The sequence below is a fragment of the Haliotis rubra genome, unplaced genomic scaffold, assembly GCF_003918875.1.
Source record: "Haliotis rubra isolate DU_JTF1 unplaced genomic scaffold, ASM391887v1 Scf906, whole genome shotgun sequence".
In the NCBI taxonomy this organism is placed as follows: Eukaryota; Metazoa; Mollusca; class Gastropoda; order Lepetellida; family Haliotidae; genus Haliotis; species Haliotis rubra.
The window spans coordinates 106,049-178,137 of NW_025767642.1; the positions used below are offsets into that span (position 1 = coordinate 106,049).

General features: G+C 40.9%; 1 protein-coding gene across 1 annotated transcript; it reads left to right on the plus strand.

Moving 5' to 3' along the window:
- The first annotated feature begins 6,146 nt into the window (after positions 1-6,146).
- LOC124264060 lies at positions 6,147-47,662 on the plus strand. Its single transcript, XM_046698778.1, has 5 exons — positions 6,147-6,280; positions 10,327-10,546; positions 22,280-22,612; positions 22,821-22,845; positions 46,112-47,662. The coding sequence occupies exons 2-5, from the start codon at positions 10,342-10,344 to the stop codon at positions 46,791-46,793; spliced, it is 1,245 nt and encodes a 414-aa protein (XP_046554734.1). The 5' UTR covers positions 6,147-6,280; positions 10,327-10,341; the 3' UTR covers positions 46,794-47,662.
- Positions 47,663-72,089: the final 24,427 nt, after the last annotated feature.

Genomic DNA, 72,089 nt, shown 5'->3' on the forward strand with positions numbered 1-72,089 from the left:
TCGGTCTGTTATTGACCATATTGTGTCACCATTTAATGCCATTGTATCGTTTGAATATGTACCAAATGCGTTTAGTGTTGGTAATGTTTTACCAATTCACAAAGGAAATGGTAAAAGCAAGCATGATCCATGTAATTATAGAGGTATCACTCTTACGCCTGTTCTCTCAAAACTTTTTGAAAGATTACTGCTCAAAAGAATTGAAACATGGACAAAAGCTGAAAACGACTTCCCCCACCCTCTCCAGTTTGGATTTAGGAAGGGTGCGGGGGCGGAAACGGCAGCGCTTACTCTAACTCAAAGTATTGCCTACTATTCGAAAGAAATTCACCAGTTTATTGAGCCTTCCTTGATAATGAGAAAGCATTTAACAGAGCTTGGTTGAATGGACTTTTCTATAGACCATTCTTAATGAGGCCTCATGAATATTCATATCTGTACCAAAACGAGGCTAAATGGGGCAAGGACACAATCGCATAATGGCGACAAATCTCAATGTATACTTCCTGGTTTCAAATTTCCCTTGAACGGTAGATCTACATTACGAAACTGTCCAGTAGTTCAGGGAAATCGCAGAGTAATGGGAAAGGGCTACACAAATGTTTCTGTAGCATATCCACGGATTGAAGGGTGAATAATTACTGTACATCACGACACATCACGATAAGTCATATGACCTAGATATCTAGGTAACGTTTACCATGTTGTGCAGGATTTATGAAGGGAAGCTACTCTAAAGTCACAATAGTGGAAATATTACCAAGGGAAGTCAATTGCGTTTACTTTATCAACATATGAACAAAGCAAAAGACTCAACGTATTTCCTGACCTGGATTCAAATCATCCACTTCCACATGGGAGTAGTGTTGTTAATTCTTGAGCTCGATAATCGAGATTATAAGTAATGTGTAGATCAAGCTAGCTCTCCTGGAGTGGATCTGGACCAAACAAATTTGTTTCTATTATTCATGTGATGAAATTATTTGTTTGGTATTTTTTCTGTTTAAAATGTTTTGTCCTATCGACTCTGTTTTATAGATATAGGGTATTTATTCACGCATTTATTTTCAGTTGTACAGGACTAGTGGTGATGGCGATGTGCGCGTAGCTGCATGTTACAATCGCAAAGGAAAAACGAATCGCCACAACATCATGTAGAAACTATTTATTTCACTCAACATGAGTGGGACCAGAGACCATATCTATTATATGGTCTCTGGTGGGACACAATGTGCAAGACAAAACTCGATGATTTTTTTCAAGTTTTTTCTTGACTGATTTGGAGGTGAATAATTAATTTACCTAAATGGACAAGTGGTACCTGCATGGGGAATATTTGAACCAATTTTCAATACTGTGTTACTATACCATAAAATTGATTTATTGTAGATCAGGTGTATTTATTCTGTTCCACTGTAACTGAAGACATTTTTAAGGAGAACATATTATAAGATTAACATAACAGGATTCACACTACAGCGAACAATTAACCCAAATAAATATCGAACACCTGGAGTGCAGTTAATAAAAATTTATTTTGAAATGGTGTCTTAAAAGTCCAATAACAATAGACATATTCACAATAGCTTCCAACTGTAATACTGATGAATAACAATAAAATTTTCAGAGGATGCAAATTTAAAATATATTGGGTGCAATATTTATGTTGATAGAAGTATCCTTTTAGATTAGTCTGACATAAATGGCAACAATTACAGCTGGATCAATGCATAATTTATCATAGTTTTCTCCCCTTACACATTATCATAATCTCTTACCTATGAATGATGTTTTTTTCTGATTCCCAACTAACGCTTTTCAAACAGGATGAAATACATTCTTTTTCATCAATTATTAATTTAACAGCAACAAATGAGTTACATCTACAACTATGCCATTATGAAAGACCTTTCTATTATTCAGTTAAATCCATCAGTGTGTATGTATTACAGCTGTCTCTTTTTTCATCCATCATTTACACAACACAAAAGCACCAACCAATTTCATTTACATTCATGTCTGTCAATTTTTGTGCTGTTTGGGCAAGGTACTTCACAAAACCTGGGAAGATATCGAACAAATGAAAAAGTTCCAGCTAATCAGTGCCAATGTTTGAAATGATGGAATACTGTAAAATGTTCAATCAATTTTTATCATCATACATGAATTTACAAACTCCAAACTTTCCAAGTTCAAGTTTTCTGTTCAATTTTTCTATTTTGTCAACCTTTTCCTTGAGTTGCCTCCCCTGTTCATGTAATGTTTGATGGAGTTGTTCTATGTAGGACTAGGGGTCAGTGGCTGCTGTATCACTCTCTGCTTCACTGTAATATAAGCATTGTAAAGCATCAGTATTATCTCTTCGACCACACAAACAATAAATATATCTCTGGAATTACAAATATACATCAAGGAATAGAGGCTAACATCATTTCATATTTTAGACAGTATGGGCAATCAATATTTTTATATGTAAATAACATAGCATATAGGTCAAAGTTCAGTTGTATTAAATTCTTCAAAACCATGTCAGTTGGCAATATTAACTTAATACGATCTGACATTCTTACTGTATCTGAGCTGGTGACTGTGGTAGATTCCTTATGGGATGTTCCTGAGCTGGTGACATGCTCTCTGACTCTTAATAAGCAGCATCTGAAATGGATATTTAAACTCTAAATATATTTCAGTTGGTGTAATTAGATTGTCCAGTAATATGTCCTGTATCCCTGAAGTACTGGTCAGTATGCAGTAATTTTGAAAGTAGATACATATTTAAGATTTTTTTAACAGCATGTGTATGTCCTGCATATATACATGTATATGTACTTGAAATGTTACTTTGATTTGCAGCCAATCAAATTTCACGGATACAGAATATTTGCAAATAAAATTCCCATGCCATCATGACAAGAGTGTCTGCACATGTCCATATGCTTAATTTTTTTTAATATATTGGACCGTTCATAATTTATGACTAAGGGGTGATGATGATTTTAGGTGCGGTGTTTGGGGGTTGGGGTGTCTCCCAGTTTGTTTTGGGAGGCAGGGGGAGGGGTCAATTGTGTACATATGAACTAGGGGTGATCACTGATTTTGAACATGACAATGTGTGGGGGGTGGGGTGGGGTTTGAATGTGTCTGTGTGTGTGTGACATTCACATTGTACATGTGCCCCTGATATTAAAACCTTGCATAGTGAACAGTTTGTACATTACACGGCAGATCTAGACTATGCCATGTGCCGTAATTATTTTGTACTTACTATGAATCATTTTCCAGGATCTCTCCGTATTTTCGTCAACCACTGCCTTCTTCTGATCTTATTCTTCGAAATATGGTGAAAAGATACCGTAAAATCCTTACGGGCATCACTCCAACGCAAAGGCACACAGCAGTAATCTTTCCTTTTCGAGGTCGCCATTTTCAAGGTTGGGTCAACCTATTTAAGCCTCGCTTTCGATTTGACCTCGAGCTCATGCATATTGGCTAAGAATGGTCTGTAAGCTTTACAATTTCGGAATTCGAGGTAAACTGTGGCGACTTATATACACTATGCACACACCAATGAAATCATGTGTTAGCACTGGTAGCTGTATTTCTAAAGTATTCGATGTAAAACAGGGTGTAGGTCAGGGTCGTGTTTTATCAGTTTGGCTCTTCACTCTATATATAAACGACTTACGTCACAGTATGTTGACTCCAAATCTATTCATCCGGTAAAACCATAGAACGTACGCAGTTTGTATGTGAAAGGCTTAGGATACTCTTTAATGCTCTTTAAAGAACCGTGGGCTGTGTTTTGGTGGCCTTAACCCACTTTGTAGTGTCCGTATTTGGGAAAGAGTTATTCTGCCATGCGGTGTGCACTCTTGTAATGTATGGGCCCGTTTACCTGAACAGGAAAATGATATGCTGGAAACTGTACAAAGCCAGTTTTGTAAGAGTATCCAAGGCCTTTCAAAACGTCGATAATCCACAATAGCCAGAGACAGTCTCGCCCTGGTCACACTACGAAGATATATGCACTAGAAGTCCTTGCTATTTCTCGGTAAACTATGTAACAGCGATACTGAATTTGTCTTTAAGAAAGTGCTTGTGCATAGACTCTGTCAGTACAGACAGACCTCATCACTGGAGAAAGAGCGATACAGCAAGTCATCGCCAATCTTCCACATGCTCAATCTTGTCATAATGTATGACCTAGATATGCAGTTATACAACTATGTAAACCAATCTTCCTTCTTAACGAAGGCTGAGTGGTATGTACTGGGTAAAGAAAGAATACTTAAAGCTGAGGATACATATGTTGCTTCTGTAACGAGGTTGAGACTTAACCTTGAAAAATATCAGACTATAAGATATCCTAAAAATGTTCACAGACTATGATCTGCATGTTATAAAATGCCAGAGTGTTTCAATAATATTGCTGCTCTTTTACGTATCAGCACACTGAGCATTCAGTCTCTTGACTGTGAATGTGGCATAGTTGCCTATGATATTGTAAAACATGTATTTCTACACTGTATACTCTCATACAAAGTAGTAGAAACGCTTTGATTGAGTCACTAGTTGACATGCTAGATGTTGACACTTTTGTCAGTTTATGGAATGATGAAGACCTATTTGTCTCATTAATGCTCGGTGGTCTACCAAATGTATATGCTCAAGAGCTTGAACAAGAAATGTGGTTTAAATGTATAAAACTTATCGCAAGCTCTCTAAAACCTTGGCTACATCAACTAAAATACCTATTCTTATTTTGATTATCACACTCTGTAACCTGTAAATACATATATATATATATATATATATATATATATATATATAACCTATGTAACAACCTGCTGTATCTTCGACTTCGGAGGAAATAAAGATTATCTATCTATCTATCTACTACATTTCGCACGTCACCAGAACAATATTTTCCAGCATGATAACGCCCGGGCCCATACTGCCAGAGCTACACGGGACTTCCTACAGCAGAACGGTGTCAACATTGTGCAGTGGCCAGCCCTTAGTCCTGATTTAAACCCAGTTGAACATCTTTGGGATGAAATTCAGAGGAGACTGAATAATGTCATACCAAGGCTGAACACAGCCGATTTATTGCGCCAGGCCTTTCTCAGAGTGTGGTTCCAGGCAAATGGCATTCATCAGTCGATTGGTGCACTCCATGCATAGATGCTGTGCTGCAGTTATTGCCGCTCGTGGTGGTCACACTAGATACTGAAGTCAAGAGTCTGAATGGACTGCAAACGTTCACGTAATGTCTTGGAATTGTGCTTATTCATTGATGTGTCAAGATATTGTACACAAAATGTTTTCGATCGGCTTATTATGTCTATTTCTGTAGTGATTTGATTACAGTGCCTATCTAATTTTGAATTCGTACTGACGGTTTTTTGCTGCTGAGTATATTATGGGGTTATGTCTACGTGACTATATTAGACGGTTTTCCTCGTGGTATTGTGTATTCAATGTCTCCTCTCTCAGACTAGACTAAAGCTTAGTCTGTGAATATATATAATGTTAATGGTAACAAATAAATCGATTTGAACTGAAAAGGAGCCCTAGTGAGATGTGAAATTCAGAACCTGAGGAAATCTAAACTTGCTTCATTTATTGCAGGGAGGGCTAGGCAGTAGGGGAAATAATGTTGTTCATGGCCTGTGAGACAGACTACTTTCAGACATTCACAGTTTAAACATCACAGTTAGAAATTAATAAGCTGGTATCTCAATATGAGGTCATCCTGGCACTCCATTTTAAGCCGTACAGGACGGCCTTGACCCCTACCTTGTAAACACGGAAGGGGGACGCCTGCAAAAATTCGAGGGAGACAACTAAAAACTTCTCACACAATTTCTCTTATTGAAGTACTCCCGGAAGAAGCTGGTAACTAAAGGTCAAATGTCACCGTGCCATCGATAAAAAACAGGCTAGACATGACGCACGTACCGTTGTTACTTTTGTTGACAGGCTCTGTGTGTAATATCCTCTAAAAGTTGTCTATACCGTCCCCTCCTCCACTCAGCGGCTCAGACACAACCGTCGAAGGCAGGAGACCCAGATATAGCCTTGCTCCAAGGCTGCAGATGTTAAGTCCAGGGAGTGTTGTAATTCAATCCATTTAAAATTTAGCCGAGGTAGGTTATCGGTGGCAGGTCAAGCGTCACACAAAGCCATCACATGCGTGCCGTGTTGGACACTGACGGTAGACGTGTACACAGCAGCAAGGGGTGGACAGAATAGGATCTTAGCGGACATTCATTATACTGTAAGTAACGTGTGGCGTATTACACGTACATTTCATGGTCGCAGTACTGCGACGCAGTATGTACCTTGCTGTCAATCACTGTCGCCTGTGTAAGGTGACTGACTCTCTTGGCTTTGTGTGGCCTGTATTATAACGTGTTAGCATGTCGTGTTGTGTTGTTATTGTGTTAACATTTATAGCATGTCGTGTTGTTATTGTGTTAACATTTATAGCATGTCGTGTTGTGTTGTTATTGTGTTAACATTTATAGCATGTCGTGTTGTGTTGTTATTGTGTTAACATTTATAGCATTTCGTGTTGTGTTGTTATTGTGTTAACATTTATAGCATGTCGTGTTGTGTTGTTATTGTGTTAACATTTATAGCATGTTGTGTTGTGTTGTTGTTGTGTTAACATTTATAGCATGTTGTATTGTGTTGTTATTGTGTTAACATTTATAGCATGTTGTGTTGTGTTGTTATTGTGTTAACATTCATAGCATTTCGTGTTCTGTTGTTATTGTGTTAACATTTATAGCATGTCGTGTTGTGTTGTTATTGTGTTAACATTTATAGCATGTTGTGTTGTGTTGTTATTGTGTTAACATTTATAGCATGTTGTGTTGTTATTGTGTTAACATTTATAGCATGTTGTGTTGTGTTGTTATTGTGTTAACATTTATAGCATGTTGTGTTGGTATTGTGTTAACATTTATAGCATGTTGTGTTGTGTTGTTACTGTGTTAACATTTATAGCATGTTGTGTTGTTATTGTGTTAACATTTATAGCATGTTGTGTTGTGTTGTTATTGTGTTAACATTTATAGCATGTTGTGTCGTGTTGTTATTGTGTTAGCATTTATAGCATGTTGTGTTGTGTTGTTATTGTGTTAACATTTATAGCATGTTGTGTTGTTATTGTGTTAACATTTATAGCATGTGTATTGTTTATGTTTCAAGCTACAAAATCGCCACCATCATTCGCAAAAAATTCAGCACTTGGGGAATCCCCTCACTGGGTTTAAACGGGTTCATCCTGTTTGACACGATGTGCAGTTTCAACGATTGGGCCGGCGCCCAGTCTGCCTGGGACCTTCTTCATAGCATCATCTGTCTATGTCAGGTCGGCTCGGTATTACATACCATGGCCAACAAGTCTACATATCAGCCAATGAAAATATTAGTCCCTTACAGCTGCATCATAAGGTCAGATTACGCCCTAGAATAGGTCATTTTTGGAAGCTAATTGTGGAGTGTCTGATTTCAACACTTTCACATGGACATTGTATGCCTTTCTACGAATACTTTGAATTTGTTACTGTGTCTGATATTAGCATCAACATCGCAATAATTTGTAGGTATTCTGGAGGGCCTATTTTATGGAAAGGGGTTTGTTGAGATGTTTGTAGCTAGGAGTTCACCGTGTATAAATGTTTACTCCTTCAATACGATGCTTGTATACACCCTTTCATAGAGACTACCGACAGCGGTCAATTGTCACCTAAACCTGGAGTTACATATACTATTATACGTCTATTCATGTTTTCTTGTTCTGTTGTTATTTATTATTTCTATAATCTTTACGTCTCAAATTTTATGGAAAGGAAAAAGCACACGTTAATTGACTAATAGTTGTCTGATGAATGCTAACGCTTAGGATTTTAAGTGACCTGCAAATAGCCAATTGCATTCCACTGATTTACCCATCTGATCTTGAAATTAAGAAGATAAGTGAGACCTGAAACGAGAGATAGACAATGACTTAGAACAGTGACAGTGATCAGTCATGTACAAACAGTAACTGTCATATGACAACTGTGTAGTGTTAATTTCTTTGATGTATTTATCTGTGATATGTCGTCAACAGAGTCACATTCTGCAACCTCTGATTTGTGTATCATGATTTTAAAGCGTTAACTTTTCTGGAACATAGTGGTGATTTCATTGCAGTACATGCTGATGTGATGTTAGTGACTTTTAATCATACTCGGCTACCTGCTATTTTGTCACAGCTGTGAGTTCCAAGGTTCCAGTGATACTTTACTTTTTCAATCTGGTCATGAAATGACAGTTTTGTTCATTCCAAATAGCAAAGATTATGATTATTATTTCCTTGTCATTAAATAATGTAAGGCTTAGCTCTTATTGTCCATTTTGAATTATGATCTTATCTCATATACCGAACCGAAACGGACCGAAGCGAAGACCTAGTACCGCAATACGTACCGTACCGTGGTAAGAGCGTACAGTGGTAAAAGCGTACCGTCTCACCCTTATTGATTAGGGTTCCAATATCCAAGGCCTCAATCAAGCTTTCAAAACGCTTTATGGAAGACATGTGGAGGAAATTTCCAAATTTGGCGCATCAGTGGCAAAAATGATGTCCGATGCAATTCCCTAGTTTGACTTATACCATACGTTCCCAAATTATTTCGGGTAAACAATTGACTAAACTTCGCATATGTTTATGACGGGTGCCACCGGTGGGACAGGATGCGCCCACCTTTTCGCGAACACCCGGTATCATCACTATGTCATAGTGATTCATGGACACAGCCTCTGTCATCGTATCACATGGTGACAATCACCGGATTGTCTGGTTCAGACTCGATTTGTTTACAAACAACATCATACAGCTGTAATGCTGCTGAAACAAATATATATTCATGATTTCATCACAATTGTACAATCGAGATTTCCTATGGACGTGGAAAGGGTTTTGTTGCTTCTATTTCCATATCCTTTAAGTTGCCACTTCTACACACATACACTCTTGATACGACAGACTGAAAACAGCTGATAGTCGCTAGGATCTGACGTCTAGAGTTGATTTGTTTATATGCTGTTTGTTAGGAGAGTTGCAATGTGTGGGTGTATATATATATATATATTTCATAGTCATGTTTATTCAGTGTATATATATATATATTTCATAGTCATGTTCATTCAGTTTATATGTATATATATATATCATAGTCATGTTTATTCAGTGTATATACATATTTCATAGTCATGTTTGTTCAGTGTATATATATATTTAATGTTTATTCAGTTCATAAAATAATAATAATATTAGTCAAACGTTGACGAATTCGTTTTTAAATACGATATAATTTCGTCTTAAAATTTGTATTTCGGCAGATTGAAAATGTTTTGATCAATACCGTCTCTGATACTCTGTTTGGTTGTTATTGAATGTCATGATTACTATCGCCCGAACAAATCTGACTTGTCAGACGACAACACAGTTACATACATGTAGTAATGCCAGGTGCGGTAGCTATTTGTTGTTCCGGGGATGTCAGTGTCAGAATTATGTTTGTCAGTGGATTGCCAACGTTTACCTGAAACAGTGGGTTCTGTGGCCTGCTTCAGTGATATACATAAATACATATATTAAGTCAGTTACAAGGTCATACACTCACAAAATAATTTGTGAACAGTTTGTGGGGAATACAAAAAGCGTATATCAGACTTGAACATACACAAGTGAAAGGATTTGCTTAAAAACGGATGCCAAGGTTGACGGACTACAGTAAAACGGGCGAGGAGGAAACAACAGAAGGAAAAGAGAAAGTGATCAATGCGAAATCAACAAAGTTACACCTTGTCCATACCCCTTATGTAACCCCGGAATATAACTGAGTAGGTCAGGACGAGAAGACGTCCTCGGCGTTACCGGAAGTGATGCCATAACGATCCAGAAGCGTCACATAATAACAGAGAGGGAATGTCATGCTTTCTCTCGAGCACAAGACATCGGGATTAAATCGGAAGTGCATCTATATTCCCAGTGATGCCAATTTGAGTCAAAGCATTTGAATCTCGTTTGAAGATGTAGACTGGAATGTATGGTGGGGTGTATACAGGTTTCTGGGATACTGAGGAGGCAGCAATGGGGGATTGTTTTTTCTCTGCAGTCACTATTCATAATACTTTTTGTTCATTGTTTCTTAAAAGAAACACATTTGTTATTTTACTGTCCATCACTATCAACAGGTTATTGAAATTTGTCGGTCGAACTTCCTCCCTGTTCTATTACATGCTTCCTCTTCCTATGTGTTGTAGGTACTCTGCTTCACCATGGACATCTGTGACTCGTCCGATGACGATGACCAACTTAACATACAAGCAGGAAACAACAATAAAACGGTGGTGTACACAAGAAATGGAATAATTAACTGTCGTCAAATGGGACCCCAAAACACCATAGTGTTGGATACGAACAGAATACATGAATTGCCTCAAGGCACAGAAGTAAAAATGAGTCTCGTGATCCGTAAAGTATGTAAGTACCTCGTCTTTTTTTCTTTTTTGACTCTTAAACCTGAATACATGTCCATTCCTCTTTTGAACTGGCGATTTGTCCACCATATCCCTGTCTCAAACATTTACCATAATCCTTCATATATCAAGGAAGGTCTTTCTCGATATGCACAGACAACTTATTTCAGACAAGCGAAATTCATACCAATACATTTTTACAATCTCAGAAACGGACCGAATTCCATTCTGTCAAAGCAAATATTTTTCAACGTTGTCTACCACTGTGTCACATGACTGTCTTAAGGCAAATCTTCATTCCTTGATCCATGGGGCACTTGTTAACACACGTGGTGAACACAGACATACCTACATATCTATCTTCAGAGGTTCAGGACAATTTGTTGAAAATTAAAGCAAATGTCATTTGAAGTTTACCGAGAAAACAATATATGTAATGCTGGACTTTCTCATTGATAACATCTTTGTGAGATTTGGGGGTATAACATTTCTCCAAGAAGAAGCCATCATCATGGGTACCAATTGCGCAACTGTTATTTTATACATATGAATCAGAATTTCTTCTTGGGTTGGCAAATTTAAAGCAAGTTAATTTGCCAAGAAGTTTAACTTAAGCTTCAGGTATATCGATGATTTGATATCATTCAATAACCATGAAATAGTCACTTGCATTCTACTTATTTACCCACCTAAACATGAAATTAAGGAGATAGGTGAAGCCGCCTCAACTGTTTCATATTTAGATCTATGCATAAAGATTCAGAGTGACAAGCCAACTCGCCACAAGGCTCCATGACAAAAGGGATGATTTCAAACCATAATCTCTGTAAATCTGATATATTGCAACATCGTAGCACCAAAACGAATCAATATGTTTGTAGTATATAAAGGAATCAACATGCTTGTAGTGTATAAAGGAATCAACATGCTTGTAGTGTATAAAGGAATCAACATGTTTGTAGTGTATAAACGAATCACCATGTTTGTAGTGTATAAACGAATCACCATGTTTGTACTGTATAAACGAATCACCATGTTTGTAGTGTATAAACGAATCACCATGTTTGTAGTGTATAAACGAATCACCATGTTTGTAGTGTATAAACGAATCACCATGTTTGTAGTGTATAAACGAATCACCATGTTTGAAGTGTATAAACGAATCACCATGTTTGAAGTGTATAAACGAATCACCATGTTTGTAGTGTATAAACGAATCACCATGTTTGTAGTGTATAAACGAATCACCATGTTTGTAGTGTATAAACGAATCACCATTTTTGTAGTGTATAAACGAATCACCATGTTTGTAGTGTATAAACGAATCACCATGTTTGTAGTGTATAAACGAATCACCATGCTTGTAGTGTATAAACGAATCACCATGTTTGTAGTGTATAAACGAATCAACATGTTTGTAGTGTATAAACGAATCACCATGTTTGTAGTGTATAAACGAATCAACATGTTTGTAGTGTATAAACGAATCAACATGTGTGTAGTGTATAAACGAATCACCATGTTTGTAGTGTATAAACGAATCACCATGTTTGTAGTGTATAAACGAATCACCATGCTTGTAGTGTATAAACGAATCACGATGTTTGTAGTGTATAAACGAATCAACATGCTTGTAGTGTATAAACGAATCACCATGTTTGTAGTGTATAAACGAATCACCATGTTTGTAGTGTATAAACGAATCACCATGTTTGTAGTGTATAAACGAATCACCATGTTTGTAGTGTATAAACGAATCAACATGTTTGTAGCGTATAAACGAATGAACATGTGTGTAGTGTATAAACGAATCACCATGTTTGTAGTGTATAAACGATTCACCATGTCTGTAGTGTATAAAGGAATCAACATGCTTGTAGTGTATAAAGGAGTCAACATGCTTGTAGTGTATAAACGAATCAACATGTTTGTAGTGTATAAACGAATCAACATGTGTGTAGGGTAAGAACGAATCACCATGTTTGCAGTGTGTAAACGAATCAACATGTTTGTAGCGTATAAACGAATCAACATGTGTGCAGTGTATAAACGAATCAACATGTTTGTAGTGTATAAACGAATCACCATGTTTGTAGTGTATAAACGAATCACCATGCTTGTAGTGTATAAACGAATCACCATGTTTGTAGTGTATAAACGAATCACCATGTTTGTAGTGGATAAACGAATCACCATGTTTGTAGTGTATGAACGAATCAACATGTGTGTAGTGTATAAACGAATCACCATGTTTGTAGTGTATAAACGAATCACCATGTTTGTAGTGTATAAAGGAATCACCATGCTTGTAGTGTATAAAGGAATCAACATGCTTGTAGTGTATAAACGAATCAACATGTTTGTAGTGTATAAACGAATCACCATGTTTGTAGTGTATAAACAAATCACCATGTTTGTAGTGTATAAACGAATCACCATGTTTGTAGTGTATAAACGAATCACCATGCTTGTAGTGTATAAACGAATCACCATGTTTGTAGTGTATAAACGAATCACCATGTTTGTAGTGTATAAACGAATCACCATGTTTGTAGTGTATAAACGAATCACCATGTTTGTAGTGTATAAACGAATCAACATGTTTGTAGTGTATAAACGAATCACCATTTTTGTAGCGTATAAACGAATCAACATGTGTGTAGTGTATAAACGAATCAACATGTTTGTAGTGTATAAACGATTCACCATGTTTGTAGTGTATAAAGGAATCAACATGCTTGTAGTGTTTAAAGGAATCAACATGCTTGTAGTGTATAAACGAATCACCATGTTTGTAGTGTATAAACGAATCACCATGTTTGTAGTGTATAAACGAATCAACATGTTTGTAGTGTATAAACGAATCACCATGTTTGTAGTGTATAAACGAATCAACATGTTTGTAGTGTATAAACGAATCAACCTGTTTGTAGTGTATAAACGAATCACGATGTTTGTAGTGTATAAACGAATCAACATGTTTGTAGTGTATAAACGAAACAACATGTCTGTAGGGTAAGAACGAATCACCTTGTGTGTAGTGTATAAACGAAACAACATGTTTGCAGTGTATAAACGAATCATCATGTTTGTAGTGTATAAACGAATCACCATGTTTGTAGTGTATAAACGAATCACCATGTTTGTAGTGTATAAACGAATCACCATGTTTGTAGTGTATAAACGAATCAACATGTTTGTAGTGTATAAACGAATCACCATGTTTGTAGTGTATAAACGAATCAACATGTGTGTAGGGTAAGAACAAATCTCCATGTTTGCAGTGTATAAACGAAACAACATGTTTGTAGTGTATAAACGAATCAACATGTTTGTAGTGTATAAACGAATCAACATGTTTGTAGTGTATAAACGAATCACCATGTTTGCAGTGTATAAACGAATCACCATGTTTGTAGTGTATAAACGAATCACCATGTTTGTAGTGTATAAACGACTCACCATGTTTGTAGTGTATAAACGAATCACCATGTTTGTAGTGTATAAACGAATCACCATGTTTGTAGTGTATAAACGAATCACCATGTTTGTAGTGTATAAACGAATCAACATGTAGTGTATAAAGCGAATTGTAGTGTATAAACGAATCACCATGTTTGTAGTGTATAAACGAATCAACATGTTTGTAGTGTATAAACGAATCACCATGTTTGTAGTGTATAAACGAATCACCATGTTTGTAGTGTATAAACGAATCACCATGTTTGTAGTGTATAAACGAATCACCATGTTTGTAGTGTATAAACGAATCACCATGTTTGTAGTGTATAAACGAATCACCATGTTTGTAGTGTATAAACGAATCAACATGTTTGTAGTGTATAAACGAATCACCATGTTTGTAGTGTATAAACGAATCACCATGTTTGTAGTGTATAAACGAATCACCATGTTTGTAGTGTATAAACGAATCACCATGTTTGTAGTGTATAAACGAATCACCATGTTTGTAGTGTATAAACGAATCAACATGTTTGTAGTGTATAAACGAATCAACATGTTTGTAGTGTATAAACGAATCACCATGTTTGTAGTGTATAAACGAATCACCATGTTTGTAGTGTATAAACGAATCACCATGTTTGTAGTGTATAAACGAATCACCATGTTTGTAGTGTATAAACGAATCACGCATGTTTACTTGACGTTTGTAGTGTATAAACGAATCAACATGTTTGTAGTGTATAAACGAATCACCATGTTTGTAGTGTATAAACGAATCACCATGTTTGTAGTGTATAAACGAATCACCATGTTTGTAGTGTATAAACGAATCACCATGTTTGTAGTGTATAAACGAATCACCATGTTTGTAGTGTATAAACGAATCACCAACATGTAAGCGAAATCAACTGTAGTGTATAAACGAATCACCATGTTTGTAGTGTATAAACGAATCACCATGTTTGTAGTGTATAAACGAATCACCATGTTTGTAGTGTATAAACGAATCACCATGTTTGTAGTGTATAAACGAATCAACATGTTTGTAGTGTATAAACGAATCACCATGTTTGTAGTGTATAAACGAATCAACATGTTTGTAGTGTATAAACGAATCACCATGTTTGTAGTGTATAAACGAATCAACATGTTTGTAGTGTATAAACGAATCACCATGTTTGTAGTGTATAAACGAATCACCATGTTTGTAGTGTATAAACGAATCACCATGTTTGTAGTGTATAAACGAATCACCATGTTTGTAGTGTATAAACGAATCACCATGTTTGTAGTGTATAAACGAATCAACATGTTTGTAGTGTATAAACGAATCACCATGTTTGTAGTGTATAAACGAATCACCATGTTTGTAGTGTATAAACGAATCACCATGTTTGTAGTGTATAAACGAATCACCATGTTTGTAGTGTATAAACGAATCACCATGTTTGTAGTGTATAAACGAATCACCATGTTTGTAGTGTATAAACGAATCACCATGTTTGTAGTGTATAAACGAATCACCATGTTTGTAGTGTATAAACGAATCACCATGTTTGTAGTGTATAAACGAATCAACATGTTTGTAGTGTGTATAAACGAATCACCATGTTTGTAGTGTATAAACGAATCAACATGTTTGTAGTGTATAAACGAATCACCATGTTTGTAGTGTATAAACGAATCACCATGTTTGTAGTGTATAAACGAATCACCATGTTTGTAGTGTATAAACGAATCACCATGTTTGTAGTGTATAAACGAATCACCATGTTTGTAGTGTATAAACGAATCACCATGTTTGTAGTGTATAAACGAATCACCATGTTTGTAGTGTATAAACGAATCACCATGTTTGTAGTGTATAAACGAATCACCATGTTTGTAGTGTATAAACGAATCACCATGTTTGTAGTGTATAAACGAATCACCATGTTTGTAGTGTATAAACGAATCACCATGTTTGTAGTGTATAAACGAATCACCATGTTTGTAGTGTATAAACGAATCACCATGTTTGTAGTGTATAAACGAATCAACATGTTTGTAGTGTTTGTAGTGTATAAACGAATCACCATGTTTCAGTGTATCACCATGTTTGTAGTGTATAAACGAATCACCATGTTTGTAGTGTATAAACGAATCACCATGTTTGTTGTACGAATCAACATGTTTGTAAACGAATCACCATGTTTGTAGTGTATAAACGAATCACCATGTTTGTAGTGTATAAACGAATCACCATGTTTGTAGTGTATAAACGAATCACCACATGTTTGTAGTGTATAAACGAATCAACATGTTTGTAGTGTATAAACGAATCACCATGTTTGTAGTGTATAAACGAATCAACATGTTTGTAGTGTATAAACGAATCAACATGTTTGTAGTGTATAAACGAATCACCATGTTTGTAGTGTATAAACGAATCACCATGTTTGTAGTGTATAAACGAATCACCATGTTTGTAGTGTATAAACGAATCAACATGTTTGTGGTGTATAAACGAATAGTGTATAAACATCAACATGTTTGTAGTGTATAAACGAATCACCATGTTTGTAGTGTATAAACGAATCAACATGTTTGTAGTGTATGTAGTAAACGTAGTGTATCACCATGTTTGTAGTGTATAAACGAATCACCATGTTTGTAGTGTATAAACGAATCACCATGTTTGTAGTGTATAAACGAATCACCATGTTTGTAGTGTATAAACGAATCACCATGTTTGTAGTGTATATGTTTGTTGTATAAACGAATCACCATGTTTGTAGTGTATAAACGAATCACCATTTTTGTTCAACATGTAGTGTATAAACGAATCAACATGTTTGTAGTGTATAAACGAATCGAATCACCATGTTTGTAGTGTATAAACGAATCACCATGTTTGTAGTGTATAAACGAATCACCATGTTTGTAGTGTATAAACGAATCAACATGTTTGTAGTGTATAAACGAATCAACATGTTTGTAGTGTATAAACGAATCACCATGTTTGTAGTGTATAAACGAATCACCATGTTTGTAGTGTGTTTGTAGTGTATAAACGAATCACCATGTTTGTAGTGTATGGCGAATCACCATGTTTGTAGTGTATAAACGAATCACCATGTTTGTAGTGTATAAACGAATCACCATGTTTGTAGTGTATAAACGAATCACCATGTTTGTAGTGTATAAACGAATCACCATGTTTGTAGTGTATAAACAAGAATCAACATGTTTGTATATAAACGAATCACCATGTTTGTAGTGTATATAAACGAATCAACATGTTTGTAGTGTATAAACGAATCACCATGTTTGTAGTGTATAAACGAATCACCATGTTTGTAGTGTATAAACGAATCAACCATGTTTGTAGTGTATAAACGAATCACCATGTTTGTAGTGTATAAACGAATCACCATGTTTGTAGTTATGAATCACCATGTTTTGTAGTGTATAAACGAATCACCATGTTTGTAGTGTATAAACGAATCACCATGTTTGTAGTGTATAAACGAATCACCATGTTTGTAGTGTATAAACGAATCAACATGTTTGTAGTGTATAAACGAATCCAACATGTTGTGTATAAACGAATAGTGTATAAACGAATCAACATGTTTGTAGTGTATAAACGAATCACCATGTTTGTAGTGTATAAACGAATCACCATGTTTGTAGTGTATAAACGAATCAACATGTTTGTAGTGTATAAACGAATCAACATGTTTGTAGTGTATAAACGAATCAACATGTTTGTAGTGTATAAACGAATCACCATGTTTGTAGTGTATAAACGAATCCACCATGTTTGTAGTGTATAAACGAATCACCATGTTTGTAGTGTATAAACGAATCACCATGTTTGTAGTGTATAAACGAATCACCATGTTTGTAGTGTATAAACGAATCAACATGTTTGTAGTGTATAAACGAATCACCATGTTTGTAGTGTATAAACGAATCACCATGTTTGTAGTGTATAAACGAATCAACATGTTTGTAGTGTATAAACGAATCACCATGTTTGTAGTGTATAAACGAATCAACATGTTTGTAGTGTATAAACGAATCACCATGTTTGTAGTGTATAAACGAATCACCATGTTTGTAGTGTATAAACGAATCACCATGTTTGTAGTGTATAAACGAATCACCATGTTTGTAGTGTATAAACGAATCACCATGTTTGTAGTGTATAAACGAATCAACATGTTTGTAGTGTATAAACGAATCACCATGTTTGTAGTGTATAAACGAATCACCATGTTTGTAGTGTATAAACGAATCAACATGTTTGTAGTGTATAAACGAATCACCATGTTTGTAGTGTATAAACGAATCAACATGTTTGTAGTGTATAAACGAATCAACATGTTTGTAGTGTATAAACGAATCACCATGTTTGTAGTGTATAAACGAATCACCATGTTTGTAGTGTATAAACGAATCACCATGTTTGTAGTGTATAAACGAATCACCATGTTTGTAGTGTATAAACGAATCAACATGTTTGTAGTGTATAAACGAATCACCATGTTTGTAGTGTATAAACGAATCAACATGTTTGTGGTGTATAAACGAATCACCATGTGAGTGTTTGTAGTGTATAAACGAATCAACATGTTTGTAGTGTATAAACGAATCACCATGTTTTGTAGTGTATAAACGAATCACCATGTTTGTAGTGTATAAACGAATCACCATGTTTGTAGTGTATAAACGAATCAACATGTTTGTAGTGTATAAACGAATCACCATGTTTGTAGTGTATAAAGGAATCAACATGTTTGTAGTGTATAAACGAATCACCATGTTTGTAGTGTATAAACGAATCAACATGTTTGTAGTGTATAAACGAATCATGTTTATGTGTGTTTGTAGTGTATAAACGAATCAACATGTTTGTAGTGTATAAACTAATCACCATGTTTGTAGTGTATAAACGAATCAACATGTTTGTAGTGTATAAACGAATCAACATGTGTGTAGGGTATAAACGAATCACCATGTTTGTAGTGTATAAACGAATCACCATGTTTGTAGTGTATAAACGAATCAACATGTTTGTAGTGTATAAACGAATCAAAATGTTTGTAGTGTATAAACGAATCACCATGTTTGTAGTGTATAAACGAATCACCATGTTTGTAGTGTATAAACGAATCACCATGTTTGTAGTGTATAAACGAATCACCATGTTTGTAGTGTATAAACGAATCACCTTGTTTCTAGTGTATAAACGAATCAACATGTTTCTAGTGTATAAACGAATCACCATGTTTGTAGTGTATAAAGGAATCAACATGTTTGTAGTGTATAAACGAATCACCATGTTTGTAGTGTATAAACGAATCACCATGTTTGTAGTGTATAAAGGAATCAACATGCTTCTAGTGTATAAAGGAATCAACATGTTTGTAGTGTATAAACGAATCAACATGTTTGTAGTGTATAAACGAATCACCATGTTTGTAGTGTATAAACGAATCACCATGTTTGTACTGTATAAACGAATCACCATGTTTGTAGTGTATAAACGAATCACCATGTTTGTAGTGTATAAACGAATCACCATGTTTGTAGTGCATAAACGAATCACCATGTTTGTAGTGTATAAACGAATCACCATGTTTGTAGTGTATAAACGAATCACCATGTTTGTAGTGTATAAACGAATCACCATGTTTGTAGTGTATAAACGAATCAACATGTTTGTAGTGTATATACGAATCAACATGTTTGTAGTGTATAAACGAATCAACATGTTTGTAGTGTATAAAGGAATCAACATGCTTGTAGTGTATAAACTAATCAACATGTTTGTAGTGTATAAACGAAGCACCATGTTTGTAGTGTATAAACGAATCAACATGTTCGTAGTGTATAAACGAATCAACATGTGTGTGGGGTATAAACGAATCACCATGTTTGTAGTGTATAAACGAATCACCATGTTTGTAGTGTATAAACGAATCACCATGTTTGTAGTGTATAAACGAATCACCATGTTTGTATTGGATAAACGAATCAACATGTGTGTAGTGTATAAACGAATCAACATGTTTGTAGTGTATAAACGAATCACCATGTTTGTAGTGTATAAACGAATCACCATGTTTGTAGTGGATAAACGAATCAACATGTTTGTAGTGTATAAACGAATCACCATGTTTGTAGTGTATAAACGAATCACCATGTTTGTAGTGTATAAACGAATCACCATGTTTGTAGTGTATAAACGAATCACCATGTTTGTAGTGTATAAACGAATCACCATGTTTGTAGTGTATAAACGAATCAACATGTTTGTAGTGTATAAACGAATCAACATGTTTGTAGTGTATAAACGAATCAACATGTTTGTAGTGTATAAACGAATCACCATGTTTGTAGTGTATAAACGAATCACCATGTTTGTAGTGTATAAACGAATCACCATGTTTGTAGTGTATAAACGAATCACCTTGTTTCTAGTGTATAAACGAATCAACATGTTTCTAGTGTATAAACGAATCAACATGTTTGTAGTGTATAAACGAATCAACATGTTTGTAGTGTATAAACGAATCACCATGTTTGTACTGTATAAACGAATCAACATGTTTGTAGTGTATAAACGAATCACCATGTTTGTAGTGTATAAAGGAATCACCATGTTTGTAGTGTATAAACGAATCACCATGTTTGTAGTGTATAAACGAATCAACATGTTTGTAGTGTATAAACGAATCAACATTTTTGTAGTGTATTAACGAATCAACATGTGTGTGGTGTATAAACGAATCACCATGTTTGTAGTGTATAAACGAATCACCATGTTTGTAGTGTATAAACGAATCACCATGTTTGTAGTGTATAAACGAATCAACATGTTTGTAGTGTATAAACGAATCAACATGTTTGTAGTGTATAAACGAATCAACATGTTTGTAGTGTATAAACTAATCAACATGTTTGTATTGGATAAACGAATGAACATGTGTGTAGTGTATAAACGAATCAACATGTTTGTAGTGTATAAACGAATCACCATGTTTGTAGTGTATAAACGAATCACCATGTTTGTAGTGTATAAACGAATCACCATGTTTGTAGTGTATAAACGAATCAACATGTTTGTAGTGTATAAACGAATCAACATGTGTGTGGGGTATAAACGAATCACCATGTTTGTACTGTATAAACGAATCACCATGTTTGTAGTGTATAAACGAATTACCATGTTTGTAGTGTATAAACGAATCACGATGTTTGTAGTGTATAAACGAATCAACATGTGTGTAGTGTATAAACGAATCAACATGTTTGTAGTGTATAAACGAATCAACATGTTTGTAGTGTATAAACTAATCAACATGTTTGTAGTGTATAAACGAATCACCATGTTTGTAGTGTATAAACGAATCAACATGTTTGTAGTGTATGAACGAATCAACATGTGTGTGGGGCATAAACGAATCAACATGTTTGTAGTGTATAAACGAATCAACATGTTTGTAGTGTATAAACGAATCACCATGTTTGTAGTGTATAAACGAATCACCATGTTTGTAGTGTATAAACGAATCACCATGTTTGTAGTGTATAAACGAATCACCATGTTTGTATTGGATAAACGAATCAACATGTGTGTAGTGTATAAACGAATCAACATGTTTGTATAAGGAGTTACTAGTATGTGTTTTATAGTTAGCATTATAATCTTTACCGTTCATTCAGAATCAGTTTAAGTACAAACTCGCAAACTCGGCAAGAATGAGGAAAAAAACCCGCAGAAATATTAGTTTTCACATGTATGCTTCTATAGATAATGATCAGTTCATCATGGCACACATCAAACAATCTCGTGTCAAGATGAAGGACATCTGTTTTCAATATTTTGTATAACGTCCATGAGAATCCAGAACTGCCTGTCGTGGTCGCACTACTGCCTTTCGACTACGACATAATGCCAGGGGAATGTTCACTAACTCTTCCTGCAGTGCTTGTTCCAACTGTTGGAGGTGTTGTGGCTGATACTGACGTGGTTGTAGACGTAGATCAAGAACATCCTATACATTTTCGATGGGGTTAAAGTCTTTATACCTTGATTGCCATGACAGAAAAATCAGCAATATTTCGGTTGTGAAAAGTTACATGCACATTTCGTTTTAATGATGTAACTAGTCATGTAGGCTGTGGATTTGTTAGTTACATGGATCTGTTTTCATATACTTCAGTATCTGTATAGTCCTGTCAGTACAGTATTAGACAGTGAATGTTATATTTCTTTCAGCCGTTGACACAGTGGAGGTACACATAACCAGCGAAAATGCTGCTACCGAGGATCGCTTGACCGAAGTAGGCAACAAACGTGGAGTGTGGGACAATTTGCGACAGTTCTTCAGCACACTATATGCTGGACTGGAGCGGATATATCGGGGGAGTGTGGTGATGAAACTCCGGGTGACAGACTCCAACTTCCTCCATTGTATCGAGAAGGCAGCCAAGGAAGGTCGACTGAATGAACTCATCCTGGATCTCCTTCAAGAAGAGGGCGTTTTCGACACGATTAAAGGTCAAAAGGTGGAGATAACTGTTGAAGTCAGGATTCCGGAAGACCAGTATGGTAGGTTTGGTCAGCTGTACGCATGACAGTTCAATTAAGTAATTTGTATGTTTTGTCACTACCTAATTCAATAGTTTCATTTAACGTGACACTGCTTTCATATTTGAGCTGGCAGGGAAGTACATTTCAAAGACATCTGGAAGCTAATGCATTCTGATTTAGACCAAACCTAAATACTGGTTACATCAATATATTTTCTTTTATTCAGAGGAAATGTCAAAAGAGATGGAAAGGTTGGTATGAAATGTTCTTAAAAACTTAAAACTTGTTTGTAGAATATGCCATTTTGGCATACATATCTTAAGTGTCTTTAAACGTGATTCCAAACACACTGAGTCTATCGCTAGGAAACCATTTTAATTGCAGTAAAACCTGAGCGTGTGAACCACGTGTGAATTTAGATACATTAACACAGACAAATTAAATGTCCATTAAAGGCCAATGCCACAGGGTTTCATCTGTCAGTTAGCTTGGTTAGCAGAGGAACGGCTGAAACACCCTTTTTCATAATTACTACTGCTACTGCTACTGCTACTACTACTACTACTACTACTACTGCTGCTGCTTACTACTACTACTACTATTACTACTACTACTACTGCTACTGCTACTCCTCGTACTACTACTACTACTAAAATGTTGAGAACAATGGGCGTTTTCTTTGTTACTTTTAACTGTGTAGTAATATACTCCCATATGACGTACCAATATAACTTAACCACTGGCAACTTACATACACAAAATGACCGTATTACCCAAATTTACTAACATTAGGGAATATACGTTTCATCCGGCGGCCATATGAACAACGTTTGAAATCTACGTATCATCGGGCTGTCAGATTTACACACATTTAAAGGGGTGTTAAAATAAATGAACACTCAACTCTGTATTTGCTTGTATTTCACAGGTGTGTAAATCTGGTCATTGTTTTCTCGCATGTGTAACGTATGTAAATGCTGTGATTGTAGGACATGCATTTCAATACCTTTGAAATCTCGTATGACCAGGGTTAGGTTTGTCATATATTTAGTACACGCGTACTTCTTATATATGACATACAAGGAGAGACAGCTTATTGCAATAAAACACAGACAGGTGTGTTCACATAGCTGCACAAATTTCATTATCTATACTTTCGAAAAAGATGATTATAATGTATTACTGATGTGAAGTCCTGTTTTAAATGTGTAAATATGCACATACTTGGTATTAGAGCTGTGCTTCGTAGTGTAAGTGGAGAGACGATACAACTTGATACCAGTTTAATGAGGTGAGACGATATATCATGAGTAAGTGAGTTAAAGTTTACAGTCACAGTGGCAGTATTTCAGCCATATCGTGACTACAAATAGTTATAAATTCATGAAAACCTGTGTTACTTTCACTCACACACACACTTAAAGAGCTGTTGATCTCATAAAATTTCAGCATTTCATGTTGAAGAAGGTACAGTCAAACATGTTCAGCACACCTTAAAATACATTTGAAACTGAAGTTTCCTTTTGGAAGTTGAGTATCCACACCAATTCTTTCACAAACAATTCAATGTAATTTATATCAGAATTCAGAATCACTGAAAAAACTCTTAAGTCTGCTGTCTAAATTGTATCTTATCTTTGTTCTCTTTCTTAACAAAGCTAAGACATCATTCATAGTTGTGAATAAATGGTGTTATTTGTCAAACAACCAAAACATATTTCAATTGCTTGAAGACAAGTATTGTACAGTTCACAGAGTTTGAAAAATGTTCACACTCTATCACTTCTACACCAACTCCTTTGTTCATGTAACAGATACAAACAAATATTCCTACTGTCCAACCAACATTAGAATGAGGTGCGCGAAAGACGCGTTTGTTAAAGAAGAGCTGGGAGCGTGTCGTGAACTGATCCACTACCTTCTCGAAGGGGGAACAGGTGTGAAAACTTCGGGCACGTGATTTTTGTGATCCTTGCAGTAATCACTTTCTGCGCAATGATTCGGAAATGTCGTGTTTCTGCTCGAGCATGTGTATACTAGTATCTTGTAAAGTGAACTGTTAAAAGAGTATCACACTCTGCAGGTATTTGAAACTTATCATGTCGCACTCTAAATTGGGTAAACGGGGTCAAGTCATTCATTCACAAAAACGTGAGGTTGCCTACAATGTCATTCAGTACATGTGTACTATTTCCGACAGCACACACAGTGCACTCAAAAAAGCGAGCGATGCTGCTGGTATATCTGTCAGTACCTTACGCAAAATAAAGGACGAAGGTAAACAGGGGTGAGCTACCATTAAGAAAAAAAAGCCCGGGCTCACACATGATTTTGAAAAGTTGGGCAAGCTCTCAACACTTACTAAATATAAAGCTTTGCAACATACCGGGCTTACACGAAAAAAAAAATTCGTTATTTCTTTCTTTTTCTTTCCTTTCTTTACACTTCGATGTATTAGTTTGAACACTTCGATGTATTAGTTTGGACACTTCGATGTATTAGTTTGAACACTTCGATGTATTAGTTTGGACACTTCGATGTATTAGTTTGAGAAAAACATTGTCAACGTGCGATGTGTGCACATGATACTTAACACTGACGTAGTTTCATAGGGGTCGTGTTGAACATTATTTTGGTCTGTGTACTTCAGTGATAACTGTGCTGAGCTATGACACCTCTGTGAACTGTTAATCAGTGTAATGGTATGTTATGGCTTTGCCGGGTTTAACAGAAACCAAGTCAGAATCTCGCTGCTGGAATCAAGAGAGCTACGTGCTGTTGTAAGACCATACCCCTCTTTTTATACCTGAACTGGTATACATTTTCTTGACAAAGAACTAAGTCATATTCAAGGTTGCGGTACTTCTTCTCATAGCTACATGCACAATTGTCCTAAAGGTGCCTCCACATGACGAATGTGAACCTTGCTCTCTCCTCTCGGTGTTCACATAGTACATTTGTTTGTCACAGGTGCAGTAGTTAAGCTGTCGAATGGTGTTTACAGGTTATTCATTGAAGACAAAAGATGTTTACCGGTCGTTGTCAAGTTAAGATGATAGTGTAGGTATTTATGCAATATGGAAATCCGTAATGTATGGTGAATGCAGTGACATAATGGCTATATTGCACCTGCAAGCAGGACCATATGAGTGTAAATAGTATCAACAGGGCACACAAAGGGTCCTGTGTAAACTCAACTGACACCTTTCACAACAAAGTGTGACGAAGGTGGGTTACTTAGAAATACTAAGCTGTATACATGGTATACTTTGCTGTACATAACCAACGCATGCATACAAAACATCTGGAGTGACAAAAGACTTAGTGAGTGAATACGTAAATATTGCTTAAAGGTGAGTCAGCAGTATTGCAAGTATTTGCAGCTAAGTTTGTAAGAATATATGACGAAACACTTAATTGTGTATGATTATATCAAAAGTGTGATATTTATTATCCAAAATGTCTTCTGGGCGAACTACGGAAACATAAACGACCCACTCTACTAAAATGCATTGTGTATGTAGAATATTTGTGCATATAATATATTGTGAAGCGGTTGCAATGGTATGTATGTATGTCCGCCCACGTGTTGGAAAAAACACACTCATACACTCACTTGACTTTCTATGGCATGTTTGAACAAACACAGCTGTTAACCTTAATGATCTTGAAGAATATCTCATTTGTAATCGGTGTGATGGTCTGAAACTAGAATACGATAATGATCACGTGACCAGCTACCTTAAACTCTTAGTGATTTATTTTTTCATTTGTTCCCATAATTGAATACAAGCATATAAAGTAAAGCAGAAAGTGTACATATGCATGATCAAAGTTCATCAACTGGTAGCATGAAGAAGCTATAATGCAATAAAGTTATTCAAGTTTGATTCCAGATTAAGTCAGAGATTGAAAACTGAGGATAAAGGAAACCATTTCTCTGAAAATTATCAAAATTATTGTTCCTTCTAGATATGAATTTTTCAACCGTGTAAGTGTCTTTAAAAAGTTTTAAGACATTATTAACTTTTGGAATTATTTTCTTTAAAGTGCAAGTATATATATATGACTTTTAGCATAAACGATTATATGATTTAGCAATGGCTTATTACCGGAAACCAAACCAAACCAAAGTCTTTCTTATTTCAAATTTCTGTTTGTTTTGGATTATCCAGTTTTCAAGTTCTTTCCAGAAGGTTTGGGTTACAACACATTCCCAATATACATGACATAAAGTTTCACTATCAACATTACAAAAACCATATATGTTCCTACAATATCAAATTTGAGTTTCAGATCTTCAAAAGAGTTAAAATACCTTCATTACAAAGGTCCTTAATTGTTAAAATTCCATTTTTAGCCCAATGCCTAATAAAGTGATTTGGGTTTTTGAAATTATCACCATGAAAAAAGCCCCGGGCTTAGACATGATTTTGAAAATGAAAGTTGGGCAAGGTCTCAACAATATTAAATATACTGCTTTGCAACCTACCGGGCTTACACGACAAGAATTGGCTTGCTACGCGCCTGGTAAATGCGTTCCCGCGATGGGTACCAGTAAGTTCACAAGCCCAGGGAAAGTGCGTACTCGTACCGAAGGGAAAATTGAATTTGATGATTTTGATAAATGCGCAATTCGCCAGTACATTCAACACTGCTACACAGTAACCAAGACAATGCCAACACTGACAGTTTATGGCTTTACATACCCTCGGAACCTTAATGGTAAAATGGACTGCACCACTATTCAGATGCACGGGTTCAAATGACAGGTCGGCATTATTCGTCTCACAGTACAAGGTTCACTTCAGAAGAATTTCAAAGACACTCCCTTCCTATTCCTAATGCAATACTCCTTACAACTTTCAGTAGTACTTAAGTAGTATCGGGATATATCGTCTCTTGTGGCGATACATCGATGTATCACAGCCCTTGCGATATTAATATCCTGATGTATTGCCTAAATGTGTTTTGTATGGATGCATTCGTATCGCAAAGTTGACTATGCAAACATCGATACTATCGATGAATCGTTGCACCACTACGTCAGATTGCCTCTTTTGATTCGGAATACAGATGTTGTCCCATACGGACGTTTTCTCAAATTTAAGTTACCCGACGGAATATACTGTACACCTATTTTGATTCCATCTCTTGGGTAGATTATAGAAAACTGTAGTGATTGCAATTAGTTCATAAAGTTAGATAACTAAGCAGTTTCTGTAATTATTGAAAGCTTACTACCTGACATCATTTATGTTGCTTATGCGTTTTTAATTTTTGCTTTTTGCTGTCTGATTTGTTATACATTATATAATAATGTTAATCATTTTGGCATCCCAATATCATGGAATATAATGTGAACGTATTAATCTATCAAAGTACTGAAACGTTTTATAACTATGCTTTTCTGTTATTGGGTGAAACTGTTAATTAAATGTACCTCCGTACAAAAGTTCCAGAAATGAATAGAAACTGAAAATTGCTAAATAAATGGAAAACTAAACTGGATAAAGATTGCAAACAGTTATTATTAATATACCTGTCTTGATATATCAGTGTGCAGATCATGTCACAAACATAAAAACTGAAGGATGGGTGTGGAAAGAGTGGGGGAAAACACGTGCAAAGTCTCTGAGTCAGCTGAGATTATCCTTCAAAAACATCATATGTACATTTAACAATCACTTATCATTAAGTGCAACAAAAGCATTACAAAAACGCCATATTTCCAGACAGCATAACATCACCTTTGGCTGGAGTTCTAAATATTTGATACCGAAAGCCTGTCAGTTAACTCAAAGGTAATAACCCTTGTGTTTTACAATGATGGCTTAATCATAGTCACAATGAATTATAGGCTGCTATGCGTTTTCGAATGTGATTGGGTCAGTGAAATACTAATATTTACCAAATCAAATTCTAAAGGAGCTTTTCTTCAAGCAGTGACTTAAAGCCATACATAGCTAGACTTGCTTAGATTATAGACTTCATATAAGGCATCAGTAGTATGCAGTGTCACCCTGGCCCCTTTTTCAAAATGGCGGCACATCCGGTCCCCATGGGCGCCGCCATCTTGGATCCGGTCGCTTCCGGCCAGGGGGAGATCACTCGGGTTCCGGTTCCGGTGCTTCCGGTTCCGGTGTGTGCGCACGCATCGCGATGACGTCACGTCCGGTTCCGGTGGTTGCGCGCGCATGACGATGACGTCACCTCCGGGCCAAGATGGCGGACGCGTTTCAAGATGGCGTCCCATCCGGTGGGATCGCGTGAGATCTCGCGGGATCTCGTGGATTCTCGCGGGATCTCGCGAGCGTAGACGCCTTTCAAGATGGCGGAACGGACGAGCGGCGGACGGGACGGGACGGAGACGGAGAGGGAAGGGAAGGAGAGGAAAGGAGAGGAAAGGAGGAGGGAGAGAGGGGGTGAGGCGGACGATGGCGTGGCTAGACAAGTGTGTGTGTGTTAGTGTGTGTGTGTGTGTGTGTGTGTGTGGTTAAAAAACATTGGATGTAGCCTTCTTTCGAGCGAGGTGGGTGGCCCTGAAAAGGGCCGTTGGTATGTGAACCAGGCAGGTTAGCATTCACAGAGGAGTTGGAGACCCCGAAAAATAAATTTTCCGGGGCACACATCATCGTGTTGCTGCTGCCCTCTCTTGATGATGCCTTCTCCACAGTAGAGGCATATGTAGAAGGCAGCTCCTGGAACGACATCAAAGCGATTTGAGGGATACGCTTTAAAACAGGTAGGGCAGATAATTAGTCGCCATTGGGATGACCATTTTGGTAATGTTGTTGTTGTTGTTGTTGTTGTTGGTGGTGGTGGTGGTGGGGCTACCGTGTCTCCTGTCGTAGGTGGTGGTGGTGGTGGGGCTGCCGCTGCTTCTGTTACCGTTGTGGGTATCGGTTCTGCAGGTGTTGTTGCTGCCTCTTCCATTTTGATGTCAGTCTTCCCTTGTAAGGTAGGGCTGCATCGCAAGCATTGCCGTCTACCACAATTTTTCCTGTAAGGCACCGGTCGCATGACTTCTACTTTTCTTGTATTCATGTTGCATGAACATAGCCTCACTGATCCATGTTGGAGTTTATATATGGGCGACGAGACAGCGATGACGTGTCGTCGATGACGTGGTATCGATGACGTGGTATCGATGACGTCATGGTCGCGCGTGAGGGTAATGACGTGGTATCGATGACGTCATGGTCGCGCGTGAGGGTAATGACGTGGCACCGTAGACGTCATGATCGTGAGCTCTCAATATATATGATGAGCGGGGTGACGGAAGCAGTGTTACAACCAGCAATCATGTCTGGAGAAAACTGGGATCTGGAACTCATGTCCTTGGAGACAGCATCGCCACCCCCCTTGCCGGCATGGAAGTGCTAACGATGTTATGGGTGTCTACCCGTCTACGCCAATGGCACCATTGAGTACAATGCCACCTTTCAATGTGTCTACTGTGGCACTGTCTTGAAGGACACTTATATCAGGCGTTTAACTCATGGGAGCAAGTGCCCCGTGAAAACAAAGATGACCATCCATCCCTGCCAATGTATGACCCAGCTGTGGTCCCTGGAGTGAAGTACACTCTAAAAAACGGCCCTTTTCAGGGCCATCCATCTCTCTCAAAAGAAAGGTTCATTTCAATGCCAACAACAATAACAACAACACTAGGTTGACATTTTTTCAAACGTTTTATTTCCCCCGCTAACAAGAACACTTTGACAAAAGAGACAGGATTAGGGGCGTCCCTGATCTTTTGTTTACAAACGGTATGAACTGTAACATCATAACTGTAACATCAGAACTGTAACATCATCACATCAGAACGATAAGGTTGTGTCCTTTGGCAGGGGTGTGGATCATGGCCAGCGTTGTTGTTGTCTGTCAGGCGTGTGGGTTGAAACCAACGTCTTACACGTTCTTCATTGACGAGGGTATCGTAGGGATCAAACTGTTCCATCACTTCGTCAAAAGACCATCCACAGGCACGATGAGCCAGTACATACAAACAGTACATCCCACAAGAGGCACTGAACCAGGGTTGAAGTGATTGGCCATTCCACTGTTGTTGGAGCCATCCGGCGAAGGTCATGACATTCGAAAGTCTGGATGCTGTTGATAGGGATGAAGTCCATAACTGTCAAAGTAGTCCATGGCACCTGGTACTGGACGATACACGCACACCCAGTGTTGTCCTGGGAGATGGCTGGGGTCCGTGTTGACAATGTAGGCTTTAGGATAATGTCCCTCCTGCTGTTCACACAGCACGGTGGTGGCAAAGTGATCTCGGGCAAAGGTACCTTGGTAGAGGGGTCGCAGCAGGGGATCCTGTTGTACGTAGGCGTTCAAGTGTCTGGTCGTCAAGCCACTGTCGTCGTCGTCCATCCTTAGACCATCAGAGCGTTGCGGAACCGATCAATTTCCAAAACACTTTCGTATTCCTCGTAGCAGACGAGCGTGACGGGGCGTGGTAGGGGTTCTGCAAACTGAAGTTCAAGTCCTAACTTGCCCGTCTGTCGTGGGTAGTTATACCCTTCATCTGCGCCCAGATCTGCCGTCAGATCCACCACCCACACAGTGAATCCGTTCCTGAATTCGTCCAGGGTGAGGTTGCAGGGATGTTCTTGCCACAGGTGTCCCGTGTTGCGGAACAGGTTCATGTACAACTGTTTGAAGCGAGGCACTGTTGTCCTGAAAGTCGCTTTTTTGATTTCAGTGCCATGCACTTCTTGCCCATTGAGTTTCAGCTTGAGACTGGTCACGTTGTTGTGCTTGAAATGGTAGGGGTTCTTTTCCTTGCTGCCAGCAAAAGCATCATTGTCCACCAATCCCAACACCACTCGTTTGGGCAGTTGGCCTCCAATCAGTTGATCTTTGTGGAAATCGCGTCCTCCTCCTGAAATGTCGTGGGCTGTGACTTGGACTCGGGTCAAAGGATATTTGGCCGTGACTCCTGGTGACATGTGTTTCACGTGTTGTTCCCGTATGGCAGGATCAATGTTGACTTGGCGCACGTAAAACTCGGCTTTGGTCAGTTCAAATCGGCACTCGACGTCTCCAGCACTCATCAAGTAGAAATCACTCGGGCTGCGAATCAGTTCTAGTTTCATGGGGACTCCATCCACCAGGTACGGTCTTGGAGAAACAGGTCACAGTGGAGACGTCCTGTCAGTTCCACGTCTCGGGTGGGTAGAATGACCCCTCGTCGTGCGACAAGTCCGGCGTTGGCATTCTGGGCGACAGCATTAAAGTGCTCCATTTTTCCAGCTTCATCGGTGTACCATCCTGGACACTGGAGATGGGTCCCTTTGGCTGCCTTCCCATAACTCAGCAACGTTTCCAAATAGGCTCGGTAGGGATAGGTACCCATGGAAGGAGTAATTTCCAGTTGGTTGTGTCCCACTTGCACACGCACTTCACGAAAGAGGGAATGCATCATGTTGTTCACCGTGGACACGGCGAGTGCCCCATCGCCATCATGAACTGCATTCGTACCATCTGTATTCTTGATTTTGAGGCAGATGCGGAGGTAACACTGGCTCAAATCGATGTAGGCATTGACAGGGTTAGCAATGTTAAATTGGAGGGGGCCCGCGACCGAAGGGGGTGCCAGAGGGCTGTATCGAATCCACTGACCTTCTTGGACGGACGTCACCACAGGGGGCACAGAAAAGAGATCCAGTTGGGCCTTGGAGCATTCACAGGCATCTCGGCGCATCATCTTGACAGCTGATCTGGACCACAGGTCTGCACAACAGGTCTTGACCCTACGGTGTCTGGTGTTGAACTGAACTCCTTTCCCATCGGGTGGGTCTTTATCTCTTTCTCTCAAAACAAGGGTTTCACGTTTCTTGGTGGATCCCCAGGCTGTTTCCGTTTTCGTTTGCGCGGCGGGTGATCCTGGTAGTGGGTGCTGTCGCAAGGTGGCAAGTAAGGCTTGTTTCCCATGATGTTTCAAACTGTCCCCCACACTTCGGTGTCCTGAACTGATATCTTGCACTAATCCCGGCAACATCTTGACGCCTGATTTGAGAGCTGATTTTCCCACCGTCTTGAGGATGGAGAGTGCTGAACGTCCCAAGTTTCCCAAGATGTTACCGAAACCTCTCCTTGTTGATGAATCGTCCTCGGTACCACGGCTAAGCCGCCTCCTCCTCGCTGCTGTCCACCCAAACCGCTGCGCTGCGGAGTCTGATACACTGGTGTCCTACCATGCTGATTCTCAGTACGTACCCAGGCGACGCGGACGGTAATGAAGTGTCACGATGGTCTTCCCACTCTGGAATGGCACAAGACGTCCTACGTCATCCGTTAAATAGATTCGAATGGCATCCGTGGTTCCCTGACGCAATCCCATGTAGCGTAGGTGATGAGGGGTTTTGATCACGACGCTGTCTTCCATCATCTGACGCGACACGGTGACATACATCAGTAAGGGAGCCATGGTATCCCCCACGATTTGATCTTCCACCGCATCCGAGTAGACGTACACGGTATCTAAAAAACGGCCCTTTTCAGGGCCATCCATCTCTCTCAAAAGAAAGGTTCATTTCAATGCCAACAACAATAACAACAACACTAGGTTGACATTTTTTCAAACGTTTTATTTCCCCCGCTAACAAGAACACTTTGACAAAAGAGACAGGATTAGGGGCGTCCCTGATCTTTTGTTTACAAAGCGGTATGAACTGTAACATCATAACTGTAACATCAGAACTGTAACATCATCACATCAGAACGATAAGGTTGTGTCCTTTGGCAGGTGTGGATCATGGCCAGCGTTGTTGTTGTCTGTCAGGCGTGTGGGTTTGAAACCAACGTCTTACGTTCTTCATTGGCGAGGGGTATCGTAGGGATCAAACTGTTCCATCACTTCGTCAAAAGACCATCCACAGGCACGATGAGCCAGTACATACAAACAGTACATCCACAAGAGGCACTGAACCAGGGTTGAAGTGATTGGCCATTCCACTGTTGTTGGAGCCATCCGGCGAAGGTCATGACATTCGAAAGTCTGGATGCTGTTGATAGGGATGAAGTCCATAACTGTCAAAGTAGTCCATGGCACCTGGTACTGGACGATACGCATACACCCAGTGTTGTCCTGGGAGATGGCTGGGGTCCGTGTTGACAATGTAGGCTTTAGGATAATGTCCTCCTGCTGTTCACACAGCACGGTGGTGGCAAAGTGATCTCGGGCAAAGGTACCTTGGTAGAGGGGTCGCAGCAGGGGATCCTGTTGTGCGTGGCGTTCAAGTGTCTGGTCGTCAAGCCACTGTCGTCGTCGTCCATCCTTAGACCATCAGGCGTTAGCGGAACCGATCAATTTCCAAAACACTTTCGTATTCCTCGTAGCAGACCAGGCGTGACGGGCGTGGTAGGGGTTCTGCAAACTGAAGTTCAAGTCCTAACTTGCCCGTCTGTCGGTGGGTAGTTATACCCTTCATCTGCCCAGATCTGCCGTCAGATCCACCACCCACACAGTGAATCCGTTCCTGAATTCGTCCAGGGTGAGGTTGCAGGGATGTTCTTGCCACAGGTGTCCCGTGTTGCGGAACAGGTTCATGTACAACTGTTTGAGCGAGGCACTGTTGTCCTGAAAGTCGCTTTTGATTTCAGTGCCATGCACTTCTTGCCCATTGAGTTTCAGCTTGAGACTGGTCACGTTGTTGTGCTTGAAATGGTAGGGGTTCTTTTCCTTGCTGCCAGCAAAAGCATCATTGTCCACCAATCCCAACACCACTCGTTTGGGCAGTTGGCCTCCAATCAGTTGATCTTTGTGGAAATCGCGTCCTCCTCCTGAAATGTCGTGGGCTGTGACTTGGACTCGGGTCAAAGGATATTTGGCCGTGACTCCTGGTGACATGTGTTTCATGTGTTGTTCCGTATGGCAGGATCAATGTTGACTTGGCGCGCGTAAAACTCGGCTTTGGTCAGTTCAAATCGGCACTCGGCGTCTCCAGCACTCATCAAGTAGAAATCACTTTCGGGCTGCGAATCAGTTCTAGTTTCATGGGGACTCCATCCACCAGGTACGGTCTTGGAGAAACAGGTCACAGTGGAGACGTCCTGTCAGTTCCACGTCTCGGTGGGTAGAATGACCCCTCGTCGTGCGACAAGTCCTCGCGTTGGCATTCTGGGCGACAGCATTAAAGTGCTCCATTTTTCCAGCTTCATCGGTGTACCATCCTGGACACTGGAGATGGGTCCCTTTGGCTGCCTTCCCATAACTCAGCAACGTTTCCAAATAGGCTCGGTAGGGATAGGTACCCATGGAAGGAGTAATTTCCAGTTGTTTGTGTCCCACTTGCACACGCACTTCACGAAAGAGGGGAATGCATCATGTTGTTCACCGTGGACACGGCGAGTGCCCCATCGCCATCATGAACTGCATTCGTACCATCTGTATTCTTGATTTTGAGGCAGATGCGGGGTAACACTGGCTCAAATCGATGTAGGCATTGACAGGGTTAGCAATGTTAAATTGGAGGGGGCCCGCGACCGAAGGGGGTGCCAGAGGGCTGTATCGAATCCACTGACCTTCTTGGACGGACGTCACCACAGGGGGCACAGAAAAGAGATCCAGTTGGGCCTTGGAGCATTCACAGGCATCTCGGCGCATCATCTTGACAGCTGATCTGGACCACAGGTCTGCACAACAGGTCTTGACCCTACGGTGTCTGGTGTTGAACTGAACTCCTTTCCCATCGGGGTGGGTCTTTATCTCTTTCTCTCAAAACAAGGGTTTACGTTTCTTGGTGGATCCCCCAGGCTGTTTCCGTTTTCGTTTGCGAGCGGGTGATCCTGGTAGTGGGTGCTGTCGCAAGGTGGCAAGTAAGGCTTGTTTCCCATGATGTTTCAAACTGTCCCCACGCCCGGTGTCCTGAACTGATATCTTGCACTAATCCCGGCAACATCTTGACGCCTGATTTGAGAGCTGATTTTCCCACCGTCTTGAGGATGGAGAGTGCTGAACGTCCCAAGTTTCCCAAGATGTTACCGAAACCTCTCCCTTGTTGATGAATCGTCCTCGGTACACGGCTAAGCCGCCTCCTCCTCGCTGCTGTCCACCCAAGCCGCTGCGCTCGCGAGTCTGATACACTGGTGTCCTACCATGCTGATTCTCAAGTGCGATACCCAGGCGACGCGGACGGTAATGAAGTGTCCGCGATGGTCTTCCCACTCTGGAATGGCACAAGGCGTCCCACGTCATCCGTTAAATAGATTCGAATGGCATCCGGGTGGTTCCCTGGCGCAATCCCATGTAGCGTGTAGGTGATGAGGGTTTTGATCCGCGGCGCTGTCTTCCATCATCTGGCGCGACACGGGGACATACATCAGTAAAGGGAGCCATGGTATCCCCGCGATTTGATCTTCCACGCATCCGAGTAGAGGCGTTACGGTATCAAAACCAGCCAGATGGTGTGCTTCCTGTTCACCCACGGCGAGAGGACGGTCAAACACAGCCACTTGCACAGGCTGAGCAGAGACTTGACTTATTTCTTCTGCTTCATCCACCATGGGGAGCTGTATGAATCCCAGCATACATACTAAAGGAGCAGGCAACACCAATCGGGTGGTGTAGGCAGACCTGTAGGCATCGTGGTCAGGTTGACTTGAGGTTCTGCAGGAGGAACCCGTGATGGCTCTGCACATGTCTTTCGGGGTGGGAGCATAAAAGTTGACATGCGTTTTGCCACGCATTTCAAATCGGAGGTCTTTTTGGGGTACTTCACGCGGTGGCGGTGAAGCGACCTCGAGCATCCTGTTGGTAAACATCTTTGCGTATGCTTGTCCACCAGTCGTGCACAGGTGTGTTGAAGCAGGATGTTCAGTCTCTGGACCAGTTGGCGACAGGAATACACTCCTTCTGGAATAATGACCTTTTCGCTGACGGCTCTCATGAGGCCTGGGTTCTCTTCTATCACGGTCGCATCGTGTTCTGCTGAACTGTAAGTTCGGGTCATGCGTTCCAAGTTCACATGAAGGACAAACCAGTTGAAGGGGTATGACACATTGTACCATGTCATGGGGAAATGAAGTTCACTGACGCCGACTTCCCACTCCTGACGATTCACTTGAATGGGAAAGGGTAGTTTGACTTCGTAATGATTCACTCTGTTGTCGGGATGAACATCCATGGACGCATCGCTGGGTAAGGTCACGTAAAAGTCCCGCTTGGAAAACACAGACACCGACATCTTTCTCTCTCTCTCTTAGGGAACCAGGCTGGATACAGAGGGGGTTGGAGATGCAGTCGAGGAAGGTGGCAGCGGGGATGATGACGACGACTGCACGGCGCACCAGCGTGGGTTGTGGGAGCAAGTACCCCAAGCCACTGGCCAACAAAGCTGTCCACAACTGTTTCTCACCGTGGTCCAATGCCAACTGGACCATGCTCATGATGACCACGCCATATATCAGAAACACTTGGGAGAAAAACACCACTTCACTTCGTGGCAAGTCCATGCCAAAGCAACACCAGCGTGGGGGTGGCTTGCTGCTCTCCTTGCACCTTGAGATCGGTTCACTCTGCATGATGGTGGAGGCTCCACTGACGGTGGGAGACTGGAGGCCTCGCTATTTAAAGACCAGATGAGCCGCAGGGATCCATGAATCAAAGCTGGCAGGGTATCCTGACCATCTCACCAACACTTCATCCTTTTTTTGACGACGTCGTCGTTTCAGGACCTGATCCACTGTGTACACGTCATCCGTTTTCTGAATGGGTTGCAGTTCTTGCGGGTAAAGGTGCCTTGCAGCACTTCTCCATGATCATCTTTCACTTGGTAGACAGGAGGAACACGCTCGCCTTTCACCACCGATCCACGGTGAACAGTTCGGTGGTCCAGTTGGGAAGGTACCCTTTGTCAAACGTGCCCTTGGTCTTGTTCAAACGGACTGCGGGTCCGGGTAACAAGAGGTGCTTCTTCTTCTTCTTCTTCTTCTTTGTCTTGAGTTGGCACTGCTTCTGCTTCTTCTGGCGTTCCATGTGATCCAACACCCGAATTTCATCGTAGGAGCGTTAGGACGTACATCCACGGGCGTTGTCCAATCGTACGATGGACACGATGATTGTAAGAATGCATCAGTTGGGGTAAGGCCTTCAGGTAGTGGCGTGTTCCCTGTTGGGTGAAATACCGCCACATACGGTTTTCAACGTCCTTTGAAAACGTTCCACCACAGAGGCTTTGGTTTCTGGGTTTTGACTGGTGTAGAAATGAATACCTCGTTTCTTGAGGAAGGCTTGAAAAGGGCATTGACAAATTCAGTCCCTTTGTCGGTCTGTAACTGGGATGGCACACGTCCTTTGGCTTGTTTCAGGATCCGTTGAAAGGCCTCTATCAAAGTGGCGTCGGTCTTGGCTTTCATGGGCTGCACCAAGCCATTTTGGAGAAAACATCGATGACACACAGCAAATACCGGTTGCCTTGGTTCTCTTTCTGATACATAGGAGATCGCTCAGATCGGCTTGCCACAATCATCCACGCCACCACACGGTAATGATCCTGGGAAACGAGCGTCGGGCTGGTTTGTGCAAGGTGTATGCGTGTCCTGGGTTTTCAACCATTGCCGCATACCTGGCGTTGGGTGGGCCTTGGCCCCGTTTTGCTTCCCCTTCTTGGGACCCCCATTCCTGGGTCCCCTTCTTCAGGTCCTGCTTTGGCTTGATGTCCTGCTTTGGCTTGATGTCCTGCTGCTTGCCACAGGCAAGCCACCCTCCATAGCCTGCTGGGTGTTTGGGATCGTAATAGGTGTGGTGGAGCCATCGTGTCCATGCAGGAGACAGAGACGATGATGATGCTTTGCTGATGTTGTTGTTGTTTCTCTTTTGGACGTCTCATGATGACACTGTCGTTGACATCACCCTCTGCTCCTTTTATTAAAAGTGAATCCACTGACGCACCGGTTGAGAGGGGGAGGGGGTCTCTACAGCCTTTTCGCTTCTTCTGGGGTTCCAGAGAGGAAGGTTGGATGCGGGTGGGGTCAAAACAAGTCAACGGGTGGAGGGTGTGGACGCTTCACGGGGTGGTGTCAGGAGGCTGGGTGGATGACCCTTTGGTTTTCATCATCCAGGACCAACGTAGAGGGTTACCAATCAGTTCATGGGGTACGTTGCTGGAAGCGAGATATTGACCCAGAATATTCCAACCCCGTGGAGGGCCTAATTTGGTACGTTGTCGAACAAGATCATTGATGAGATCCACCATGTGCGTCCCAGGCATGGGTTCCCCTTCCACCACGAATTGACCCGCCTCATTCCAACCCAAGTCGGGATGAGCACGAATACGGGCCATCAACTGCCTGGCCTTGGTCTGTAGCGTTTTGGGAACCGTTTGCACGACTTCATTCAGAATGGCTTCGACATCATCGGGTTCTGAAGTCAAAGCGGGGGCGAGGTGCTGAGGGCTTCTGCTGTTTTTCCTGTAGGTAGGACTGCCAGTTCAGCAAGATACGGGTCAACACGCCAGCCTCCTGACACCCCCGTGAAGCGTCCACACCCTCCACCCGTTGACTTGTTTTTGACCCCACCCGCATCCAACCTTCCTCTGGAACCCCAGAAGAAGAAAAAGGCTGTAGAGACCCTCCTCCCCCTCTCAACCGGGTGCGTCCGATAACGTGAATGAAATTATTAATACAATATTAATTTTCTCCAAAATAACTGGTACATCGACCTTTCGCTGGATCTGGCGCAAGAACGTGTTAACCATCGAACCGACTGAAAGACTGAATTTGTCAGTACTTTCAACGCTTCACCGAAAGCGAAGGTATTGACTACCGCCAGTCAACGAAACCAAACCTGCAATGGTGGAATTTTCAAGGACGTTGAAAAAGCCGTATCAACGGTATTTCGCCAACGAGGCGCCACTACGAAGACAGCGTAAGTGATCATCGTCGCGACGGACGCCCGTCATGCGTCCTAACGCTCCTGAAGGAAAATGCGAGGTCGTTGGATCACATCGGAACATCGAAGCAAAGCTTGTGCGCCAACTCAGACAAGAAGAAGAAAGAAGCGCCCTCTCTTACGTCGACGTGCCTTTAACTGAACCACCGGCGTGCAGTGTCTGTCACTGAATCAATTGATGGTGCAAACCGTAAAATTACGGCAGATGACGTCGGAGTCTAACGGCGATAAAGTCGGATATTGTTGATAATCCTGCGATACCGATTTATGGCGAACTCCGGTGGGCCTCCGCCGGAATGATATGGTGATCGCGAGCGTGGTCCGGTGTTCTGATGACGGCGGCTGGTGCTCTATTGCGTGTCGTCGTCGTGCTAAATGATTATTATTGTTTGCAGCGGTCGTCGTGGTTCGTCCCGTTATGCCGGTCAAACTACATTCAGTGGTCGTGGTGACATGTTCCGGCACCACAGTTAAACATCGTGATGAAAGAAGAACGAACAACGAGCAGATCGGCGAAATTATTCGATTCTGTTAACTGATCATCCGCTTCGGCACTATTGCGCGACGTTTCGGAAAAGATGGCAGATGACGATAACGGTCGTTCACCATCAGGAACACTCGATTTAGTGTGCTGATGCGCATAACCACGCCAGCGACTAATGTGCCGTCGCGGTTTCCTCTTCGCAGAACATCGGTCAACATTAACCTACCACGTTGATATACTCGCGCGGGATTCATACAGCTGCAATGATGAATGGCTGAAAATAATTGTACAATGTGTGTTGACGCCTGGCTGATATCTACTGATGCGATAAATGGTGCGTGTATTCGTGATAAACGGTCGGAACGGTGGACGTCTTTTCGCCATTCCGGATTATTATCGTTCTGAACGCATTCTGCTAATCGGCGAAACCGGTTTTCCGGTCAATCGCCAGCGGTTGGCTGGCGGCTGAAACTGTCGGCACTCCGCGATAATTCTTTCAATCAGTCAACGCGGATGCATCGTTCCCCGCGGTTATCGTGAAGATGAACGCCTTCATCACATAACGACGTTGTTTTGTCTGAACGCAACACCAATGATCCGAATCGGCGATCAAAATGATGCGCCATAATATCAAACCGGTGGTTAGCGATTGATGGCACCTATTCTACGTCGTTGAACGGTGAATGCAGATGGTACCGAATGCGGTTCATGATGACGATGACTTTTCGCCGTCTGATGAACATGATGCGTTCCTCTTTTCGTGGGCGTACCGGGTGGTTTACAATTACTTCGCTTCGTAATTTCACCGGCATCTCCGGTCGGGATATTACGCGATCGGAAGCTGGAATGGAGCGCTTAATGCTGTCGCCAGAATCAGCAGCAGGACAAATGTACTGACCCGGTTCATTCTACCCGAGCGTCGGGAACTGACAGGACGATCTCCGCTGTGACCTGTTTCTCAGACCGATGCCGTCAATAACTTCGTGATGCCAGCCGAAGTGTTCTGTTCGATAAATCATAACGACAAAACGTACGTCGTAAGTGGCGTAAGTCGACCATCGACCGGTCTGACCCGCGACATTTACAGGCGAACGAACCATTCGATGCGATCGACTGACTTCAATGGGCGTACTGAAGCTTTCGAACAACAGTGCCTCATCGTGGTGTACATGAACCTGTTGTTTCGTTCACCATCCTGCAACCTCGCGAAATTCGACGATTCATACTTCACTCCAGGGACCACAGCTGGGTCATACATTGGCAGGGATGGATGGTCATCTTTGTTTTCACGGGGCACTTGCTCCCATGAGTTAAACGCCTGATATAAGTGTCCTTCAAGACAGTGCCACAGTAGACACATTGAAAGGTGGCATTGTACTCAATGGTGCCATTGGCGTAGACGGGTAGACACCCATAACATCGTTGGCACTTCCATGCCGGCAAGGGGGGTGGCGATGCTGTCTCCAAGGACATGAGTTCCAGATCCCAGTTTTCTCCAGACATGATTGCTGGTTGTAACACTGCTTCCGTCACCCCGCTCATCATATATAGTGAGAGCTCACGATCATGACGTCACCGGTGCCACGTCATTACCCTCACGCGCGACCATGACGTCATCGATACCACGTCATTACCCTCACGCGCGACCATGACGTCATCGATACCACGTCATCGATACCACGTCATCGACGACACGTCATCGCTGTCTCGTCGCCCATATATAAACTCCAACATGGATCAGTGAGGCTATCTTCATGCAACATGAATACAAGAAAAGTAGAAGTCATGCGACCGGTGCCTTACAGTAAAAATTGTGGTAGACGGCAATGCTTGCGATGCAGCCCTACCTTACAAGGGAAGACTGACATCAAAATGGAAGAGGCAGCAACAACACCTGCAGAACCGATACCCACAACGGTAACAGAAGCAGCGGCAGCCCCACCACCACCACCACCTATGACAGGAGACACGGTAGCGCCACCACCACCAACAACAACAACAACAACAACAACAACAACATTACCAAAATGGTCATCCCAATGGCGACTAATTATCTGCCCTACCTGTTTTAAAGCGTATCCCTCAAATCGCTTTGATGTCGTTCCAGGAGCTGCCTTCGGCGACATATGCCTCTACTGTGGAGAAGGCATCATCAAGAGAGGGCAGCAGCAACACGATGATGTGTGCCCCGGAAAATTTATTTTTCGGGGTCTCCAACTCCTCTGTGAATGCTAACCTGCCTGGTTCACATACCAACGGCCCTTTTCAGGGCCACCCACCTCGCTCGAAAGAAGGCTACATCCAATGTTTTTTAACCACACACACACACACACACACACACACTAACACACACACACTTGTCTAGCCACGCCATCGTCCGCCTCACCCCCTCTCTCCCTCCCTCCTTTCCTCTCCTTTCCTCTCCTTCCCTTCCCTCTCCGTCCCGTCCCGTCCGCCGCTCGTCCGTTCCGCCATCTTGAAAGGCGTCTACGCTCGCGAGATCCCGCGAGAATCCACGAGATCCCGCGAGATCTCACGCGATCCCACCGGATGGGACGCCATCTTGAAACGCGTCCGCCATCTTGGCCCGGAGGTGACGTCATCGTCATGCGCGCGCAACCACCGGAACCGGACGTGACGTCATCGCGATGCGTGCGCACACACCGGAACCGGAAGCACCGGAACCGGAACCCGAGTGATCTCCCCCTGGCCGGAAGTGACCGGATCCAAGATGGCGGCTCCCATGGGGACCGGATGTGCCGCCATTTTGAAAAAGGGGCCAGGGTGACACTGCATACTACTGGCATCATAGATATTTCACAAACATGGTACAGGACCCTTAGCCTCATTAGCGTATTGCCTCACCACTTGCGAATTAAGCGTTGGCAGATGTAAATGTTACTGAAGATGTTGGTCCCCGCCAGCCGCCGGTGTTCGGTATTGTTTACTCTGTAACCCGAATCCTGCAGTGAGTTTTAACAGACGCTGAACCTGGGAATATCTAGATATGCTTCATTTAGGGCGTAAGCATTACAGTAAGGGCTGGGCGGAAGGGGAAATAATATCGTTCTCTGACTATGATAAAACAGAGACTATATAACAGACTATTGTATGGTCTCTGGATACAGATTGGGACAAGATATGGAAAACAAAATATTTGGACAACAGACCATTGTTTGGGTCTTTTAATTGTAAATATGATTCCAATAGCTTAACCTAGATTTCGATATCCTTCGAATGTACATTTGGTTGAAACTGGAAAGTATACTTGTAACCCGTGACAAGAACGAATACTTAATAATTCAAGAGCATAACAGCACGAGTATCCATTTTGTCTTTTGCCTACATACGCTCAATCACATGAATTGTGTCTCCAGGTCACGGAGCATCAGTGGTTTAGGGGCCCGTATTGCAATTCTCGTGCGTTTCCATGTGTTGTTGACGCGGCATGGACGCCTTGTAACATCACTATTTGATTATGATTCACAAACACATGCTCATGATATGGTTTGAATCGTGCCATGGATTAGCAGATATTTATCATGAAGGTTTTTTATGTAGGTGGCTTGAAACGCGCTTTGTCAAAGGCCTATAGGTTCGATCACATTAATATGCGTTTTACAGCTTCTTTTCTCTAAAGATGCTCACGCCAAAACTGATTTAAATTCTTATCGCAGATAAAAGAATAAGACAATAAATAGTATGCCAAATTATCGTTACCATGACAACCCTGTGACCTTTCATCTTATGTAAGAGAGAAATAAATACGATGCTAGGTATGGCATCATGGCTACTGCAGATGATAGTGTCTGTCGTAGATTTCAATAAGTTGCTGATGCGCTATCCCTAATCGCTGGATATCTATACAATTATATGTGTGATGGAGGAGAACTTGCGTCGCTACTTTTCTCAGTAATCTGAATACATGTATGTAGCGTGAAACCGGCAGATACCTACGGAAGAAAGTGTTTGCCCTACCTGTAACAACGATGTCCCGTGTCTATAAAGGGGATGTAATGTGGGAATGAATGGCATGTACTTTTATCTGGGCCCGTTTATGATGATACGTATTGCGATCTTTCAAAATAATCTCACTGGCTATCAGATTGAGGGTACGTTTCAAACATAACCGGTATTTCAATTATTGTATTTATACAGAAACATTCTTCGAACTTTCTCCATATACGTCCGTCAGATACATTGCACACTACCCCTTTCTCTCTTGATCTTCTCAAACGACTGTTGCAAGTTCGAAGAATCCTGGTCAAAGTAGAAAAGTCTTAAGACTATTCCCTACAAATCTGTAACTTACACATTGTACCATAAATGGGTAGAGCTTCCGTTCGGGGGAATATCAGGAAGACAACGATACCATTATCTCCAATGTTGTAGAAAGCACTCCACTTACTTAGGAAAACAATAACCCACTGAGATATTGCATTCTTGTCGGAATCAATATTTTCAGCACCTGTCAGATCTGAACTTGAACATGCGAGGTCTGCGTCTATGTCAGGTTAAAGGTCTGCAAGATGTTTAGCAACACTGGGGCGTAATAGTCATAGGCCTGCTCCAAACAACGGAATATATATCTTGTTAAAAGGACTTCTCCGACATGGAAAATTACAGCAATACAACATCACATTTACTTGTGTGACATTTGCTTTCGGAATCTGGGTTTATGGATCGTCAATTTAAACAGGACAATCAAGACAAATTTTACAAAAGGCACAGAGGCCCAACATACCAATGGTATACTCAGAGAACGCACCCGCCTGTGCCATCCGGACATAATCGCTACACGATAAAAACTATTTTTTGTGTGGCGTTATTACAGCAAAGGCTGAGCGTAAGGAGATATAACATGGTTCAGGCACTGTGAGACTATTAAGAAAGGTCACATGCAGTGCAATAATATTCCAATTATGTACTGCCAAAACTTATTTTACAGTACTGATGCGAGAGCTGAAGAGACTTAAGAAATTACGAGTTGGTTCGTGTAGCGTATTTGGCCGTGCTCAAAGAGAGATAGTCTCTGAATATATATAATTTTGATAGTAACAAACAATCCCATTCAAATTGGAAAGGAGCCCCAGGGAGACTAGAGATTCAGAATCTGTGGAAATCTAGACTTGCTTTATTTAGGGCTTTAGCACTGCAGAGAGGGCTTGGCAGCAGGGAAAAATAAATAATGTGGTTCAGGGACTGTGAGACAGACTACAAGAGAGATAAAGTGCTATCCTGTTGGGACAGCTAGGGACACTTGCAAGGCCAAAGGGGCAGCTCATCGCCCTTTTGTTCACCACTCACAAGATTTGCCAACACCGCAGACAAAGCGTAACTGATACTCGCAACAAGTGCGAGCGCAGCTTAATAAGCCATGTTAGCTTGCGTAATACCGCTTTCTTAGTCAGGCTATTTTGATGATAAGAATAATGAGGTCACGTGAACGTTGGTTTCAAACGTACTAAAATGTGTGAAAATGAAATTACATGAACCAAGTAATTCACATGATGGAAACAAATGATCATCTTGCTTGAGCACAGGTAACATGAAGGTGTATGAACCGTTCATATACATACCCCTGAAATCCGGTATGATTCATAAATATCTAAGGTGTGTAAACATTTGCACATGTGAAAATTTACAAGTGTTTCTCCACCTAAGTAAATTTACATGTTTCCAACCTGGGTAAACTTAGAACGAAATCGGAAATTTCAGCACCCATTGAAATTTAAAGGAATGCATCGGAAATACTGTATGATCATGTATTTACTGGGGTATCTGTTTTGCAATTCATGTTTGGAAATACCTGACAATCCGGTCATGGCATACATGAACGAGGTACTTGTGCATACGAAAATGTACGATGAGCATATGTTTCAAAGGTATAGATTCATATGAAATATATGCCCGAAGTTAGGAAATATCTGAAGCATACGTAAATTCGGTCATGGCATGTATTTCCTACTGTATTTACGTTTATTTCAATGGTTTACTATCCGGTTTTTTTGGTTCTGTGTTATGTGATCATGTCTTGTTATGAAGAGATTGGGGACTTCATATCTAAATATCTGAACATAGTTTTTACATGATCTGAAAGGTGAAATATGTTTTCTATCCTCAGAAAGAAAGAGTTCGCCCGTGAACTTGTGGAGAATCTTTTGGACAGTTCACGCAACGAAGAGGTCGTACAGCACCAGTCTGTTAAAGGGCTTAAAGACGTAGCTATAGAGGTGGCAACAGTTGGGAATAACCTGAACAGAGCTATGGTTGGAGGGGCTGTTCTTGGCACGGCTGCTCTTGGCACGGCTGTATTGATTGCCGCTCCCTTCACGTTTGGAGCATCCCTAGCCTTGGGAGCTGCTTCTATAGTAGCGCTCATTGCTGCATTCTTGTTGTCAATTAAGAAAAGTCAGGTACAACACGGTGCACAAGAGAGCTTGGAGGCATACACCAGAGCAGTGGAGTTACTGGAGAGAAATATTTCCATCCTGAAGAAGCAGGATGATGTCATGAAAGAATTGGTGGAAAGCGCAGTTGTTGAACGTCTGAAAGTCAAGCCAGTACAGATATCAGATATGATGATATCTCTCGGACAATCCGCAAAGTCCGCTTCAAAGATGGTTTTCAACATCAACGGGCAGGAAATCCCTATGGATAAACTGAATTTATACGAGTTCATTTCAGAAAATGTGCTAAATAAAAGGCGTCCCCCTTCAGTGGTAAAAGACGATATCTGGGACATGGCTCGACAAATAGAAAGAAAGTACGTGGATCCCTTTCGCCGACTGTTACAAGTACATTGATGGACATTAGTGTTGCCTACCAATATACAATATTCATCAATATACAGTAAATTGTAACATATGTCCGAATGAAGCTCCAAATCCAGTTTAAAGACAATACAGAAAAGTTATTTTTCAAGAAGATCAACAAGTAAACTGCAAACTATGGGATATTAGAGTATGTTTGTGACTGTACCTTGTATTACACGGGGCCGACATAGAGCAGAGGATTTGGGATTCGACAAAAGAGATGGTACTTTTTATAACCCTGCCAGCCACTTAACACTAAGTGGATTAAACACTTGTCGGAGTGAGTATGGTGTGCCTTAGTGAGGCAGCCATGTTACGCTGGGGAATTATTAACCATGATAAACCAGTTTTTGTTTGGACTAGTGCATTTCCCATTTCTAACTTATTGTACTTTCTTTTGTGATGTCGTTCAAATTGTGATTTACTATATAGCGCAAAAAACAACCACTAAGTGGGTGCTCCGGTGGTACGAAGTAATGTTGGGGTAGAGTTAATAGTGTAGTGAAAAGAGATGCGTTTATGATGTGATTTGAAGTTAAGGGGCAGTTCATTCCACAGCGATGGAACACACACACTGAAAGAACCCTTTCCACAAGAGGCCCATCTATAAGAGTTTTCAATAAGAATTTGCTTTCAGATCGCAGTTGTCTGAATGATTTGTAGGAGGTTAGCAGTTCCAGTTGAGGTGAGGATAGTGTTTAAAGTACTCTGCATCAGTCTAAATGGCATGACCCCAAATCTCTTTAAAGCTTGATGTTGCTGAGTTGACATTGTTATTGCTGGTTTTATGTCCAATAACTCTTTTAAACTTGATGTTGCTCAGCTGACATTGTTATTGCTGGTTTTATGTCCAATATCTCTTTAAAGCTTGATGTTGCTCAGCTGAAATTGTTATTGCTGGTTTTATGTCCAGTATCTCTTTAAAGCTTGATGTTGCTCAGCTGACATTGTTATTGCTGGTTTTATGTCCAATATCTCTTTAAGCTTGATGTTGCTCAGCTGACATTGTTATTGCTGGTTTTATGTCCAATATCTCTTTAAAGCTTGAAGTTGCTCAGCTGACATTGCTATTGCTGGTTTTATGTCCAATATCTCTTTAAAACATGGGGTTGAAATGTTTTGTCACACATACGACAGTCTTATGCTGTGTTCACGTGTCACAGAATTTGATGTAAACAAATTCCCTCTTTTATTATTGTGAATCGATTCTTATTTTCATCGATTCAATTCATATGGTCACGGTGTTATATCTAGTTGTCTCGTTCAGATTCTTTTAATATCCATTCGTGTAGTTTGGGTACATTTTATTGTGGTTTCTGAGACGTTAGGTTATTAGTACATGATCAGAAATCATTAGACGGTATATGAGAAGTAAGTTAAGAGGAAACGATATTGTTTGCTCTATGTATAAACCGTTGAATAGTAATTAGACTTGACAGCCTCCAGATTGGCTAAAAAAACACTCACAGGTATCAGGTAAAGATAATTTTCAGTTGGTTCAGTTTTCATGTCATGATTTTTTTTAGAACCAGGTGACTGCTTTGGACTATGAAAAGTGTTGTTTAGGTATTTAACTGGGCTATAGGTAGGCTATTGGCTATCTAAAGATAGTATGTGTCATATTTCTACAACTTATGAAATGTGTCAGAACAGTTAGAAGGTGTACAAAACCAACACATTTTGTCACCATTGTGCCAGGTCATTCAGTCCGTATCACAGGTTGACTTCTAGTTTGATCGCTCATGGGATTTTTATTGCTTTATTGTTTGACAATAGATTAAATTATGTATGTTTGGATCAATACTTTGTAGTCTAGGTATAGATTATTTTCCGTTGTACGTGTTTAATGTAACTAACTTTTTACCGTTTTTTTTTCTTGGTTTGACTTCATATGATTTGATTTGACTACCCACCAATGCTATTGGTGGTACTTGTTTCTCTTTTAACACAGTCTGTGGCATCTATTTAAGGATACTCAAGCACTAATGTAGTTACATATTTAGTAAACTGTTCGATTTGTTTCTCTAATGAGCACCCACAGCTGCACTGTATCCATTTAGTGTCATATACAAACCGTTAATAGAAACGTGAATAAATAGTGATGAAAAACATATTTTTTGAACATTTTCTTATCTTTTTGCTAATAATGGTATGCAGCTTCTGTTGAATATTTGTATTGATAAATTGTAAGTTCTCCACCGCCACACTCTAGCACTTTCCACATAATCCAGTGGTTGCTTCTGCGAGCAACGACCCACGTTGTCAAGGAGCTATCTGAACGTCACCGTTCTTCAGACCCGATACATACGGTCGTCTCTTACGTCAGGCATTGGTTGCTGTGGGCTATACTAACCACTAGAGAACAAGTATTGAACCAGTTTCTTGATGGCGTTGCTGTAGGTAACCGGTTGAGGAAGCACTACATCTGGCCCCAAATTCCTGCAGAATACCAAAAGTTGTAATTCAAAAAAGGACACAAAACGTAAAAATGATCCCTGTTCACTGAAAACGATTTTGCACGCTCTAACAAAATAGAAATTTAGAATTTTATTATACTGTTGTTCAATTATTTATTCACATTATTTCAAAGAATATTTTGCATTGAAATATTGTTGAAATCATGCCTGAAATATAAAAAAATACACAGTATGAACAAGTATTAAGAAAATCATGATGAAAATGATATATTTTGGAAGTTTGGTGATTTCCTTGAATAAAATTTCATAATGGATACAGTTTTGTGCACCTTCGATTGTAAAAGATATTTCAACTGATTTCATATTAAGGTGAGTTAAACTATTTCATTTTTTGTTCCCTACTTCGCTTTGCAATCCGAGTTTTAGTGTTTACCGCGATACGATGAATGAATGAATGAATGAATGAATGTCTTTATTTCCTCCAAACACTATCAAAGTCAAAATAATATTCTTTTCACAAATGTGTGGATTAAATGTGATGGTAATCGGATTTGATAATAAAATAGGCCTTAAAGTTTTTAATTTCATTTACGATTACGGATATGTCAAGTACCGCGATACAGCAAGTCGCAGGCTATTCCCAATTTTGCTTCCTGTTTTTATGAAGACAGCATCTGAAGTTCAGAATACAAGACTAGGACAGTATAATTTTCACAAATGATTTCACAGACAATTTCTCAGGTGTTTGTGTAGTGGTATACAGGCATTCAGGAAAACGTTTAAGTTGCGCTTTTAGTCTGAGGTTGGAAGCGGAATGGTATGGTATAGGACAGCTCATGATTGTTAATGAAAATTTGAACGGCATGCACAGCCTAAACACATCGTTCGAGATGCCCCCTGCAGGGACGTAACGTCATACTGCAACACAGTAACACAAGCTCACACGTGGCAGGTGTTGAGTGAGTGAGTTTACTTTTACGCCGCTTTTAGCAATATTACAGCAATATCACGGCGGGGGACACCAAGCATGGGCTTCACACATTGTACCCATGTGGGGAATCGAACTCGGGTCTTCAGCGTGAAGAGCGGATGCTTTAACCACTACCCCACCGCCCCGCATGTGTTAAAGCGGACGTTATGACGCTGTAATGCCAAGTTGTTCCTCTGGACCCCTCCCCCGTACAACATGCCGCGATTGAGATAAACAATGTGTACACAAAACTAAGGCTACAGAACACACTAGCTTAGTCGTGGGTGACATTTGGAATTTGAACACGCTGGTTGCTCCGGTGCGCAGCTGCTACCTGGTGTGTGTGAGGCATATGACTGTTTCGCCTGTATTCCACATTGTCAGTTGAGCAATTACACAGGGAATGTGTTTTGATGAAAACTGATCAGACGAATGACCAAACACAGTGCTGTAATTATATAACATTTACACCACTTTATATGGGACATAATTACTTTTTCCAGCAAGTATATTGTCCCCCGCCGCAACGCGGAACAGGGTACTATGTATTCAGCGCCCTCCGTACGTCCGTTCGTACGTTCCGATTCTTGTTAACGCGATATCTCATGAACTGTTGTACCCAATGTCTTCGAATTAGGTGAAAGCCTACTGTGGGGGATTACGCAGACTCCAGTCCATTTGGGTGACCTTGACCTTATTCTCAAGGTCACCACACCACTTTGACCCCTTTTCTTGTTAACGCAATGTCTCATGCACTTTAGCCATGTTAGTGGCAAACACTTGTTCTACTTCTGTAATGTGGGTCAAGGTGGCGCCACGTTAAGATGTCTCTGATACGTGTGCTGCAAGGTCCTGCGGTTTGAATGCAGGCGGCGCTTGACTAGATCAGATGTATTTCCCTTTCCACCATGGGCATGTTTGTTACACATTCAAAATCATAGTCTGGCGAGAACACGAGAAGTCGGCAAGGAGGTGTGAAGTGGGCTTAAATGTCGAGTTTAGGATATTTGAGGTAGCCCCTTTGGGATGACCTTAAAATGTCTCTAACTGATTTGGAGGTTGAACCCTCAAGGTACTGCAACAAACAAACAAACAAACACTGTGACTGGTGCTGATGGTAGGGCAGGACATGTTTATCCCATTTCGTGATTGACCTTTTGAGTGTTCTTGTCGTGTGAAGTTCTGTGGTAAAGGAACACAACCCATGCCTTTGTTGATGTAACATTTAACCTGAACTATTTGTTTACTAAGGTTACGTTTTTTGGTTTAAAGCTTTACTTATACTTCCCTTGAACTAGAGATGAGGTGACGACATGGGAACTAATATCGTTAACGGACATGCATGTTCAAAATATGTTAGCTTGAACAACGCTGTTTACTCCGATCAAGATTTCATCAAAAGTACACCAGATACAACAAAGGTACACACGGGTGTATGATGTGACTTCAGGTAACCATGCAAAAATGGCAGAGAAAAGCTGATTAGTATGGGGCCAGCGCTTTTACGAGGTGACGTAATATGCCCTCGGGAAAGCGCTGGCCCAACACCATGACGTCACAGAGGCGGTCATGCGATGACCGCCCTATGGCGTCGAAAACGCCCTGACTCACAACCACCATGACGTCACGATAACGATGACCGCCATATGACGTAGGAAAAGCGCATGACGTCACGATGGCGGTGTCCGACTTACGACGTAGGAAAAACGCCTGACGTCACAGTGTCTGTCGTGCGCATTATGACGTAGAAGAAAAACGTCCACTCAAGGTGTCACGGTGGTGGTCATGCCACCCCTCCCAATGACAAAGCGTCCAGCACAAAGCGTCCAGCATGCATCACGGTGGCGGTAATGCGCTGCCCCTGCTCTGTGTGTGTGTGTGTAAAGCTATAAGTCTACCAAACAAATCGTGTACTCCCGAGGTCTCTACTAGGCCGTACGAAGCAACACGTAAAATACAACATAGACATTCATACATTTCAGACATTTTATTCGCAAATCTGGACACCATCAAACATATGTTCACATACACATTTTTTTAAGCAATACAACAGCGACGAGAATATATTCTATACACATTTATAACCATACAACAACGACGAGAATATACACATTTTAAGCAATACGACGAGGTGTAGATATACAATAATTTACCGTCATACTATAATATGCGTCCTCGTATCACTGTCGAATTTGAAGGGACACGTAGTTTTCAGGAATTTTCGGCGCACCATTTCCACAATCGTAATCCCCAGCAGGCACGCGCGACCTTGTCCGAAACACCGGTATAATACAACCCTCTCCGGGCTAGCTGTCTACCCTTCTGAACCAGCTGTTCGGGCCAGTCCTTAAAAGTAGCCATCCTGTCGTAGCCACATAACATCGTTTCGTGTCAGTAGTTCTGGATTAAATCGACCAGTAGCTTTCTATGCACTACTGATGGCTGTTTCCCACAGGTGTCGTACCCACGTTGAAGATGATATTTACCATCCAGCGATACACTGTCTTCGTTTACATAGTTGGATAGAGTCACTGGTTTCCTCGTGTCGGTATCATCATCATAGCAATCGGACAATTGACCCCTTTCTCCATCCATCTGGTGTTTAAGGGTATCGGGAACGTAGTACTGAGACATCTTTGCTGTAGTCAGTGGACACTCAAAAGTATACAACCTCACTCTCCGGCTGTTGGGTTCTAACTGACTTCGAGCCTGTCATATCTGGGGGGTCAAACAGTCAGGGTAGCGACGTGCGTGACATCATCGTCCAACCCCGGGGCACACGTTACTCCACACCCGGGCGTTAAGCACCTGTACACCATTGTCAAAGCCTCGGGGGTGTATGTCGCCTCTCTCTCTCTCAAACAACGACATACAAATGTTTGCAATCACATGCAATTTAATACATATCAATATATAGCGGATACATTAACAAACAATAATAAAACAATAGCGGTCCACAAGCACCCTCAAAAGGGAGCGCACATGCATGTGGGAATAATTGCCCATTACCAGGCAGATGGGGACTCGTCGTCGTCCCACCTCTGGGAGTTCCCGTGTAACTCTGGGTGGTCGTCCTCGGTGTCCACGTAGAGTGGTGGTGTCGATTCCGGGAAGATGGAGGCTCTTACGTCGTCAGGGGAGGCGGCCAACTGTGGCGGAATACTCTCCGGTATAGAGTCGTTGTCTACAGTGTACACTACGGGGTGTCGTCTTGGAGCTACCACCCCCATGATCCTGACACCCCAACCCTTGCTCAACCTTGGGCGTGCTCCTAGCCCCCTAAACTGCGAACAGCTCATCCAACACCCGTTTGTCTGAGTGCTCGCATCGGATGTTTTTGTGAAGCATTTGGAGCACTTCTCCTCGGGTACCACCATCATCATTACTGTAGCCCTGTACCTTCTTAGACAAACCACGTTACCCCGGGATGTGACCAAGAAGGAATGCAGACAGTGATACACTGAGTGAGAAGCGTTCTTGAGGGATGCGAGAGGCGTACAAACTAGAGCTACCGAACCTTTGTATGAACGAGCGGGTCTCAGACAGCAAGCGTGTATGGAAAGTTGTCCCACGTGGGAGGCGTTTCAAGCATGTTTCAGGGACGAGGCGCACTTGCACGTACACACTATTACACCCGGTAATGGTCCTTCTGTTTTGTACGCTCTGCATATCCCACACGGCATGGTTGAACACATCCTGTGCATCTATATTTCTGGTGGCCTGCTTACACCCCCCCTAGGCAGTACAAATGGTCACTACGATTGTATCAATTCAGTAGCGGGTTTGTACGGCAGTAACAAGTTTGCAAGCAATGCCATAGGGGGTACAAAACGGACGACAGGCACGCGTGCACTATAGAGTATGCATGCGGAAAATGTGGGCGTAAGGGTTAAAGCTGTCTTTACGATTTTTGGTGACGTCGGCGATCACTTGGATCTGCTCGGTCATCCTTGTCGACAGTGTCGTGTGTCGCAAACCATGTTTTATGGGCAGAGGAGCTTCTGGTGTCCCCAATGCCAGACCGACAGAAATGCGGACCACGAATGTCTCGAAGTCAACAAAAACAAAGTGTGTCGTCGGTGTAAGAGTCTTTTCGGACCCTCTCACCGATGTTCACCGATAACCAAGTGCGTACCCCCCAGATAATAAATGGGAAATAGTCATAGACGGTCACCATACGGAGACACTTGTCAGTCAGTATTTTTCTTGCCTAGTGCTACCACCGCCTCCAAAAACTCGTCCGAATACCACCGCGAGCACCGCCGCGTCGCCAGAGGGGGATACGTCCATTCAAAACTCTACCACAGCTGACGAGGACGACATTGATGACAAAGGTGGTAACCCCGCCATTGTGGTTGTGGCTCACTATGCTAAGGGTTACGACAACCATTTCATTTTGAAATCGTTGTTAGAACATCTCACGCAAAAACCAGAGGTTATATTGACCGGGAGTAATATTTTGAACATGTCTGTCGGCAGACTTCTTTTCCGCGACTCCCACAACTATATCCCTGACGCTCTAAAGAAATTCTGTAACACTTTTGGTTTGGTAGCCGGTGAAATTGGACATTTTCCTCATCTCTTTAATAAGGTTCGGCGCCAACCAGACAGTTCTCCTGAACAATCTGCCCGCCGTATATTATTACGGTTTGTATAATATGTCTTGGGGCGATCACGAGACCTTTGTCTCGTGGTATGAGGAAAACAAAGGGAAATCATTCAACATGCAGGTCGAACTTTAAAGTATTGTTGGCAAGAAGTGGCCATCTTAAGACAGGGTTGTACGAAATTTATAAACATATTCCTGTCTCTGAACGACGTCAACACCTTTTACGAGTGCATCACTTTGCCCCAAGCCTGTGTTGTCGTTTAGGCGAAAGTACCTGAGACCCAACACCATAGCCATAATACCTCCCAGCGGGTACCAGAACAACCAGCCACGACAGTTGAAAATATGCGCCGATTGGTTAGCATCTCTTGAACGAAACCAGGGCCTACGACTGGATCATGAAGTGTTTCTGGCATTAGAATTAGGGCTAGCAGACATCTATATAAAGGACAGAAATGGTGATTTAGCTTCATTTAGCCGAGGACCCGTGATAGTGACACTCTGTGTGAGAGTCAGTATTCATTCTGAACAAGAAAATGAACAAGAGACCCTATTTGGACGACCCTAAGAAATGGACCAAATATTACTATTTGCAGGCTAAAGGATATCCCAATCCCTTTACTAACGTGGATGATTATGTGATCTATTACGAGAAGCAAGGCGTCAAGATGGACCTACCCCCTTCTTCTGAAGAGACTTTTGCACTCACGTCTCCCACCCAACAAATGGTTCAACAGGCTAAAGCCAAGTTGAAGAGAGAAAGGAAAAGTGTCGTCAATAGGGAAAACACAATGGAAGCAGAGTCAACAAAGCGAATGAAAACATATTTTTAAATAGAGACAAAAGGCTAAATGTGTCATTTGTAGTAGGACTGTCGACGTGTGAACATCATTATGCATCCCTGTCCTGTATGCTCCAAACAATATGTTTGGGCTTATGACTTGTCCCGTCATATTCGAACAAAACATTCAGAAGATATCAAGCAGCAGCAGCAGCAACAACAGCAACAGCAGCAGCAGCAACCAGTGCAACCACATTCATCAGAAAGTACTACCCAGTCATTGGAAGAATTTAGGCTTCTACACCCCTTTACCATGATCGTCTCAGGGCCCACCTCCTGTGGGAAAACCTACTTAGTGAAACGGCTTTTAGAAGGAATGAACATTAAACCTTATCCTGAACGTATTATTTGGCTCTACAAACGATGGCAGCCCTTGTATAACACCATTCAAACCCATGTTTATCCGTATGTGGAATTTCATCAAGGCATTCCTGATCTCGAAAAGGATGCGTTTCTGGACCCCCATGTGGTGAATGTGGTTATCCTCAACGACTTAATGTCGACAGCGAGCAAAGATCCAAGCAAGGACCATTCAGTTGGAGTTACATTCTCAGTGTGAGCAGACGTGTGAAGAAAACTTCCCAACCATGCCATCTTGTGATGACTGTGAACTCATGTTTCAAGACGTGCATGATTTGCAAAAACACAGAAGAAACTGGTGCCCTGTAAAGTGAGTGAGTGAGTTAATATTTAACGCCACATCGGCAATATTTCAGCCATATCGTGACGAGAACACTTGACATTGAAACGGAATATATATAGACATTATAAAACCTGCCCACAAAGGGCAGTAAAGCAACTAGAGTATCACAGATATATATGTAAAACTAGCAATTGAATCTAAAACATTTTAACTATAGGGGACAACACAATATGAAAAATGGGCTATAGATCGCCAACAACTGAAGGTAGATCTACTAGGGTCCATTGGGACTTACATTACTTTTGCTACCTGCATGGATCCTAGCTGGTTTAACATCATCCCTTCAGCCGCTGGCGATTGGAGGAAAATTTAGCCAACAGTTAAAATAGAAAAAATACTACGTTTAAAATGTGATAATTTATATTTTACTTTGAAAGTTTTGGGACTTACGTACCCTCTCAGGAGGACAATAATTTTACAGTACTTTAACAGGGTACAGCCACTAACAATCTAAGTTAACAATCTAAACTACAAAACATTAAAATACATCTATTTACAGAACATATTAATCAAAATCATTAATCAAATCAATTTCTTATAAAAAAACAAGAAATTGAATGAACATGAACAGTGTTTTAAAGATCCTTAACAGTTTTAACATTGAAATATTTATCCCTTATGATGGAGAATTCGACTCACGTGGAGAACTCTCTCATCACAAGGGATACAAAACGGAGGATCTTCACCTTTCAACAAGTATTTGTGAGTATACCTTGTAATGAGTGAGTGAGTGAGTGAGTGAGTTATTTAAAACGTCACATTGACAATATTTCAGTCATATCGTGACGAGAACACTTGACATTGAAATAGAATATATATAGATAGTATAAAAACCTGCCGACAAAGGACAGTAAAGCAACTAGAATATCACAGATATGTATGTAGAACAAGTAATTGAATCTAAAACATTTTTACTATAGGGGACAACACAATATAAAAATAGGCTATAGATCACCAACAACTGAAGGTAGATCACCATACTAGGGTCCATGGGGACTTACATTACTTTTGCTACCTGCATGGGCCCTAGCTGGATTTATATCATCCCTTCAGCCGCTGGCGATTAAAGTCAAATTTAGCCAAATGACTGAAATGCTACATTTAAAACAGCTGGTGAAGTTAAATTTCCGTTGAAAGTTTTCGGACTTACGTACTCTCGCAGGAGGGCAATACTATTACGCTACTTCAACCCACATTGAGGGTACAGCCACTAACAATCTCAGTTACTAATCTAAACTACCAATAATAAAATATGTATGTATTTACAAATCAGTTAACAAGTTTAAGTCTTTTAAAAATGCAATAATTAAATGAGAACTTATATTACTAAAAAGATCCTTCCTAGTTTTTACTTTGAAATAGATATCCCTTGTGATGGAATATTCAACACAGTCAAGCAGGACATGCTTGGCCGTGATTCTTTCTTCACAAGGAATACAAAACGGAGGATCCTCACCTTTTAATAGGTACTCATGAGTATATCTTGTGTGGAAAATACGACATCGTCGTATGATGACCTCCTCAAATCTGGACTGACAACCCAAGTAGGTGTAACCAATGTAGGGTTTTATGTAATTTATTAATACCTACTTGGGTGTCCCACTTCTTCTGCGACCCATGAAGATCCGGGGTAGAATAGCCCTTCAGCATCCCATGTGCTTGCCATAAAAGGCGACTATGCTTGTCGTAAAAGGCGACTAACGGGATCGGGTGGTCAGTTTCGCTGACTTGGTTGACACATGTCATCGGTTCCCAATTGCGCAGATTGATGCTCATGCTGTTGATCACTGGGTTGTCTGGTCCAGACTCGATTATTTACAGACCGCCGCCATATAGCTGGGATATTGCTGAGTGCGGCGTAAAACTAAACTCACTCACTCACTCACTTCTTCTGCATCAGATCACGGATGTAAGTTCTAATGCTAGCTTTGCAATCAGAGTATGGAATAAGAAGAGGTGACACAGATTTGTTGAGTGCTGCCTTAGCAGGAAGATCGGCAATTGTATTCCCAGAAATGCCACCGTGGCTGGGTAACCAACAAAAGACGATGTCGCATTGGCCGGTAGCAAGATCATTATATAATTCAATAATTTCTGTTAAAGTTGTTGAGTTGGGTTTTGCGTCACATCGGCATTATGTCAGCCATATACTGACGAGAACAAGTTTGCATTAATAAACATTGTAAGTACATACTCGGAATGAGTTTTATTTCAAAAACATATATTCATTACATTGACATTTAAAAGCAGAAAAAGAAATAGCATAAAGGCAGGCAATTTGTTAGCCACATTTCACAGTTACAATTTATGATAGTTACATTTCATAGTTACAATTTATGATACAGATCAACTTCCCTGAGGTAGTTCACTATCAGATGAGCGCTCACGCGGGAGAACAGATCTTTTAGGTTTGTTGCATCAAAATGTGAGTCCCTTGCAGACGATAAGTCCACGCATTCAAGCAGAATATGCTTCATGGTGTAGACCTCATCGCAAGAGACACACATGGGGAGGAGGAGGTCCATCCACATCCGTTTTCAGCAGATAGTCATGAGTAAATCGACTGTAGCCAATACGACATCGTCGTAAAATTACCCCATCACGTCTTGACTGACAGCCCAAGTAGTGAGTGAGTGAGTTATTACTTAACGTCACATTGGCAGTATTGCAGCCATATCGTGACGAGAACATATCTGATTATGAAGTGGAATACATGTGTATGTATATTATCAAAACCTGTCCACGAAGGACAGTAAAACAACTAGAATATCACAATTACAACTAAAACTAGTATGGAGAGTTAAAACTGATAGCACTATTTGGACAATACAATATAAAAACAAGCTATAGATCGCCAACACCAGAAGGTAGACCACCAAACTAGGGACCATGGGGACTTACAGTACCTTGGCTACCTGCATGGACCCTAGTTGGATTTACACCATCCCCTCAGCTGCTGGCGATTGTAAGAAATGTTAGCCAAAATTAAAATGACAAGAATGCTAGGTTTAAAAATTCTGGCAAGTTTAAATGGACTTTGAACATTTTTGGACTAACGTTCCCTCACAGGAGGACAATAATTTTACACTACTTCAACCCTCTTTGAGGGTACAGCCACTAACAATCTCAGTTTACTAATCTAAACTACCAATAATAAAATATGTATCTATTTACAAATCAGTTAACAAGTTTAAGTCTTTTAAAAATGCAATAATTAAATGAGAACTTATATTACTAAAAAGATCCTTCATAGTTTGTGATTTGAAATAGATATCCCTTGTGATGGAATATTCAACGCAGTCAAGCAGGACATGCTTGACCGTGATTCTTTCATGACAAGGGATGCAAAAAGGAGGATCCTCACCTTTTAATAGGTACTTGAGTATATCTTGTCTGGCTAATACGACATCGTCGTATGATGACCTCTTCAAATCTGGACTGACAACCCAAGTAGGTGTAACCGATAGTTGGTTTTATTGCATGTAATTTATTGATACCTACTTGGCTGTCCCACTTCTTTTGCATCAGATCACGGATATAAGATCTTATAGCATCTTTGTATTCAGAGTATGGGATCAGAAGTGGTGTCACACATGTGTTGAGTGCTGCCTTAGCAGCAAGATCAGCCATTGTGTTACCAGAAATGCCAACGTGGCTGGGTAACCAACAAAAGACGATGTCGCAATTCAATAATTTCTAATAGAAGTGGATGATTACAAGAAAGATTTTTAATAGCCTGAAGACAAGAAAGAGAATCGGAAAAGATGATGTATTGTTCATATTGACGGTGTTTATTAATATATTTAAGAGCTGTTAATATGGCGTTAGCTTCTGCTGTGAAAATAGAGCTGTTATTTGGTAGTCGAGAAGATATTGTTCGGGATCCAATGACAGTGGCACATGCCACCGCGCCACCATCCTTGGGCCCATCTGTAAATAAGGATTTTTATGTATTACATTTATTTTTTACTTGATTATATTCTTGATTATATTGTAATTCATTAGTTACAGATTTCTTTGTCAGAGTTAGCTCAACTTCAGGCCTCACCAGTTGCCAAGGAGGAGAAGAAAGAAGATGAGAAGGAGATATATTTTCCAGCTCAATGCCGGCAGCAGAAATGAATGGTTTAATTCTTAAACCAAGAAGTGGAACAAGAGAAGGCTTTTTGTTGTACAAATCCTCATAAAGAGGATTAAAGACACATTTGAATGCAGGGTTAGACTCGTTAGAATAAAGTTTTGTCATATTCTGCAAGGACAATTTTATACGGCGTTGTGTAAGAGATGGTTCATCTGCATCGACGTAGAGACTAAAAACAGGTGAAGTTCTAAAGGATCCAAGACAAAGTCTTAGACCTTGGTGATGTACAGAATCTAATAGTTTTAAGTTCCTTTTGCAGGCTACACCATATACGATGGAGCCATTATCAAGTTTCGAGCGGACCAATGATCGATATTGATGTAGGAGAGTGGTTTGATCCCCTCCCCACTTTCAACAAGTCAAGTGCCTTCAGGCATTTAGTTTTAAGGGATTTAATATGCGGCAGAAACGTTAAATGGGAGTCAAAAATTAAACCCAAGAACTTGGCCTCCTTAACAGCTTTGATGGGAGTGCCATTGAGAAACAGTTCCGGGTCTTTATACGGTTTATATTTACGACAGAAATGTATGCAATTAGTTTTGGATTTAGAAAATTTAAAACCATTTTCAAGACACCATTTATTTATTTTATTTAAATACAACTGCAGTTGCCGTTCGATAGTATGCACATTTTTACCTCGACAAGAAATATTAAAATCATCCACAAAAAGTGATCCATCAATTGAATCATCTAAAACCTTGGATAAACTGTTGATCTTGATACTAATAAGTGTGACAGACAAAATACTGCCTTGTGGGACACCCTGATCCTGATTGTAATAGTCAGACAGCGTTGAACCCACTCGGACTTGAAATTGTCTGTCTGTTAAAATTGAGAGATAAAATGAGGTAAACGACCTCTCAAACCGAAATCATGTAAATCTTTCAAAATGCCGTGCTTCCAAGTAGTATCATATACTTTTTCCTGATCGAAGAAAATGGATACTACGTGATCTTTATTTACAATAGCATCTTTAACATAGGATTCTAATCGGACTAAATGATCGATAGTACTACGGTTTTTCCGGAAACCACATTGGATATCTGAAATAACATTATTGGTTTCCAAATACCACACTAAGCGATTATTTACAATTCGTTCCATAGTTTTGCAAACACAGCTAGTTAATGATATAGGTCGATAATTAGATGCATCTGAATGGTCCTTGCCAGGTTTAGGAATAGGAACAACAATAGCATTCCGCCAAGAAGGAGGAAAATTTCCTGAAGTCCAAATTTCATCAAAAATGTCTAAAAGTACTTCAAGACATGATTCAGGCAAATGTTTTAGTAGCTGATAGTGAATATTATCAGCCCCTGTTGCCTTATCATGAGTTTGCCCAAGGGCAGTTTGTAGCTCATGTAGTGAAAATACTTCGTTGTAATCTTCTCCATTTTCGGAGGTGAAATTAATGTTCTTCTTTTCCTCGATCTCCTGATATTTCTGAAATTCAGGAAGATAGTTTGATGAAGACGAGTGTTTAGCTAATGTTTCACCAAGTTTGTTTGCGATATCTTTAGTATTCTTCAGAAAATGATCTCCTTCCTTTAGGTGTTTAACACTCGTTTTTTTAACCTTTGCGTTTGATTCTTTGGACCATATTCCACACCTTTGATAGAGGTGTGCGGGAATTAATCTTGGAGAGGTAGGTTCTCCATGATTGACGTTTATTTTGTTTGAAGGTACGTCGAGCTTTAGCTCTGGTTACCTTAACATTATTCAAATTATATACAGTTGGATGCTTGCAAAAATATTTTTCCGCTCTTTTCCTATTTTTTCTAGCCCGTTTGCAATCTCCATCAAACCATGGCTTACAAATGTGTAGATAAGCCGAGGACTTAGGAATGGATTCGGTAGCTATAGCATTCAGTTCATCTGGAAACAGCTGAATGGGATCAGTGATATTCTGGAATGCTTCATGTTTTAATTTCTCAGAACACTATGATATGAATTTAGACCAGTAAGCCTTTGGAAAATTCCACCTTGATGAGGGCGGAACGTCAGATTGGTTACTGACTGTTAAAAATGTAGGAAAGTGGTCACTTCCGCATAAATCATCATGAACTGACCATGACAATTCATTCAGAATGTTTGCATCTGTGATTGTTAGGTCCAAGACAGAATAGCTACCCGTTGCAGGGTGTAAATATGTGTTGGTACCATCATTAAAAATACATAGACTATTGTCAGAAATGGAATCCTCTAATATTTTACCTTTGGTATTAATATCACTTCCCCATAAAGGATTATGTCCATTCAAATCGCCCATTAGTATGCAGGGCTGAGGTAAGTGGTAATATAGAGATTGAAGTTCAAATTGTTGGAGGTTTGAAGATGGAGGGATATATAACGAGCATAAAGTCAATGCAATGTGTAACGTGAGACGGACTGCAACAGCCTGAAGATTAGTGGTAAGATGAACAGGGATATGTATGATACCCTGCTTCACTACAATAGAGGAGCCTCCAGTGGCTTTGCCACCCGAAGGAGAAAAGGAATGATGAGAATCGTACTGACGTAAGTCAAATGTATCTGTCTGCTTCAGAAATGTTTCCTGGAGACAGAAAACAGATGGTTGAAAGTCTTGGATTAACAGCTGTATTTCAGTTAAGTTGGTCTTAAGACCTCTGCAATTCCACTGGATAAGTGTAGTAGTGTTATTCATGTTACATTAGGTGGTAAGACAGGGAATCCGTTCCTAGACTGTAGCGAATGACTTTTGCGGCGCTTACGGTGGTGAGGGGTGACATCCATATCTTCTAGAATTTCATATTTGTTGAAGAGTTGTACCCGATTCCGTTGACCTTTGGGCACTCGTTCTGGTTTTCTTGAATAGTTGATGTTCTTGCTGGCATTTATCACAACAGGTTGAACCAGGCCCATTCAACCATCCGTATAAGGAATTATTCGATGGTGAGACTCTAAGATACCATAAATAGTTCCATCAACGCGTGGTTGCAAGCATGGCGTGAAGAATATCATAAACATAATAATGCAGGGGGCGGTGTAGAAATCGATGTAGAATTGATAACGCCTAAAGAGACCTGTAAATATTTGTACTCCCGAGACGATTTAGTCTACATGGCCTCGGCTTTGTTGAGAGCGATTTCGATGAGGTTGATGTTGAAGAAGTGAGACATGTTTTAGGTAAATGTGGTCCTAGATTCGACGCTTTGTCCTGCCTGTCTTCTATGCTCGGTTTCACTACCACCGTACCCGAGACTGTTGGCGACACCCGGGTATGCGTACTCGACCCCAGAACGACTCCCGTAGCCGATACGTGTTCCAATTTCTCCAAAGAACAACTTTTCCATAACATGTACGTCTATTCGGACATTATCAACGACCAGATCGTCGGTCACACATTGACACCTCTGCTGACGTTGATACCCCTCATAAAGAAAATGATGAAAGATGTAGTGTACGTGAGTGTCTTTAAAATTTGACGAGATTCGTTCCCTGACTATTCTTATAAGAGACGATCGCAGACGACCTGTGTCATTTGCTGGCGGTCGGTCGGTGGTGATACTCCATTTTAAAGAGTGAGGGATGACATACTAACGATGCACGGTAGTCATAGGGGTCACATACCGGTGTACATGGGCAGACATTACGGCCAGGGTGGTGCTGGTCTGGGAAATGTATTAGGCGCTATAGGTAGAATAGCAATGCCCCTGCTAAAGTCAACGGGTAAAATATTACTCAGGGAGGGTGTCAAAGCCACTGCGGGTGTTGTAGGCGAAGTGGTCATGGGTAGTGCAAATGCGTCAGAAAGTATAAGGCGGCGTGGTAGCAGGGCGCTCAAAAGCACAATGTCGGGCGTTTGGGGGCCATTTCCGACAGGAACGTCGAGCAGTAAGTGCAGGCGAATTAGTACGGGTACTCAGACACCGATAAAACGTAGGAAAAAACAGGGGATTTCGACGGTTGGAATCGGACGTAGCACCCTGTTGAAAAGAAAGAAGCGTAGGAGAAAGGTTAAGAGAAGCTCGGTATTCTAGTAGAGATTTAAGATAGTTTTTCAATTATGATGTCTGGGCATATGGATCACGTGCAATGCGGTAAAAGTGAGCTGGATTTATTTTCGCTACCGGGCATGGTTTCCACGATGACGGATTCACACTGGACCAATTAATATTGTCCCGTTACAGGCCTCGGCCAGTTGGACAGTACCATAAGGTTTGATATCAATAACCCTATAAACAGCTACGTAGACCTGGCTGAATGTTACCTGAGAATTGTATGCCAATTTAAGACGGTGGACGGTCGTGCTACCGTCGCTGACAATGTGGTGAGCGAGGATAGTCAGACAGTGACTAGACACAGAGACGTGTGTGCGCCCGTGATGAACACACTCTACATTCTCTATTCCGCAAGGTAAGGGTGCTAGCGGGGTCTAACCAGGTAGAATTAACGGACAGTCTGGGCACATATCCATACAGAACGTTTATCGAGAACCTGCTGAATTGTGATCAACAACCTGGTAGCGGAGATTTTCATCAAAGATAAGGCGGGTTGTTTCACTCTAGGCCAGGGAAATCCAAACGCGGCTTTCGAGGAACGACAACGCAAATGTGTAACCCAGTAGACCTGTAGAGCTCGTGGGGAAATTACACTCTGATTTGTTTATGCAGCATAGATATCTCATAGACGGCGTGCCTTTAAAAATTGAACTGATACGTAGTCCGCATAATTTCTACATGTTACACGGTAGCACAGACCAGGCTGGTACTCACATACCCGGCTATGCTTGCCTCATACTCTCGGCCGAGTTTCATGTCAGACAGGTAAACGTAGTACCCGCCATTAGAGACAGTCATATCAGGGGTTTGACGCGTGGTAGCACTGTAAAGTATCCTATAGCCCAAGTGAAAACCACGGCACACGACATTTTCCTCAAGGCTTGAGAGAATATAATTGTGAACATTTAATAATGGGTCATATCCCTAAAGGAATAGTACTCGGTCTCGTCAACAACGAATCCTTTCCGGGGGGTTCGAACAAAAATCATTTCAATTACGGTGGTATCAGTAGCAGGGATACCTTGGAAGAAGTGTGTGGTAATAAAATACGCAGTATTACGCTTAGTGCGGTGAACATATTGAAATATCCTATTCTGTTTATTTGCAACACGTACAAGAAGAGCGAGCCGGGCAGTCACTGGTTTGCGTTAAGTATAGAGTGAGTGAGTTAATATTTAACGTCACATCGGCAATATCTGTGATGAAAACAATTTATACAATATAAAGAGAAATTATTTTGAAGATTTAAACTTGTCGACGATGGACAGTAAAAATACTAGAGAATCAAAGATATGAATAAAACTAGCGAGCAAAGCTAAAACATTTCAGTTAAAGAGGACAATACAGTATAAAACACGGGCTATAGATCGCCAACAACTGAAGGTAGATCACCATACTAGGAACCATGGGGACTTACATTACTTTTGCTACCTGCATGGACCCTAGTTGGATTTACACCATCCCTTCAGCCGCTGGTGATTGTAGGAAAATTTAGCCGGCAGTTAAAAGAACAAAGATACTACGTTTAAAGTATGGTAAATTTACATTTTACTTTGAAAGTTTTGGGACTTACGTACCCTCTCAGGATGACAATTTTTTTATAGTACTTTAACGCCCTTTGAGGGTACAGCCACTAACAACCTAACTCATCTTTACTCATCTAAACTACCAATAATAAAATACATATCTATTTACAAACTATTCATCAAAATGTATCTATCGATTCTATTTCTTGTAAAAATTCAATGATTAAATGATAATTAACACTAATAGATCCTTCACTGTTTAGACATTAAAATATTTATCCCTTGTGATGGCAAAATCAATACAGTAAAGCAAGACATGCTTGACTGTGATTCTTTCATCACAAGGGATACCAAACGGAGGATCCTCACCTTTTAACAGGTATTCGTGAGTATACCTTGTATGGCCAATGCGACATCGTCGCATGATGACCTCTTCAAATCTGGACTGACAACCCAAGTAGGTGTAACCAAGATAGGGTTTTATTTCATGTAATTTATTAATACCTACTTGGGTGTCCCATTTCTTTTGCATCAGATCACGGATGTAAGTTCTAATGCTAGCTTTGCAATCAGAGTATGGAATAAGAAGTGGTGACACAGATTTATTGAGTGCTGCCTTAGCAGCAAGATCAGCCATTGTGTTCCCAGAAATGCCAACATGACTGGGTAACCAACAAAAGACGATGTCGCATTGGCCAGTAGCAAGCTCATTATACAATTCAATAATTTACATTTAAGTGGATGTTTACAAGAAATATTTTTAATCGCCTGAAGGCAAGAAAGAGAGTCAGAAAATATTGTATATTGTTTATATTTAGGGTGTCTATTTATATATTTAAGAGCTGTTAGTATTGCCTTTACTTCTGCTGTGAAAATTGAACTTTTATTCGGTAATCTGGAAGACAAACCGAAACATGAGTCTCATTAACCTATTCAGGCAATGACCTACTTTTCAGCCGATCCGAATTTTCTCGTGTGAAAGTGAAAATAGACATCACAAACAACTATGGTTACACTAAATCCCAATTCCTTTTTTCATAAGACTTGAAATTTACAACTACATTTTAATTTTAAACTTTAATAACATCGTATTTCTATATTTTATGGTGAAGTGTAGGCAGCATGACCTTAACTAAGGCGTCACAGATTGCCCCAGTTTAATGAGGTCGTAAAATGATTCACAATGCATCTGGCTCACTGGTTACACCTGTTATGTGTTTTTGCGCTTATTCAATATAGTTCTGTAACGCACAATGTGATTGATATAATATCAAGGCCGTACACGACCGCCGAACTTTTCTAGATTTTGAGATTTTGAGATGTTTGTCAGTGCTCGCTGTCCGACAGAGCACGCTGCACGACATGTTTGCAAGGATTATAAGAAGCGTAGTGTTCCAATATACAAGTACTTAGATGTACCAAATAATACTGATTAATATTTATGTATCCAGTTAAATGAATTGGTCTAAACATTCTGCACTGGTTATTGTACTAAGTTGCGCAATAGGACGGAACCCAGTCAACAGGAAACGAGACTGTTGTGTAATCAATGTTTTGACTTGATTGTTTTGGACCCAATGACAGTGGCACAAGCAACCGCGCCACCATCCTTGGACCCATCTGTAAATAAGGATGTATATGTATTATATTTACTTTTTAATTGAATATATTCTTGTTTATATAGTAAGTCATTAGTTTCTAGAAAAAATTATTTAGTGAGCGTTAGGTCGACTTGTGGCCTAACCAATTGCCAAGGAGGAGAAGAAAGAAGACGAGAAGGAGATATATTTTCCAGCTCAATGCCGGCAGCAGAAATGAATGGTTTTATTCTTGGCCCAAGAAGCGGAACAAGAGAAGGCTTTTTGTTATAAATCCTCATACAGAGGATTGAAAACACAGTTAAGTGCAGGATTAGACTCGTTAGAATAGAGTTTTGTTATATACTGTAAAGATAATATGATACTACGTTGGTTAAGGGATGGCTCATCAGCCTCAAAATAGAGACTATCAATAGGAGAGGTTCTAAAAGACCCTAAACAGAGTCTTAGGCATTGTGGTGGACAGAATCAAGTAGTTTTAGGTTGCTTTTGCAGGCTCCACCATATACGATGGAGCCATAATCAAGTTTCGAGCGGACCAATTATCGATATAGGTGGAGTGTAGCTTGATCCCCTCCCCACTGTGAGTTGGAAACACCTTTCAACAAATCAAGGGCCTTCAAGCATTTAGCTTTAAGGGATTTAATATGCGGCAAAAAAGTTAAATGAGAGTCAAAAATTATGCCCCAGGACTTGGCCTCCTTGACAACATTGAGTGGAGTGCCATTTAAAGATAGTTCTGGGTCTTTATGCGGCTTATATTTTCTACTAAAGTGTAGACAATTAATTAGTTTTAGACTTGGGGAATTTATAGCCGTTTTCAAGACACCATTTATTTATTTTATTTAAACACAACTGCAATTGTAGTTCAATAGTAATCATATTTTTACCACGACAAGAAACATTAAAATCATCGACAAAAAGTGATCCATCGATTGAATCGTTTAAAACCTTGGATAAACTGTTAATCTTGATACTAAATAAAGTGACAGACAAAATACTGCCTTGAGGGACACCCTGATCCTGATTAAAATGATCAGAAAGGGTTGAACCCACTCGGACTTGAAATTGCCTGTCTATAAAAAACTGTGATATGAAAAGAGGCAAACGGCCTCTCAAACCAAAGTCATGTAAATCCTTCAAAATGCAATGCCTCCAGGTCCTGTCATAAGCTTTCTCAAGAAAATTGATACAGCACGTTGTTTATTTACTATAGCATTCTTAACAAAGGATTCAAGGCGTACCAAATGATCAATGGTACTACGATTTTTCCTGAAACCACATTGAATATTTGTTATAAGGTTATTGGTTTCAAGATACCAAGTTAATCTATTATTCACCATACGTTCCATGGTTTTACAGACACAGCTACTTAGAGATCTTTGTCTGTAATTTGACGGATCTGTATGATCCCTGCCAGGTTTTGGTATTGGGACTACAATGGCATGAAGGAGGAAATGCTCCAGACGTCCATATTTGGTCAAATATATCTAAAAGTGTCATCAGACATGGTTCAGGTAAGTGTTTCAGTAGCTGGTAATGTATATTATCATCACCCGCTGCAGTGTCATGGGCTTGCTCAAGAGCAGTTGTTAAGTATAGAGGCACCCGGAGATTACACATACACGACTCATACGGTATAGATTACACGCGAATTTGGGTCGAATTTCACGAATTTGTGTCAAAATATGGTCGTTTGCAATATACCTACAATAGAGTTAGCGTGCAGAGCCTATCGTCTGTAGCTTGTGGACACCGTTGCCTATATTTCAGTAGCTGTCGTTCTAGGGGTATTTTCAACGACGAGATATTGAAACATTACAGTCAAAAGAACACGATTAAGAATGATTCGATGGTTTTCAGGTGGTATGACGACGGCGTGAAACGTATGCTCGAAAAATTCTAAATACGCGCCGGGGCAGGGTTGTGTATTCCTAGTGGATTCTGTTTTGATTAGCGTTTAGGCAGAGACCCTCACGTGTTTGCTCTGACACGCTTGTATAACGAAGCTATTGGCGACAGACGCCCCCGAGGCTTTGACAATGGTGTACAGGTGCTTATCGCCCGGGTGTGGAGTAACGTGTGCCCCGGGGCTTGACGATGATGTCACGCTCGTCGTTTCCCTGACTGTTTGACCCCCCAGTAATGTCAGGCTCGAAGTCAGTTAGAACCCGACAGCCGGAGAGTGAGGTTGTATAATTTTTGAGTGTCCACTCACTACAGCAAAGATGTCTGAGTACTACGTTCCCGTTACCCTTAAACACCAGAAGGATGGAGAAAGGGGTCAATTGTCCGATTGCTATGATGATGATACCGACGCAAGGAAGCCAGTGACTTTATCGGACTATGTATACGAAGACAGTGTATCGCTGGATGGTAAATATCATCTTCAACGTGGGTACGACACCTGTGGGAAACAACCATCGGTAGTGCATCGAAAGCTACTGGTCGATTTAAGCCAGAACTACTATCAGAGGCAAGAATCATGGATCGGTCTCCGTATTAGGTAACCCGAATTGGCGACATGAGTCACCCGTCCCCCATCGGTCAAGAATCCGATGGGGGGAGACATAACCCTGGCGAAAGACACAAACTGACCACAGGGACCAACACCAAACATGGAATCGGGGGAAAGCCGGATACGGGCAAGGAATGTCAGCTATGTCAATTAATGGATGGTATAAATGATTGTGAACCAGCAGTGCTGGGCAGTTCGGACTGAAACTCAGAGTTCAGAGCCACCCCTTGAAACTAGACCAGAATAAATCGTGTGGACCCCAAGACGGACTTGTGTGCTGATTAGAGTCATATCCCCCAGAGAATCAAATTGCTGAGGCGGATAGAAACGTCGCACTCACGAATAAAAAGAAGTTGTTATCCATAAAGTTTGTTCCATATTGTACTTCCCAACTTCTAAAATGCCACTCAAACAAGTTGAATTATTAGAATCTATCAATTCTTTAATTGTACTATTAGGCAGATTTGTGTTGTAATAGTAAAAACGACATTGCACTAACTACAATTATTACTTTCCGACAATAATTGTTCCAATGTTATAAGCAGCTTTATTTACAGTTATTGATTGTTACAGTTCCAGAAAGCTATTCTGTGTTTGTTAATAGCATGCTTTTCTATTCATGATTGTTATATTTATAATAAATTAATGTTCGGGAGAGGTATTCAAATAAGCAACATACAACGTGTTTACCAATCCGGTTCCACTATTGGAAATAAAAGCAAGATGCTCAACGCCTGACTGCTATCGGAGAAAGAGAATCGGGACATTCCGCAAATGGACGCAAAAGTTTTGGACCTCTATCTGGCATGCCTTTTTATGTCAGCAGCGGCGAGGGTAAACGATACAAACGTATCCGACGCCCGGTAATCGACAGCGACACCGACGATGAATGAACGCGTGCAAATGACATTCTATAGTTGCTGAATTAATGTTGAATAAAATTTGGTAGGGTTTTTTTTTGAGTGCTTGGGTGAAATAGGTTTGTAGAGTATAAAAGGGTTTAAAAAATGATAGATTCCTGCTTGGTTAGTATTAAGTGATACAGATATTATGACCCTCCCTTCTCCATGTCTTGCCGCGTATCATCCTTAGACCCATAACTGAGCTAATCCCTGTCAGATATGGGCGTCGCGGGATGAATACGGAGCAAGATATGGAGAAGGGAGGGTGAAAATATTTACATATAGTATAAACACATATATATATTCTTCCCGACCTCAACATGAATCGTGCATCACTGTACTGTGGGCAAGGACTATAGGGGAAGATATACACTCTGCAAAAAAGAAACGCATAGGCGATTTTGAGAACTTTGGACTCATGTAACTGCGGCAAAAGCAATACAAATATACTATTTCTTTCAAAAAGGTCATCTTTGTGTGATTGTAAACAACTTCAGTGCCAAAATGCTGCAATTCTAACTTTTCCCTTGTTTTAGAAGAGTTTGAAGAAATGATCGCCAAAACGTAACCGAGAAAGCAAAGCAAAATGCACGTGCAAATAAGCGGAAAAGCATGCGGTATCGATCATAATAGAAAGGCAAACGTTGTATTTAATTTTGTCATTCGTTTTTGCCTGGAAAAGATGAAATCATCATGCCACGACTGAGTGCCGCTAATCGAAACATTGCCATAGGCCGCCATGAAGCTGGGGGGTCGCAGTCTGCAGTTGCCCGACATTTCAACGCTCATCAGAGCACCATATCTCGCCATTTGGATCGGTTTCTGCAGACTAACTCTGCCCAAGATCGCCCGAAAGCGGCCGTCCAAGAGTTACAACCCAAGCCCAGGGCCGCTACATCCGGTTTGTCCACTTGCGTCATCGTCTTGCCACAGCCGTAAAGACTGCACAACGCATCCCTGGTTTGGAAAGAATTCCTGACAAAACTGCCAGGAATCGAAAGCGTGAAGTGGGAATTCGAACAAGAAGGCCTGTTGTCGCC

Coding starts and splice junctions, on each gene's coding strand:
- LOC124264060 (XM_046698778.1), top strand. CDS start 10,342: ATGGACATCTGTGACTCGTCCGATGACGATGACCAACTTAACATACAA. Junction 10,547..22,279: donor TCTCGTGATCCGTAAAGTAT/GTAAGTACCTCG, acceptor TATTTCTTTCAG/CCGTTGACACAGTGGAGGTA. Junction 22,613..22,820: donor GATTCCGGAAGACCAGTATG/GTAGGTTTGGTC, acceptor TCTTTTATTCAG/AGGAAATGTCAAAAGAGATG.